The sequence below is a fragment of the Adiantum capillus-veneris genome, chromosome 14 (assembly GCF_014529385.1).
Source record: "Adiantum capillus-veneris isolate H3 chromosome 14, ASM1452938v2, whole genome shotgun sequence".
NCBI classification, from domain to species: Eukaryota; Viridiplantae; Streptophyta; class Polypodiopsida; order Polypodiales; family Pteridaceae; genus Adiantum; species Adiantum capillus-veneris.
In genome coordinates this window covers 5,726,964-5,788,061 of record NC_140944.1, presented here as the reverse complement: position 1 = coordinate 5,788,061, position 61,098 = coordinate 5,726,964, and the positions used below count along the sequence as shown (strand labels likewise).

Below are 61,098 nucleotides of genomic sequence, written 5' to 3'. Positions count from 1 at the left end.
GCGCAACAATCTCAATCTCAATCTCATTCACAATCTCGGTCACTACACATAATTTCAATCAACGATCTCAATCATGGTGGTGCGTTGCCCTTTTATAGGCACTGGTCTCGCTCCGAAAAGCGGAAGTCGTTTTTCTCGAAAATGTGAACACGGCCACCAAAATAACTCAAAACGCACTTGCCTGGAAAAGCATGTTGTGTGCGCGGAGTTAAAGATGCAAAAATAACAAAAAGCAATTCGCACGACCAAAGTCAATGCGCTTAAACAAAATTAGAAAAGAGAAGGTTTGTGTGTGTGTGTGTGTGTATATATATATATATATATAACACCGAGAAAACGACACTTTTCTGGAGCCTGTATCTCCAAAACGGTTGGAAATTTGGAACTGCATGTGAGTAGACAAAATGTTCATCTTTTCAATCTACAGAGCGACCGAGAGACGGTCGCGGACGAGTTTGGCCTCCATTCTCTCAAAATTGACCGACAATTTTCAATTTCCAAAAACAAGGTGAAAAAGAGGTCAATTTTCATCAGTTACACACATTCTGGCCATCAAACGACCACCAAAATCATGGAATTTGAAAACCATCAAAGAGACAAACTTTTTCTACACAACAAAAGGAACATTCCATGCATACAAAACTTTTCCTAGTTCTACTCTAACATGCTAAAAAATACACTGCAAAATAGGTGGTTAAGCACCTCAAAAAAAATTCGTCAAAACCAAACTTTGTCCAAATGTTCTAAATGACCTAAAACACATTTTGAAACACTATGTCCATGCACGAGTCAAAAAAAATTATTACGGAGGCATTTTCCCCTCCTCTTTAAAGTTCAATTTGAGGATTTTATCACGTCTCTCGCTTTTGAGCAACGCTTCCTTTGGGTGTTTTTCCCTAATACCATCGAGAACTATCCATTTCCCATCTCGCCCATGGATATGATAGGCTAAGCACAAGGTATGATCACTATCCCTATAGAGAGAAAGAAGGGATCACGAGGTTGGGGTGATGCTTGAGAAGGAAGGGGGAGGAGATGACATAGGTTATCAAACCCTTGAGTGCTAGCTCGGATGATCTCTTAGCTCTACCTTTGTAGGACTCTCCCAGATCCTTTCACCAACGCTCCATATGACGATTAGAGATTGTGAATTTTTCTTTGACTAGGATTTTCTTTGACATGCCGTTATGATGTTAGGAGTGTGTTCCAGACTTTATGTGTTGTGTGATGTTTAATTATGTTTGTGTCTAATATAAAAAAATTCTTGAAGTGTACTGCCAGATTATGTTGAGGTGATTGTCAGGGCAATGGCAATAGACAATTGTTATGATTAAGATGTGCAAGATGCACATGATAGACGTAGCACATTCATTGATGATGAATGTGAATCCTCCTAGTCTTGGATGGGTTGAGCATTGATTGCTAAAAGCTTGTAGGTTTCTTTCTTTGCATGAAGGTAAGTGGGAATCTAAAAAGATCCCCCCCCACATGGGCTGCGCATGCTGGCACGCGCCCTGCCCTGCTCCTGACTTGACGCCCACCCCTGCCCCTACCCTTGCCCCTTGACAACCTTGCTCTAGCATGCCGCCCCTCTCCTCCTCTTGCTCCTCCTTGCAATGCTCTGCCATGACAACCACGCAAAGGTCGGCTATAGCCATGGAGAGTCATGGGCCCCAAGCACTTATCATGAAATGTGGGTGGCTTGTAGGGTCTGAAAACCCCAATTTGCGTAGCCCTCATGTAGAGGAGGCAGTCCTGATGGGAGCGAGAAAGACACAGTGAGAAAGGGAACCACGGCATAACACCCCCCCCCTGTCCCCCATCCTCCATGGCTACCAGGTTGACCCATGAGCGCGCAGGGTCTCTGCTTTCCTCACAAACTCTACATGATCAAGCGGACATATGGCCCTTGCATACACATCAGAGCTAGGGCTCAACTGCTCTACTTGCCAAACCTCAATGCATGCCCAACACGCAGACACACATATGACCCTAAGAGGAGAGGATGCACCCCAACAGAGGCATGACTCCCTCCTGGTGCTCCGAGTCCCCACATGCTTGACTCTCCAGTGCCTCTCTTCATACCTAACATGTCCCGTTTGAGCTGACCAATCGCCACTGCCTAGGCCCATAACCCATCCTCTAGTAAGCTCATGAATTGATCCATGTAGCATGTTGAAGGCGATGCTGCCGATGCAGGGAGACGAAGATAGGGGAGCATAAAATGCCCCCCCCACCCCCCCAAAAAAAAAAAAAAAAAAAAAAACCAAAATGACATAAAAACAAACATGTAGGACATACTGGTACGAAAGCTACAATTGTGATATTTTGTTATCCAAGAAATTGGTTGTTGTAAGGTGCTTGATATGACGTGCATATGCATTGGGATCATTTTTTTCTTTTCTATGCATGCATCTCTCTCTCTCTCTCTCTCTCTCTCTCTCTCTCTCTCTCTCTCTCTCTCTTTCTTTTGTGTGTGTGTGTGTGTGTTTTTTTTTTTTTTTTTGAGCAAGAGAAAATTAAGTTTATATTGTTTGGAAGCCCTCTCTAGCCTCTCTACCCAAGGGGGCTAGCTTAGTTGAAAGAGGGTTGGACTTGCATCACCAAAGTGGTGGGTTCAACCTCCACTAAGTGCCCTTGGGGGTATCTCAAGGCAAAGGATGGTCCCTGGTGCCCAGTCTGATGCACAGTATTGGTGGAATAAAAAAGCTGACTTGTCGACACTTAAAAAAATTAGAAGAAAGTATCTCTCTCTCCCACACATATCGATTTACATGCTCATAAAGCTACCCATTCCTTCTCCATAAGCAAGTCAAAAAAGTTTAATGGTCAAGAACTCTCTCTCTCTCTCTCTCTCTCTCTCTCTCTTTCTTTCTCTCTCTGTGTATGTTTGTGTTTCTAACGTGCTCAAAAATATCTGCTCGCTTCTCGATAAGACTCGTTGTTAGCATGATTTATTACTGAAGGGACCATTGGTTGGCTGGCATTATCTGGGACTATGGCCACAAACATAGCTTTGATTGAACTATATGAGCCATACTGCTATGTGCTTGGTGCTTGAGTTGAGGGCTAAGTCTGATAACATAGTTTTTATTCATGTCTGGACTAGAATATTTATTTTAATTGTTAGATGATGTAACTTTTTACACAAGGTTGTGACATAGCTTGGAATATTACTACTAAGGAGAATCTTTTTGGGATGAGGGTTAGACTACCTTTCTATTGAAGCTAGGGGTGGTAATGATTAGCAATCGATTGTTGGTAAGATTCAAATGTGGACACTTGATGCTGAGTATGTGTGGGAAGGGCCACCTCTACAAATTTGTTTTTTACACATATCAATATCGTTCTTAGGTTTTTGAATAGTAGGCAATTTTTTCATCATTGTGATATGGATAACAAATGGGACTCCTTTGCATCACTTGTACATAGTAACAATGCTAATTGAGTGTTGTGTTGTTTCTATGGGTGTTTGCAATTTTTTGATGTTGTTCACACTTGCTAAAACAAGAGAAGCTGGACTGAGTGTCTCCAAAGGAAAATCGATTGTGCACTCAAATACCTGTCTGGGTTCTACTTCTTTGTACACACACACATATATATATATATATATATATATATATATATATATATATATATATATATATATATATATATATATATATATATATATATATATTTCATCTACAAATAACTTTTGTACATAACTCATTGTACTTGTCTAGAGCTACTGGCCTTTTAACACGTTGATGTTCATTTGTGAATTAGTTAAAATAAGTAACTACTACTCTCTCTCTCTCTCTCTCTCTCTCTCTCTCTCTCTCTCTCTCTCTCTCTCTCTATGCTATATATATATATATATAGCAGGGGGCTTTAAATTTCTAATTGTCACCTATTTGCTTTACCTTGGGCTAGCTTTTCTTTTTTTCTTTTTTGGCCTGCCAAGCCTATGCATTCAGCGGGTAAAGGTAGGTCACTTCTTTCTCTTCCCCTAAAATCTCTCTCTCTCTCTCTCTCTCTCTCTCTCTCTCTCTCTCTATATATATATATATATATATATATATATATATATATATACATATACGTATATAAATATATATTATATGTATACGTATGTGTATATGTGTGTGCGTGTATACATATATGTATGTATATCGTACATACACACACAGACACCCCTCTCTAGTCTCTTAAAACACATAACGCTATTGGGTAGGCTTTCCTCGTGGTGCTAGTTTTGGCTCTAGTTGGATTCTCTCTCTCTCTCTCTCTCTCTCTCTCTCTCTCTCTCTCTCGCAAGCGTGCGCACGTGCAACTTCTCACTACATTCTTCATGTTTCTAATTTGCATGCTTCTTGTAGGGTAGAGGAGCCAGTAGGGGGATGGGTAACTTGGGGAGCTTGAATCTCCCTCCTTCGAGCTCAATCTTTTGCGCTGAGTAGCTCAATTTAATCGCCTTTTCATAAGCTTTTAGGAAAAATAATTTGGGATTGGTCGGGTTTGAAAGTCGGTAGTCGCGGCGCGATTTTCGGAATCAAGTGTATCAAAAATCGGCATGAATAAGAACACCAATGGGGACCAAAAGAGGTAAAATGTAGCCACAACATCTTGAACTCACACCCTAGCCAATGAGAAGGCTTTACTTCATATGATCTAGCCGTTTCAACTCCACTTTTTTGTGCTTCTTTTGGTCCCCAAACATATTAAAATTGGGGGTTCATGCGTCTTTTTTCAGGGGCCTACCACAACTGGCCCCTCTACCCTAATCAAACAAGAATCCCTTGAAAAGTACACACACACACACACAATGGCAGGACATTGTCACCTTTTCTTTTCTTTCTTTTTAACCAAATAGGGAGCACACATACGTTTATTCAGGGAATCTCCAAAAGAACTTATAGTCTGTCCTTTTTGCCCTTTTTGGATAGTTATCAACAAGTGCCTTCCCATGCAGGTAACCAAGCCCCGAAGCGTCTGTCCCGCTCTCTCTCTCTCTCTCTCTCTCTCCCCCCATCTAACAACAGGGCATAGAAGGAGCATAGAGGTGCGTTGGTTGCTAGAAGGAAACGGATGTTGTTTCCTGGACTGCGCTGATCACAGGATATGTTCAAGTTGGGCATGGTGAGAAAGCTCTTGACTGCTTCAAACAGATGCAAGATGAGGGTTTGTCTCCAAATGTAGTAGCTTTATGTGGCATTCTGAAAGCCTGTGGTAGCATAGGAGCAATCGAAACGGGTAGAGAAATTTATGATGAGATATACAGAAAGGGTCTGCTGAAAAAGGATAATGTGCTTGGCACAACACTGTTGGATATGTGTGTGAAGTGTGGCGCACTTGCAGAGGCAAGACAAGTGTTTGAAGAGCTTTCGAGACACGATATTGTTGCTTGAAATGCACTTACTGCAGGATATTGCCAACATGGTTATGGAGATGAAGCTTTGAGCTGCTGTGAACAAATGCAACATGACAAGTTTTTCCTCAGATGCAGTGACTTTTGCTTGCACCTTGCAAGCTTGTGGTAGCATGGGAGCTGCTGAAAAGGGTGAAGCCATACATTCTGAAATTATTAGAAAGGACCTTTTAGAAGGAAGTATTGTGCTTAGCAATGCATTGGTGGATATGTACACCAAATGTGGCGCACTTGCAAAAGCTCGGGATGCCTTTGATGAGCTTCTGTTGAGGAATATTGTTACATGGAACACAGTAATTGCAGGGTGCTACTAGCACCAGAAGAGCGAGGAAGCTCTTCTTTGTTATAGGCAAATGAGGCACGCAGGCCTTTCCCCGGATGAAGTGATGTTTGCATGTGTTCTGAGAGCATGTGGTGGCATACGTGTATCCAAGAAACGTGCAGCGATACATAGTGAAATGATTAGAGAGGGCTTGTTGGTGCATTCACCCTCTGTAAGAGTCAGGTTGCCTTTCCCTAATGAAGGTGGATGCTAATCTGCTTTAGGAATTGGCAGCAATGTCGCTTGTAGACTGTTGAGCAGCAGTTTGCTGCCTCCCTGAATTTCCTTCAAGCTAATTCACGACTGTTCTGCTATGCCTTAAACTAACTTCCTTTAAGTGACTCTACCAGCTAGGTTACTGCTACCAAATAGCACCTGAAGCAAAATGTGAGGAACTCTTGGTCCCATGAAAATTTCAGCCTCCAGCAAACAATTTATATCATTTTCTCTCTCATCTCGATGAGACTTAAAGGTACTTGCATCTCCCTTCCTACCTTTGTTGTGAGCTTGTCGAAGGCTGGATAGGCTACGCCCCGAGCTCAGTACTTTGTGCATCCAAAAAACTGCAAATAGCTTCCAATCCCACCTCCAAAGCTTGAAACTCAAATGGAGGCAAAGATCTCTGTTGTTTTCATCTGTTGCATAGTGTGGACCTTTCTCCAGTTGCAATCATCTATGCTTGCATCATGTGCTTGATAAGGACATGTTTACAATCTCTGTGCTCTTTCTGTCTGTTGTAACGTGAAGGCCTTTCTCCATATGCAACCGCATATGCTTGCACCATGGTCGTCGCTGGCTGTTACAAAACCATGCCTTGCTTAGGCATATCTTGGTTAGTATGTATGCGGGCTGTCAAGTTGCAGCAAATGCTCACCAAGAACAAATTGAGAAAGCTCTTGGCTGTGCTCAACAAGGACATGGTTGGGAAGCTTTGTGGTGTTTTTGTCAGATGTGATGTGAAGGCCTCTTTCCATATGCAACCACATGTGCTTGCACCTTGAAGGCCGCCAGTGAGTACACGGTCAGGATTGGGAGGACATTACTCATCAATTGATAGCTGTTAACCCACCCAGCTGAGAATTTGGTTACATGTTGATCTTTCACATGCTTAACACAGTTTTGAAGACTTATGTGGCTTGCATATTGCGATGAGGATTATATACATCTTTTATCTTGTGATACATGTAGGAGCTCCAGTGGGCACTTGGGCAATAGATATGGGCCATGACCTCATGTATTAGATGCATTAGTCATATGCCAAAGTCCCAAGTACACCCCCTTCAACTTGTCTGGCTTTGCATGCAGTACAAAGAGCAGTAGCACTTCTCCTTAGTAGAGCGGGTGTACAGTTTGGATTCATGACTTGGGGATCCACTATGTGACCTCGTCTCTTTTTCCAGGGAGAGGACGCAGACCCTGTTTTCATGCTCACTACTACCTGCTATCAGAGAGGCACTTTAGATATGATTTAGATATGATTCCTGCCATTGCAGGACAGGGAGATGCTCAATACAAAGACGAGTTGTTCTCAGTGTTGGTTTACATAGCGTTGTAAAACATTTGGAAGGCACACTAGTGTGCCTTCTCATTTTCAATGATTCTCCACCAGCAGACCTAGGTGATGGTTTGGATTGACTTGATTCATTCTCTCATATCACAATGGAGTCAACTAGCACTCCATCTAGATCCAGTCAAGATAGATGCCATACCTTTATGAGGCAATTGGCGAGATCATCCTTGTTTTTCAGATTCCTAGGTGGACACATCGGATGGGAGCACTCTCCACTAAGATGGTTCATACTCCACTCGTCGCACTTCCCACCTTGAGAGGCGGTAACTCCATGAGTTATACTCTTGTCATCTCAGAGTGGCTGTCAAATATATACCTCTCATCTTAGAGTGAGTAACTCCATGCTGGAATTAGTAACTTTAGGATGTGCTCAGCACTTGCTGTAGGCAGGAAGCTGTGGTCATATGCAATCGCATATGCTTGCACCCTGAAGGTCGCTGGCTATTACAAACGCATGCCTTGCTTGGGGATCCTTGCATCTTGAACAACTTGCTGAAAGGGCAAGGCAAAGAGCGTGGATTTGGAAAAAGGTAAAATATGTAGGGAGGAGGCAAGCGTGGACTTGCTGTGCAGACTCAGTACTGTTTCTGTCAGTTGCAAAGTGAAGGCCTCTCTCCATATTTAAGCACATATGCTTGCAACTTGAATGGTGTTGGCTGTTGCAGACACATTCGTTGTTTGGGGATGCAGGTTGGTGTTTGGAAGGTTGTGGCAAGGAATATGCTAATTGCAAATTATGCCTAACCAGGCTATCATTGCAAGGTAGCTCTGACCTGTTTTTAGCAGATGCGAGTTGAGGGCATTCTTCAAATGCAATCACCTATGCATGCATCAGTAAGGATTGTGGAATTGCCCAAGATGTTGACATGGTTGGAAGAGTTCACATTGGAATTGCTAGTCACGGGCTGTTGCAGACCATATCTTACTTGGCGGTATTTTCGTTAACATGTATGTGAAATGGGACATGCTTGCTGGATGTTGACACAAGCGAAATTGGATTGCAGCTTAGGGAAAATTGCAGAGCTATGTCTTCTTTGACGGAGCTTTGCTGGACATGTATGCTATAGGTGGTCTGTTGATCAGCTTTCAATGTTCGGAATGCCATTTCTTGGGACTGCTGGATGTGGCCAATAGGGTGGTGCTTTGGTATACATGTATGCCAAATGTGGCATAATTAGATGCTCTCTGGAATATGATTAATAGTCAGATGCTATAGGAGTAACATGCTTTGCTTAAGGGTTCCATTGTGCGCAGTGTGGATTTTCATGAAATCGCAAAAATTTATTGAGGTGCTTCATGGTGATTGTAGGATATCTGAGCTGTTTTCTATGGGTGCGATTTAAGGTATCTTTGCAGATGCATTCATCTAGGCTTGCCTGCATGACTTACCCCTTATCTTATATGTATGCAGAGGGGCTAGCCACGATTTTACATAATATGATCATTATAGAGGTGCCATTGGATAGTGTTATTTAGTTTGACATTCTGTCCAAGCTAGGAGGATATTTAAAATGCTGCCATTGTCAGATCAGTCTCCAGGTTGGTGTGCTTTGATAGGTGCATTTGAGGATCTTCCTTGTCAAATATAACGAAGAAAGTGATCGAAACAACTTATTGCCGACTCTTCTGGATCCTTGCGCCATCATATCCTGTCTTTCCACCTGCATGCTTTCATGCTATCAACCAAAGTAGAATTACACAAACTCTCTCTCACCCCTGGCCATTCCTACTTCTATTCAAATACATTCACATATGCTTACACCTTAAAAAGGCCCGTGTATTTATGCACAAACTGACATGGTTTTGTTGAAAGAGGTTTGCTTGGCAGTGCTTCTATCTATCTGTGTCCCATTCACAAAGCACAAAATTTTTATCATGAGCTTACTGTTCAAAATGTCATATCTTGGAATTAGTAACTTTTGGATGTGCTTAGCACTACTTTAGGCAGGAAGCTGTGGTCTATTTAGGACATACAAATTGAATGGCCTATCTACGAACCTTGAAGGTCTTAGTTTGTGGACATTAATGATGAGCTAGTCAAGGTGAAGGTGCAAGAATAGGTTTGGGTTGCTTTCCAAAGAGGCGGGGATTGCTTTTTCATTTTTGCTGGCAACATTGTCAAGAAAACGTTGATGAAACATGTAGTCCTTGACTGTGCTTTGTTTGGTGTGTACACAAAGTCCTTTACATTAATAGTAGTGAAATCCCTTTGTCAAGGATGTCGTCTCTTTGGATTGTTTTAACTCCATGAGATATCTAAACATAGGACTTGTATGATTAACAAACAACAAAAATGGCACAATTTTTGCAAGAAGAGAGCCCCTACGAGACATCGCGCTTTATGTATGGGGCATGACAGAAACTAGCTTCATAATATGCCCAGCAATGACCCTTAAGACATCACCATGAACTTACAATCTGTAGTCTATCGGGCTTCTCTATAGGTGCAGGAGGCTGAGCTGTGCCAGAGCCCGGCCTTTTCTTCTTTTTTGCAGCGGATTTGCAGTCCATAGGAGTCTCTTGGAACGCACTTACAAGATGATATGTTGGTGGCTTCTGGGTATGCTCAAAAGCATGAGAAATTCGGCTGCTTTCTGTCCGGGATGTGGACTCATGGAGTGCATTCTCCAATATATGGTCAACAAGGACGGACAATGTTTTTATCAGATGCAAAGGACTGCCTTTCCCCACCTATGCTTACACCTTGAAGGCCTGTGGCCTTACACGAGACGTGGTCATGAATGAGGATTTCAAGATTAGATTGATAGTCGTGCCCTGTTGCTGCCCTGTTCAAGAAAGGTCTTAGTTGCTGATGCCTTGGTAGATATGTATGCCAAATGTGGTGCCTTAAAGAAGACATGAATAATTCTTGATGACCTTACTTTCATGATTACCGTCTCCTCGACATGTTGATTGTACGATATACTCAATAAGGATAAGGTCAGCAAGCTTTGGGCAGCTTTCATCGATTGCGAAGTGAAGACCTCTCTCCTGCTGCGATCAAACATGCTTCCACCTCGAGGTCCTGTGATGCTTAACAAGGATAGGGTCGGGAACTTTGGCGATGTTTTCGTCAGATACAAAGTGAAGGCTATTTTCCAGATGCATTCACCTATGCTTGCACCTTGAAGGTCGGTTACATGTCAGGCACCAACATCTACATATAATCTTTGTAGCGACTAATTTTTGTATTTTTGTCGACAACTTGACATACAACTGGGTCTTGAGCTCCTCACTTTAGCCGGAATCTCGCGAGATGCCTCCCTAACGCTTCCGTCCTCCTGACAAGCCCGCGCCCCCCCCCCCCCCCCCCCCCTCCCCCCAAAAAAAAAAACATGCGTCAATCGGCACATTTTTTACTTTGCTTTTCCCAAACAGCTTGTCATGGGAGAATCCATTCTCCCATTGGAGCAGCTCAAACTCAGTTGGGGAACATATTTGCAACAATCCGACTATGTTTTTGAAGTAATACATACACACATAAGATATATGCTTTGATCCATGCCAAAAAACCTCCGATTCTGAGCGTTAGCAACTAGCTAGATGCTATACACTTACTCTCTTCATACAAGGTTAATCTCTCTCTCTCTCTCTCTCTCTCTCATTGGTTTTTACAGCTCATTTTGTATCATTTGTCCTTTTTCATAGATGGAGGACATACACCATGTACATCCGATTTGTCTCATAGGCCAAATTTGGCCACCTATAGATGTTAAAACACTCTCTCTCTCTCTCTCTCTCTCTCTCTCTCTCACACACACACACACACACACACACATGCTGCAAATATGTTATATTCAAAAAGGTAATTTTAAAAAAAATCCCTTTAACTAGTGTGGCTTGGGAACTTGCGTAGTAACTGGTTGTTGCAAACTATTAGAAAGTTTTAGAAAAAATCTCTTTTGCAAATACCAAAAATTATAATTTTCCATGTAAGTAGACTCTGGCATAGGTAGAATGAGTGTTCGACAAAAACGTCTCATTATATTCATCTCCTTTTCTTTGGAATTACAAAATGATAGTTGAAAGTTACGCGAAAGGAAAATAAATATGAGATTAGAGGTAAATACTGTAATAATAGGAAAAGACTCACCAAAATGTCCAAACATCCTCTTGGGAGGAGGGGTAAAGTACCACACAGCTCAAAAGAACTTGTCTTTGCATGACTATCAGCCCTAGCACTTGCCAACCTTCTTAAGGTTATAGTTCCTCTTTAGGTCTCCTTCATCAAATGTGACCAAGTATGTTTCCCAGTTGAGTTTAAGCTGCTTCTCCCATGACAAGTTGTTTGGGAAGCAAAGTAAAAAACGCGACAATTGACGCATGTTTTGGGGGGGGGGGGGGGTTATGGAAATGGCCTATGAACTTTAAGAATAGTGGAATTAGGAAATTAGGTGAAGCACTTTTGTGAGATTACTTTGTGAGCATAGCAGGTGAACTTAATTCATGGTAGCAACATAAACATGGTACTTAGTTAACTTGGCATGAACAATACTTTTGCAAGAGAGAGAGAGAGAGAGAGAGAGAGAGAGAGAGAGAGAGAGAGAGTTTAGAGAACATGACAATAGTTGAGGACTGGATTCATACGAAGCCAATCCCGCCTCCAATAGGCATTTGTAGTATAGTTTCTCCGATCAAGAGAGACTTGGTACAATACAATCTTTGTGTTTCTTGTGACATAGGTGATGCAATGAAGATGTAAAGCTTCATGCATCACAAACATAACATAAACTTTGTAGAAAGCATTAACTATCCCAAGCCTCAGCCCACGGCCTCAAACACCTTCGAAGGTGGAGAGAGCTAGTGAAGAATGAGGGCAGGAGAGAAAGAAGAAACATTCCATAAGAGAAAGAAATAGTTCCTCACTTATCATCACTCTTCTTGCTAGCATACATAATAGCGTAGTAATGAGAATTGAAGCATGGCTCTTGGTTGGATTTGCATTCCATAGCCAAGAGTGTTGGTGTAGGTTCTCATTTCTCACAAGCTTGGAGAAGGAGGTGGAGTTCCTCAACTTTCATCAAGTGAGAATGCATCCACAAAATGAGTGTGTATGTGGTGCATATCCCCCTAGCACCCCCCTTGCTTGCTTGGGACGAGTTGCAACTTTTTCACATGTTGCAAGCTCATTGGACCCCTCTCCCTCTAGCCAATCACATGCGGCATGCAATCAAGTACATGGGTAGTCTTTTGATAAGTGTCCTCCTTACCCCTTAGAGAGAGACAGAGCTTGAAAATATCTAGATATTTGTTGGATGGAACTAGAAGCTCATTGGACCCCTCTTTAGCCCAACCAATAGCATTCAAGCATACCATGTGATTAAGCTTAGTGAGAGTCTGACATGTGTCTCATGTGCCCTTTTAGAAAAGGGGTGCCCTTTGGGTGAGTGGAAGGTTAGGCCAAAGATTCCCCTAACTTTGGGACTTTCATGCATAAGAAGCTTCTCGAGCAACTTCCTCATTAAGTTTGTAGGGTCTCTTTTTGACTCAAGCACCTTACCCCTATGCATAGGAAGCTTCTCAAGCAACTTCCTCATTAACTTTGTAGGGTCTCTTTTTCACTCAAGCACCTTACCCCGCATGCATAGGAAGCTTCTCAAGCACCTTCCTCATTAAGTATGACAAGTACCTCAAGTACCTTAATCATCAAGCATGACAAGCACCTTAGGTGGAGTTCCCACCTCAAGCTCAGCCCTAGCTTGCCTAAGGTCAAAGGCAAGTTTAGGTCGGGTTCCCACCTCAAGCTCGCCTAAGGTCAAAGTTAAGTTTAGGTAGGGTTCCTACCTCAAGCTCAACCCTAGCTTGCCTAAGGTCAAAGGAATTTTAGCACTAACCATTGGAGGTCTTTAATGGTCTTTTAAGCTCCATTAGTTAACCTTGCTCTTTGACAGACCATCTCGTATTTAGGCCCCTTTATCATTGGCCCCGTGTTGAGATAGATCCATAAGCACATGTCTATATTCTAACCCTTGTTCCCGTTTATTATCCCACATTAAATGATCAGTTTAATATGAGAAAATCATTTGGTTGGTTAGATATTAGATTTAATGACGTTACCTCTCTTTTAAAATCATAGTCGTCCTCGACTATGAGGTAAAAGAGATAAAGCCATTGTCATTAGTCAATTTGTCTTAGCGGGTAGAGGATCCCTTTTTACCCTACGACATCATTCCAAGATAGATGACTAATTCATTTGGTGCTTGGGAGACCTAGCTGTTGCAAGCATGTCTACTCTTTAGTCCATTTCATCCTCCCAAGTAGAGTGACAAATTCTACATGGTGTTTGAGAGACGTCGTCATCCCAAACATGATTCTTAGTATGCATTAATGTAGCATTGTAAGCGTTGACAAGGTTCATACTATTCTTAAGCTGGATTCCTTGCACCATCTAACATCTTCAAAAGGATAAATTTTGAACTTAATAAGATACCGTGGGATAATCTTACCATGTCGTAGTACCTTGTCTTTATGTCGAAGGATAGCTTCGGGTTGTAGCACCTCTTCTTGGTCTTCGATTTCGGGAGGGTCTTCAATAATTGGTTCATTTGGAGGCTTTCCTTTGTACGGCTTAAGTAGGCTCACATGAAAATCATTGTGTATGAGCCAATGGTTAGGCAACTTAAGTTGATAAGCCACCTCATGATTGGCTTCAGTATTTGGAAAGAACCATAGTATCTTTTTACTAGTTTAGCATAATACTTTTGATGGCCTGTAGGATTCTTGCCCGTCGTTTGCCTCAATCTAGCCTTAGGAAACTTAAGTAAGACCCAATCATTTTCTTTGAATGTTAAGGCCCTTCTGTGCTTGTCAACAATAGCTTTTTACCTTAGTTGGGAGATGGATATAGCCTCCTTAATCTTTTGAAAAGATGCTTGCAGGTCACGGCTATACTCATCGGAGCAGCGAAGGTCTTCCCATGTACTTTAAGTAGCAAGGGACTTTTAGGTCTTCTCTCTATGATTTCAAAAGGTGCTTTTTTCATAGAAGTATGGATAGTATTATTATACGCATACTTGATCTACTTCTGTAACATAGGTCTTTAGTAGATCAAGAATTGTAAGGTTGTCTATCTCACTTTGGCTATCCGTTTGTGGGTGATAGGCCGAAGAGAAATTCAATCTTGTACCTAGATTTTCGAAGAGACCTTTCCAGAAATTACTGGTCATTCTAGGATGTCTATCTGACACGATGGATGTTGGCAATCCATGGTGTTTGAAAATCTGTGATATGAAGAGAGTTGCCATTTGGTGTGGCTTAATAGTCTTCTTAACAAGGATAAAGTGTGCTTGCTTGCTAAACCTATCAGCTATTGTCCATATTCCCGTATTCCCATGGATAGGCTTGGGTAATCCAAAGATAAAATCCATGGATATATTCTCCCACGATGAATTAGGAATTGGTAATGGTTGGAGTAATCCAGATTGCTTCCCTCTATCATACTTGGTCTTTTGGCATACCACACATTTTAAAACATACTCTTATATGTCCACTTTCATGGTAGGCCAATAAAAGTACGTCTCTACTCCTCAAAGAGTAGGTTGAATGCCTCTATGCCCCGCATAGGGAGGAGCATGGGATTCATACATGACTTTCTCACGAAGGGAGTGGAACCATCCTGCAAGGTGAATGGTTCCTCTTTCTTCCCCAAAGCAAGGGCTGACATTATGTCTTTAAAGTGAGGGTCAGTGGCATACTCATCTATCATAGAAGATAAATAATTGTGAGTTGCTATTGACACAACATTAACTTTTAGTCGTCGTGAAAGTGCATCAACCACTTTATTGTGCTTACTAGCAATGTGAGCAATGTGGAAATTAAATTGCGAAAGAAAATTTGGCCACCTTTTGTTTGTCGGAAAGCTTTGTTTGCGTCATGAAGTACTTGAGACTTTGATGGTATGTTTGTAAAATGAATGGAGTTCCCAATAGATAGTGCTTCCATGTGTCTAGGGCATGTAGAATAGCTAACAACTCTTTTTCATAAATGCCTAAGACCCGTTCATCCGTGTTGAGCCTTCTGCTCTCATATGCTATGGCATGCCCTTCTTGAAGCAAGACTGCTCCAAGGCAATCACCACAAGCATCACATTGGACCTCAAATGGCTTTGAGAGATCCAGAAGTATAAGGACTGGTTGGGAGATAAGCTTCTCTTTGAGTTTGTCAAAAGCACTTTTCTCCTTAGCAGTCCATGGATGCTTAACGTTTTTCTTTGTTAAGTCATGTAATGGTCCTGCTATTTGAGAGAATTTTGCTATGAAGCGTCTATAGTATGCACACATACCAATAACGCTTCTTAGCTCATGTAGATTCCTTGGATTAAGCCATGCTTTTATTACCTCCAACTTTGATGGATCCATACGGATACCATATCGAGAGATAATATGACCTAAGTATTGAATCTCTTGAAGGAAAAATTCGCTTTTCTTTTGATTGAGAAAAAGCTTATTCTCCCTCAATGCTTGAAAAATCATTTGGAGATGTTGCTTGTGTTCCTCCAAGGAATTGGAGTAGATGATGATATCATCAAAGAACACTCCAGTGAATTTGCGATAGGGTCTAAAAATTTTCTCCATTAATCAATTGAAAGTAGCTGGTGCATTAGTCAAGCCAAAAGGCATGAGTAGATATTCATAAAGGCCGAATGTTGTACTAAATGCGGTCTTTATGATATCTTCATTCACTATCCTTATTTGATGGTAGCCACTTTTGAGGTCAATCCTACTAAAGTAGGTAGAGCCTTGTAGCTTATCAAACATATCTTCTACCTGAGATACGGGAAATCTGTTTTTGATAGTGATATGGTTTAGTGCGCGATAGTCCACACACATGCGGTATGTACCATCTTTCTTTTGCACTAAAAGGACTGGAGAACAAAAGGGAGAGAAGCTAGGCCTCACCATCCCTTTGTCTACCAATTCTTGTACTTGTCTCATGATCTCCTCTTGTTGAGCTTGTGAAACTCGATAGGGAAGTTTGTTAGGCAGTGAGCTTCCTGATAGGAGCTCAATTTGATGGTCATCATCCCCTCATTTTGGAGGTAAGTCCATAGGGATATCATCGATGAACACATCTTGGAATCCTTTTAGAAAGTTAGACAAGTCTAAATCTTCTTGATTCCTACCATTCACCTTTGATGAAACATTAGGACCTTTTAGGGACTCTTTGACAAAAATCATGTACGCAAAAACTGAGCTTTTCATTGATTTATCAAGGGCGAGAGGATTTACAAGTGGTATAGTACGACCAAACTCATTAGCATCTATATACATATTCTTTCCCCTATAGGTGAAGTAGACTCTCCTTTCAGGGAACTTCATGTTGGCAGCCATGCGGTTGAATCATGGTACCCCTAGGATAGCATCCTCATGTTGGAGAGGAGAGATACAGAAGTCTTCTTTGTCGACATAGCTTTGGACATGAAGCCTCAACTTCCCAATCAAGGGAGTAACGGGGGCTTGATGTCCCTTGAAAGCGGCATCGACATTTACAACATCTCCCATTTCAAAAGCTTGAATGCCCAACTTGGTGGCCAACTCCATTGATATGAAGTTGTGAGTAGAACAAGGGTCAAACAAGATGAAGGCATCATGCTCCCTTGCCTTTCCTCAAGCATAGGAGAGAGGTGATCCTTTACAATGAACATCCTCTTTTGGAGCTTCGATAGTGGAAGCTCTAAGAGTCTCATTTTTGCGAGCATTTCTTTTGGGGCAAGAACGATAACCATGTCCTTGCTCCCCACACTTAAAACATTTGTGATCCTTGCGAAAAGTTTCAAGCTTTTCAGGAGAGTTTATTTTTATCTTTGTAAACCCCTTTCTCCTTCGATTGATTGTTGTTGTTGTTGTTGTTGGAATGGCCTTGGGAAAAAACTTGGGCATTAATTTTCCCCTTTGCATCACTTTTGTCTTTATTTTCCATGGGCTTGACATTCCGTCTAACCCCTTGTTGGAAATTGATGCATGAAGCAACCATGGTATGGTGGATTACTTCGCTGATAGAACCAGCCCGTTGAGAGTTGACATACTTGGCCATCTCTTCAGGTAATCCCGCACATAATTATTGTTTTTGCTCAACAAAGTCTATCTTTTGAAAGACAGTAGCCTTGACATGTAAATCCCAAAACTTGTCCACATGTTTGTGGATAGACTAATGAGAGAGAAGCCTTAAACTCCGCCATTTGGTGAGCACTTTGTCCTTTGCATCGCTTGCAAGGAATTGCTTCATGATGGAAACTCGTAGAGTTTTCCATGTCTTTGGGGCTTCGCCATTGCCACGAAGGCTAGCCCACCATTGACCAGCCGATTTTTGGAAGTGCATAGCTACATAGTGTAGCTTGGAGGACTCCGTGAAACCCTCGTCTCCAAAGGCCACATCAAATTGTTGGATGAAGGCCAATACTTTGTCGGTAGCACCAAAGGTGCCATCATAGGTGAGAAAAGAGATACTCTTTCCTCCCTCTTTGAACCTCTTGAGCTTTTGTGACCTTCGCCATGCAGGGCAAGATTAAGTTGCCTGTTGAGGCAGTGAACCCTCTTTATGCTAATGTTGGAATACAGCCAAAGCTATTAGACTTTGTACGGTCCAGTTCAGATGCCTACAGTACCTGTTAGAAAGCATAGCTCAGTAAAGACTGGTGAGGGCAGTGCAGAGAACAGCTCAAAGGATTTGCCATTCTTACTGCCCCCAGTCTATGATCACTTGACACTCAAGAGCCCTAAGAAAAAGGATTACAAAGAGGGTGGTCAAGCAGTAATGTTTGATACCTTCCATGGCATGCAGGATAAATTGAAAGCATTGACTTTAATCCAGCAGTTCGATGCATCCTACTCTGGAGTTAACTTCATAGAGTCTTCTAAGGTGCGGAAGGCAGCTACGTTTTTAAAGGGCAATGCATTATAGTGGTGGACCTCATTGTTAATGCAAGGACAAGCACCTGCTACTTGGGTTCTGTTCAAACAACAATTCTCTTTTGCATGGCTGACAAATACTTTTGAAGTAGATGTCATGACAGCTTGGCACAAATTGGATGCAGCTCTATGTGCAAACTTGGAAGAATATAATAAGAAGTTTTGCGATGCGCTTCTTTCAGTCACATCTTACAGGACAGTGTCACTGTTAGAGCAGATTGAGAAGTATTGCTGTGGTTTGCCTAAAGAGATCAGGGACTACTGCATTAAAACCAAAGTTTCTAACATTATTCAGTTCATTGAGAATGCAAACATGGCTAATGCACTGCTACAAGGAGGTTCAAGCGGATTCAAGAGTAGTGCCAAGAAGGAACCTCAGGGCAAACAAGAAAATTTTTCAGTAAAGAGCACTTTTGGAAAGAAGCTATTTGGTAAGAAGACTTTCCGGGAACAGCCTCAGAAAGGTAATCAGCAAGGTAAAGGACAGAAGAGGCCTCTGTTCGGAAAGTCATTTGAAGAAAGGCTTTGATGCTGGCTGGGAAATGCTTCATATGTGAAGAGAGAGGACATATTGCTGCTAAGTGTCCTCACAAACAGTCAAAGGATGCGGAGGATAAAGATGCATCGCCAAAGAAGAAGAACATGCCTAGTGCTGGATTGGTACTTGACATAATTGGTGACCAGCCAAGCATTGATGCTATAGAATTGGGCAGAGCTTGGGGAAAGGTCAGAGATGCTACAGAGCTGATTTTCTTTGACCCTGGAGCTCGTGTAAATTTCATTTCACCGGAATTGGCAGCCAAGTTGGGGATACGACCTGAAGAAATGGGATCTGCTGGAGATGCTGATTAGGCATGCCCTGGGCATTCTGAAGGTGTCACTCCGATACTTGGCAAACTCCGCATACATATTGAGGGCTATGTGGACACTGAGGAGTTTCACATTATGCCTTTGCGAGAATGTGATGTTATGCTGGGAATCCCTTGGGGATACAAGAAACAGGCTGTTTTGGATATGTTTAACAAGATGTGTACTCTTGTACATGTAGCGCGGATAATGCGTCGTGCTCTCTACAGTGTGGGTGCCCCTCAGTGCAATGAGCGTGACAATCTCACTCAAACAAATGAAAACTCTCTCAAACAGAATGAAACACAAAAACAACGGATAACAACACAGAAACAATGGATAACAACAGAGACACAACAGTGGACCAGAACATGTGGACTCGACTAGCTCAAAGAACCATGTACAGACTCTGGCGTGGCAGCACACTCCGCTCCAGCCCAGGACTCACAGGTACAAATGGGGTGTCGAGGCTCAGATGTGCAGGGATGGTGAAGTAGTGCTCTGTGTAAGACCTCCTCTAGACGACTACGTGCAAGATAAGATAGAACTGCCCCCAAAACATGACTACTCATATGTACAACCATAAGAGCCACCAACGGCCCATAAATGTCCAGCCAGCTAAGTCTATCTCCAAACTGAGTGGTGGTGGTGACCTGGCCACGATGTCCACTAGACCACCGTAGGTACCCTACCACGTGTCACTCCCAGCCCAAAGGGTCCATCCAGTGTGAACCAGACCAACTGTAGCTAACTGTCCAACTGCCTGTCCTGTGAAGTGACAGTGGCCCTGCTACAGGTTGCCCGCCACAAGACCGCTCACCGTCTCGGTGAGAGGAAGACTGAAACTTTGAAAGAAAACTACTAGTATGTACAATGGTGAGTTCCTGGATCTGTCATCCAAGAGATAGAGTGGTGGCTACTGCTGCATCCGAAGGATCAGCTTCTGGAGGTGGGGCCATCAAATCGATTGTGGGGCCTTGCTGTATGCGAGCTCTCCTGTCAGTAAGTGTGTTTCCTGAGAAATGACCAGCCACCTGCTGCTGAGCCGATGGTAGCACCTGTCCTGTAGTGTACTGAGGACGTCGAGTAACACAGCCATGCCGATGTGCTCCAGCAACTCCATCACAACAAGTCATATTTTGCATCTGATGCAATGGTGAAGATTGAAACCCCTGAGGAGGAGGATACTGTTGTTGTTGGTTGTAGTACTGAACGGGAACTGGAGTCTGTGAGTAAAGTCCCATAAATTGTTGAGAAGGACCCGTTACTGCATGCTGCACTCGTGTACCTGCTCCAGTCCACCCATATCCCATACCCATCATCGTAGGCTGCGCTGCCCTATTTTCCTGTAACAGCAATTCTCTAAATCCTTGGAGTTGATTCTGAAGGTCACTAATCACTTGAGACTTTAATTTCAGGGCCTGCTGGAGTGTGAAAATAGTGGCATCCCTATCCGCGATGGCGCTCTCAGCAACCTTCAGAGCTCCCTCCATAGCTGCGTAAGTAGCTGCGTGACGCTGGTGTGTGGCTGCTAAACGCTCTGCTCCCAGCTCAATGGTGGCAATGGCTTGCCTAGACTCCTGCAATATATCCTCCGATAGCCGAAAAAATGATGTAGAGTCCGATCCTGTAGAAGGTCCTGTAATAGTGTCAGGGTGAAGAGAGCTGGAGAGTGGTACAGCTGGTGGGACTGCTGGTGGGACTGGTGTGACAAGTGGCACTGCTCGCGGTGGACTAGGAGCATGCCTCTCTGGACTAGGCGCATGCCTCTCTGTCGAAGTAGAGATGGTAGGAGTGGTTGCCGCAGGACTAGGCATAGGAGAAGAAGCAATTGCCACTGGGACATGGGAGCTAGTCACTGTGGTAGGTGTAAAAATAGCACCAGTAGAGAGAGGAACACACACTGTAGAAGTCACAAATGTGACATGCATAGTGTGATCTGGACCACCTGAACTTACCATCGAATCAGTAGTGACCGTATGCGAGGAACGTCGAACTGGTTGCTTCACTTGAAGCTGTTGGCTTTCGGAGACTGGCAGGGATACTAAAGATGCTACTGTGTCCTTCACTACCTTTGCCCTCTTTTTCTTTGGCTTTTCAGATAGATCCTTTGTTTGTTCAATATCTTTCCCTTTTTTCTTAGAGCTTTTACGCTGCATCGCCGCATCCACATCCATAGGACTAACAGGTATATTAATCACCCAGGCCAACATCGGAGCTGCGAAGCATTGAAAGCTAGATTGCACAGATTGCACCTGAGCTCTGAATCTTTTAGCCCGAGACTGTAAAGAGGTAAATAAAATTTGATGAAAGCCACATGGGATGGTGTGGATGAGGCAGTATAGGCCTCATCCACACCATCCCATAGTAGGCACGTCACATCTGGCCTTGCCCTTGCCCTTACCGACTTTAGGATCTCTGACCAAAAAGTAATACTTGAAAATGGACCAGAGCTGTTTATTCCTTGCATAGCCAGCATGATTCGTACTGAGTAGTTCTTTGCATGCCTCGATTGTCGCATCTTTCGAAAGTTGGGAATAGGTGCGCGTAGGCGGTTTCACTGCAGGAAAAGTTGTCATCCCCAAGGCGTTACCTATTCGTGTAGCACTCAGTGGGTGTCCTCTGACTTGGGGAAAAAACTTGAGGAGTGCATGCACCATATCCATGGGAATATCCGAAGGCAGATCGATGTCTGCTAATGCTGACAATCCTAGCTTGTGTAGCTGGTCTTTTGATAGGACTTCTCGAAGCGATGGATGAGGCTGCTGTAGATAGAAGTTCAATGTGAACTTGGTTTGGGTCTTGGAAGAAGGAGGCCGAGGAATTGGATGACCCAGTACCTGCATGATGGCTTTTCTCTTCTTTTGGTTCTTTACAGCTTCTTCTTCATCATCCTCTTCCTCTTCCTCGTTGCTCGAAGACTCGGAGTCGGAAGCAGAGCTTGATTCAGACTCCTTGTAATTTTCATCACTGTGATCAGTGCAGGACACATAAGTGAGGCCATGGCTGGATGTATCCACATCCTCTGCCTCTACAGAACTTTGGGATGTCTCAGTTGGCCTCTCTGGAGAGAGAGCTTTTTTTTTCCTTACTTGCTTGCTTGTTCCAGCCATTGTAAAGAGAATTCCTGGTTGTGTCAATCTGCAGTGTGCAGTGCTAACTCTGAAAAAGCTTGAATACGCAAGAAACGAATAGCTTGTCCTTTCAAAGCGATGGAGGCAGCGGATGCGGAGTTTAAAAAAAAAAGCTATGGCTGTTTTAAAGCACGCGATGGATTGAAAACGATGGGTTCTGATTGCTAATCGATGGATGCAGGCAGAATTGGGCGAGGGGTTTAGGTAGGTTAAGGGCGAGGGGATGCGTATAGGATAGGGGCGAGGGAGTAAGGGAGGTAGGGTCGAGGGATATTTAGAGGATAAGGGCGAGGGGGGAGAGAGTGGGTATGGGCGAGGGGGTTGAGGGTGGGTAGGGGCGAGGGGGAAAATAGTGGATAGGGGCGAGGGGGTTGAGGGTAGGTAAGGGCGAGGGGGAATAAGTGGATAGTGGCGAGGGGGAGATAGTGGATAGGGGCGAGGGGGTTGAGGGTGGGTAGGGGCGAGGGGGAAAATAGTGGATAGGGGCGAGGGGGGAGAGAGTGGGTAGGGGCGAGGGGGAAAATAGTGGATAGGGGCGAGGGGGTTGAGGGTAGGTAAGGGCGAGGGGGAAAATAGTGGATAGGGGCGAGGGGGGAGGGGGGGGAGAGTGGGTATGGGCGAGGGGGTTGAGGGTGGGTAGGGGCGAGGGGGAAAATAGTGGATAGGGGCGAGGGGGAATAAGTGGATAGGGGCGAGGGGGGAGATAGTGGGTAGGGGCTAGGGGGTTGAGGGCAGGTAAGGGCGAGGGAAGTAAGGGAGGGTAGGGGCGAGGGGTTGGTATAGAGTAGGGATGAGTGTTTTTGCGAAGAGGTTAGGGACGAGGGGTTTGGGGTTGGGATATGTAGGGCGCAACGATCACACTCGGTACAAAGTGATAAAAGTGATAGCAGAAGCAAAGAGAAGGTACAAAGTGCTAATTTTTGAGCAGCTACAAATCTCGAGCAAATAAAAGGGAGGGTAATTTTGACTCATTAGGAGATTAAGGTTCTACAGCAAAGCTGAAAGTTTAATGGCACCAAAGGTTTTTTCTGCTATTGGAATCAAAGTTCTTTGACATAAACTCTGCCATATTCTTCCCCTAGACAGTATGGCATTGGGAGTCTCATCAAGTCAAGTCCTTGATTACACCTTGTTCATTATCCCAATTGCCATCTAAGCAGAGTCCCCAAGAGTCCCCAAGCAGATTCCACTTGTCAAATTGAACAAAACCACTCCAACGAGAAGCTTGACTGAAAGCTTAACTGGAAGGACCTTAATACTTAACCGCAAATAACAAGACATAGCAGAAAAATCTAGTCGTGAGGAGAGCATAACTGAGACAGTAACAAAACACCCATTCTGATGGAAAGATAGTGGGGAGGAGAGAGATGGGACATAGAACCTACAGATGGCGGGATAGTTGCAGACCCTTTACTCAGAGGAGTAATAGCACTTGATTCTGGAGCCATTTACCAGTGGCAAAGGAACGCCTTCCAAAGTGACTAACTGGACAGCCCCCTGTGGCAAAACCTCCTGTACTCTAAAGGGCCCTTGCCAAGCTGGAACCAGCTTCTTTGCTTTTTTCAAATATTTTGCCTGATAGAGTAGCACCAATGTGCCTTGCGTTATTTTTGGCTTTCTGAGGTGGCGATCATGCCACGCTTTGCGACGAAGTTGTTCCGCTTGCAGAGCACGAGGAGCTAAAAGGCGGCTTTCATCCAATAAGGTGAGACGGGAGATAGAGGTAGATACCATGCCCCAACTTGCACGCAGACTGCCCACTCTAGGGGAACCGGAGTTGAACTCAAATGGAGCTATGGCTTCCAAACCGAAAGCGAGTTGAAAAGGCGTTTGATTCGTTGTTGCTTTGAAAGATGTGCGGTATGCCCAAAGAGTGCCGTGCACAGCCTGAGCCCACGATGCTGGATGGAGATGAAATGCTTTCCTCAGTAGAGCGATCAGAACCTTGTTGGTGCTCTCGGCCTGTCCATTGGCTCTAGGGTAATAAGAGCACGACTTGCGATGAAAAATCTTGTAATTGGCCAGCAAATTTGAGATCATGTCATTGACAAAATGACTGCCTCTATCACTGGTGATCTCTAAGGGACATCCAAATCTGCATAAAATATTTTCATATAAAAATTTGGCCACTGTATTGCCGGTGCAATCTACTGTCGCTAGTACCTCTGCCCACTTTGTTGCATAGTCTGTAGCCACTAGCAGATATTTGCGATTACCTGGTTGAGCCGGGGGATATATTGGTCCCACAAAGTCCAAACCCCATCTCTCAAAAGGTAGCCACGCCATCGAGACCTGCAAAGGACGATTGGATTGCTTACTCGGCTTCAGCCCACATCTCTGGCACACATCACAAACCTTAGAATATGCTATTGCATCCTTAAAAATGTAGGGCCACCACAGACCACTCTGTAGAATCTTCTGAGCAGTGATGTGACCAGGGTAATGGCCACCAGTGGGACCATTGTGGGCATCCTCCAGAATATGCTCCACCTCATGAGGCGAGACACAATGCTTCAGAACACCATCTGGTCCCGCTTTGTAGAGCTGGCCCTCGATCAGAGTGAAAGGCCTGGACTTCAACAGCAATCTCCTCCTTTGTAGTGGGGATTCCCTCTCTGGGTACAACCCAGTAGATAGAAAATGTAGGACCTCGCCGTACCATTCCGGTGTTGTATCTATTTTAAAAAGACTGCTATCTGGAAAGTCATCCGCAATCCCGGTAGCTTCTTCGCCTGTGTAAATGCGAGAGAGGTGGTCAGCCATTACATGATGCTTACCAGGACGGAGTACCACTTCAAAATCAAACTCCTGGAATAGGAGGAGCCATCGCCATACTCGACCTGCAACCTGTGGCTTATTAAGCAGATAGCGCAAGGCATGGTGATCAGTGATAACTGTGAAGTGGACCCCTAGCAAATAGTGACGAAATTTGTGTAGAGCATACACTATAGCCAATCCTTCCCTCTCTGTGGTGCTATAGTTTCGCTCTACTTTGGTGAGCAGGCGACTTGCATAATGTACAGGGCGATCCAAGTTGAACTCTTTGCTAGGCTGAGTCAGCACAACACCCACAGCCAGCAGACTGGCATCTGTATGCACACGAAAAGGTAGGGCCCAATCCGGGGCAACTAGAATAGGCGCTTCAGTGACACGTTTTTTGAGGTATGCAAATGCTTTGGGCTCAGGTGTTGACCACCGGAAGGGAACAGCAGCACTGGTGAGCTGGGTCAATGGCTGAGCCACCTGTGTATACATACGTATAAACCTGCGATGATAGCCGGTGTGGCCCACAAAGCTCTGAACACCTTTGGGATTTATGGGAGGAGGTAACTTCAAGATGGCCACTATCTTCTCTGGGTCCGGTGCCAAACCTTGAGCAGACACCACATGGCCCAACAGTGTGCCCTCTGTGACCAAAAAATGACATTTGTTCGGATTGAGCTTCAAACGTGCCTCTCTGCACCTGAGGAAGACTGCAGAGAGCTGAGCAAGATGCTCCTTTAGATTTTCTACTGAGATCGAACATTGAGCACCCGAGAAGGTGGAAAAGTCATCCATGAATATGTGAAGGTGATCAGTAAGCAGAGGACAAAAGATGAGATATACTATGCGATTGAAAGAAGGCGGTGCATTTTTAAGCCCAAAAGACATTCTAGTGTAGATGAAAATACCCCAGGGAGTCACAAAAGCTGTTTTGATTTGGTCGTCAGGATGTATTCCTAACTGATTGTAGCCGCTGAACCCGTCCATAAAACTATACAGTACATGGCCAGCGACATCTTCGAGGACTCTCTCAGTAAAAGGTGTCGGAAATCCATCCGGGATTGTGACCTTATTCAAAGCCCGATAGTCGACACAAACTCGAATTTTGTTGGACTGCTTCTTTGGGGCAATAACCATAGGAGACAACCATTCTGAGTGCTCTACTGGTACAATAATACCTGCTTCTTGCATTTTTTCCAACTCGATTTTGACTGCTTCTGCATACTTGGGATTCAGTTTGTAAGCACGTCCTCTGATCGGCTTAGCCCCCTCAACCAGAGGAATTGTGTGGACTCCTAGCTCTGCTAGGATTCCTTCTAAATCGTGGTAAGACCAGGCAAACACATCTTTGAAAGAGCGCACGAAGGAGATTACCAGGTCGAGTAGAGCGGGGTGATCCCATAACCAAGTGGCTAATAAGATGGGCTGATGGCTGTCAGGGCCTCCTAGGTTGACCTCTCTGACTGGGTCAGGCGGTGCAGTGGTCGAGGCTGCGTCAGGTGGAGAAGATTGTGCCTCCTCTGTTAGCCTTTGGACATTATGAGCTGGCGTCTGATCAATGTTGAAATCAGCATACTCTTCCTGCAACCAACCTGATGGAAGCTCTGCAAATGGTAAATCCTCAGATACCTCAAAGTGCTCCGGCATGGGTGGAGAGTCAGATGGAGTAGAGGCTAAGGAGGGAGCTGGGGTGTTGGCCAACTCTTGCAAGGGAGACTTTTTTCCTCTTCTATGGTGGGTTATAGGCTCACCCAGGCCGACGGTTTCCATCAAGGGACCCTCTGAAGGATGGGCACCAGAGACTGGTCCACTTGGTTCTGACTCACTTGAGACTGGTCCACTTGGTTCTGGCTCACTTGGCTGACTGGGATTCTTGGTCTTAGGTGTAGCTTCAGATGTAGGATCAGGGGGATAGGGTGAATCTGTTGGCAAAGGTTGAAGAGAGACTACATAGCATTGCATCGAAGAGGTGGCTTCTAACCACTGCAATAAGTCTTCATCGGACCCATCGGGAGGGACCGGCTGCTCCAAGTCAGGGTTGGACTCTACTGACAAAGAGCTATGCTAAACGACCGGATCCATACCTCCTTCGAGACGAATTTGTTGCATTGGAGAGCCAGGAGTATGTATCCACATGGCGTCGGTTCCCCAGTCGTGAAGTGCTTTCGTATGTCGCAGCCATGGCCTACCAATCAGCAAGGGATAACCTCCCTCTACCAGGGGAAGATTAACTACCACAAAATCCAAGTTAAAAGTGAAATCTTGTACCTTCAGAGGCACCTTGTCGACTATGCCCACTGGGTAGACTGTTCTCTGATCAGCCAATGTAACAGTGAAAGGAGCAGGTCGGGTAGGCTTTAGACCTAAGGCCATCATAGTGAATTCGGGCATCAAATTGATTCCATCAAAGATGACGCTGGATAGCTAGTGCCCAAGAATAGATACAGTGAGGTGAGGAATTTTATAATCAGTGAGGGGAGCAGATGGATAGGAAATCAAATAGGACTCTGAGGGCTGTACAGGGAGGTGCCCGCCACTAGGCCCAGCCCTCGGGTACAGAGACTGAATGACTAACAGGGTGTCACTTCTAAGTGTTGCATCAAGCCTTAGCATGTCCTATAGTGACACCTGCTGGAAAGTATCTTTCAAGATGGCTTCTGCTGTGGGCTTGGCGCCTTCGAACTGGGCTCCTTTTGTGACCTTAATCTGTTCCAAGTCAGCCACTGCTTCTGAGAAGGCTCCATCAACGTCAGATAACAAGGAAGTTGGTTTGCTCTGAGCAATTGGGAAGGACTTGTCCTTTGGGTCAGGTAGACCAGAGTGAGGAAGTGGAGACTGGCGAGGTGGACCTGTGGGTAGACTGAGACCAAGAGCTGCTCTTTGTGCCCGAGTAAGGACACCAGCAGGCTCCTCCACTTGCAGAGGCTTAACCACATGGGTAGCAGGTGAAGGTTGAGGCACGGTGTTCACAGTAATCAAATTTATCTTCGGAAAGGTGAATTCGGGCTGGTTCTGAGTCGAGCCTGAAGACGTGGATGCCCTTTGCTTGGGACAATCTTTACTGTAGTGATCCTTCGAATCAGGGCAATGACGACAAGGAGGGGACCCCTCGGGTAAAGGACACTTGCTCTGATAATGCCCATATTCTCCGCATCTGTAGCAGAGTATGGGCCGATTGGAAGGACGAAACGGGGGACGAGGTGGTTACTGCATGGAATTTGAGACTGAGGTGTAGAAACTTTGGGGAACTGAGGGAGTACTGGCATGATAAAAACTGTGGGGTGCAAAGTTGTTGTGCATACCTTGCTGCATAGGGGGTGTTGTCAGCAGAGGAGGCAACTGGTTTTGATGGCCGTAGGGTGAGACCATGTTGGATGCAGGTGCTAGCCCTTGTTGGAGAGAAGGACCAAGATTTTGTTGTATTTGACGCAATCCCTTGAGGTAGTAACAATCCTTATCCTCATGTCCAGCTTTTTCACAGAAGTGGTAGTAAAACCGAAGGGGGCATTCCTGTGGTGGGTGCCCTGGAGAGCGGAATGAGCTACACCAAACCATAGCCTTAGTCTCTTGCTGACACTTGAGCTCTTCTAACTCGCGCTTAATCTGTTCCAATGCCTCATTATGTGTAGGCTTCTCTTGTCTAAGAGAGAAGGACCTCTCCTCTTGAAGAGCTCGTTGTAGCTTTAGGGCTTCCAGTTCCCTACGTAAAGAAGTTAAAGGATCAATAGGACTACCTTCCGAGAACACAGAGGGAGTATCTATTTGAGGAGAGTTGTTGAAGAGCTTCCTAGCTCCCTCTATTCTAGTAGCAGCTGCGATGAACTCGTCGAGAGTGGCGTCGGGTCGGAGACTCTCTCGGAGTTTTTGCTGAGAAGTTTTGGGAAGCGCCTTCTCCACCCACTTTTTAACCATGAATTCATCGGGTTGTTGGGGAAGCTTGGCCACCAGCGACTTAGTTTTCGTCATAAGCTCCGCAAAAGTCTCCTCAGGTTTGAGCACCATGTTGGCCAACTCATCCAACACCTTCTCCTGGTAGTCACCTGGCCTGAAAGCTGCACAGAACTGCTGTCTTAAGGCTGCCCAAGTTGCAAAATGGTTCTCTGCAAATTGGCTGTACCATTTATCTGCTAGGCCATCTAGGGTGGATGGAAATAGTACCAAGTAAGCATCTTCTCTGTTCAGCCCACGTCCCCTACAGAGAGATACAAATCTTCTTGCATGGTCGTCAGCATCTTCTGAAGACAGCCCTTTGAGTGTAGGGAACTTGATGTTCACCTTGGCCAAAACACTAGCTAGTGGCTCCATGATTCCTTGTTGAGTCTGTTGCACAATAGCTTGTTGTAGAAGAATAGGAGAGAGCTTTTCTGGAGAAGGTGATCGCGAAGATGGGGAACCTGATGAAGGAATGGGTGATGTGATATGTGGAGGTATAGGTGATGAGGTTGAAGGATTTCTACAAGGTGTCAAAGGTCGTCTTCTGTGATAGTACTTCAGAGGGCTCAGTAGTGGGCTTTGACGCTCAACTGACCTCCTTGTATGTGTCATACAGTGACCTCCAAACCAACCAAGCTTTGGGCAAGAAAACCTTGAACTGGCTGAAGACTGGTCTAGACTCTACTAGACCAGACGAGTGTCTAGACCAGCTGGACCAGGGACGAGGAGGACTAGACCAGGGTCTAGACCAGACAAGTGACTAGACCAGCTAGACCAGGGTCGAGGGGGTCTAGACCAGAGACGAGGGCAAGTTGGACCAGGGCGAGAGGGGACCAGACTAGCAAGGTGAGAGACTTAGACTGCACAGGCGAAGCGAAGAAACCAGCTACTCAACAGAGTGAGACTTCAGTTGAGGTCCCACCGTGATCGCCAAAATGAGAGCACCTGTAGCGCGGATAATGCGTCGTGCTCTCTACAGTGTGGGTGCCCCTCAGTGCAATGAGCGTGACAATCTCACTCAAACAAATGAAAACTCTCTCAAACAGAATGAAACACAGAAACAACGGATAACAACACAGAAACAATGGATAACAACAGAGACACAACAGTGGACCAGAACATGTGGACTCGACTAGCTCAAAGAACCATGTACAGACTCTGGCGTGGCAGCACACTCCGCTCCAGCCCAAGACTCACAGGTACAAATGGGGTGTCGAGGCTCAGATGTGCAGGGATGGTGAAGCAGTGCTCTGTGTAAGACCTCCTCTAGACGACTACGTGCAAGATAAGATAGAACTGTCCCCAAAACATGACTACTCATATGTACAACCATAAGAGCCACCAACGGCCCATAAATGTCCAGCCAGCTAAGTCTATCTCCAAACTGAGTGGTGGTGGTGACCTGGCCACGATGTCCACTAGACCACCGTAGGTACCCTACCACGTGTCACTCCCAGCCCAAAGGGTCCGTCCAATGTGAACCAGACCAACTGTAGCTAACTGTCCAACTGCCTGTCCTGTGAAGTGACTGTAGCCATGCTACAGTACATAGGGGCAAGATTCTTACCCTAGATGTAAAGCTTAAAGGGGAGTCTATCCCAGTAGTTTCTGCTTCTGCAATTACTTCTGTAATGAAAAGTCATCTTTCTGCGTATTTGGTTTTTGCAAAAGAAATTAATGAAGTTGAAAGTGATTTGTCTGCACTAGATAAAAGTAGAAAAGCTTTCTTAGATAAGTTCAGTGATTGTTTTTCAGATTCTTTGCCAGGAGAGTTACCCCTGAGAGGGCTGAAGGTCATACTATAGATCTGATTCTAGGGATTAGTCCACCCAATAGGCCACCTTACAGGGTTAGTGCAGCACAGCAAAAAGAGATTATGACACAGGTTAATGAGCTATTAGAGAAGGGTTTAATTCAGCCCAGTAGTTCACCGTTTTGTTCACTTGTGTTATTAGTCCAGAAAAAGGACGGTTCATGGCGAATGTGTATTGATTACAGAGCCTTGAACAAAAGTACGATCAAGAATAGATTTCCGATTCCGCGCATAGATGACATTCTTGATCGGTTGTAGGGATCAAGAATATTTAGCACGATAGATTTGAAAAGGGGCTACCATCACATTAGAATAAGACCCGAGGATATTCACAAGATTTCTTTTAGAACTACATTTGGTCTCTATGAGTTCCTAGTGATACGGTTTGGTTTGACCAATGCTCCTGCCACCTTTAACAGAATGATGGATAGAATCTTTTGTCCATACAAAACCTTTGTAGGCACATTCTTTGATGACATGATTATCTATTCAAAGAATGAAGAGGAGCACAGAGATCATCTTACTGCGGTCTTTAATGAGCTTAAACGCAATAGATTGCTCATTCATAGCAAGAAGAGTGAATTTTTCATGGAAGAGATTCACTTCCTTGGGCACATGGTTTCCAAAGATGGTGTCAGGATGGATCCTGCTAAGGTAGAAGCAATCGTTTCGTTTGTTAGAGGTTCTGTTATCGCTTCTCTCTGGATTCCGGCTTCCTTTCTCATTGCACAGGCCCTTAGTTGTGGGTTGGCCACCCAATGCACCTCCCGGCACGGGATTATGTTTGCGCTTAGGCATGGCCATCGGGCTTTCTGTCGTTCACGTCGACTTTCACTTCACGTTGACGTCGACTTCTCATTCTTTTGCACGTGGGATTATTATTTTCCCCCATCGTGGGTTTTGGTGTTTGCCCGACCTGGGGGTTGGCATCCTATATATAGGGTGCCCCCACTTGTGTTTTTCATCATCCATTGTAGATCCTGCCATCTGGAGTTATTGAGCTTGCCAGCTTTCCCATCTGTCTCTCTCTTCTTCTTCCTTCTCTTGTGTTTTCTCTTGCGTGGTTGTGTCTCGCTCTCTGCTTCCGCTGCGCACTCTGACATGGTATCAAAGCACTGTTGTGGGTTCGCCTAGGCTTGGGAGGCCTGACGGGAGAGTTCCATCACGAAAACCCCTTTCAGCCTTAGCGTTTTCAGCATGCTGTCCTGCGGTTTTTGAGGCTGATTTCTGCGTTTGTTTGCTGCTGCTTCCTCCTCTCCCCTCCCTCCTTCAGGCGCCCCTTGCCCCCTTGCTCTTTGCTGACCCTTCCCTAGACTTTGGGGACTTGCCTGGAGCTTTCCATCGCCAAGAAGGCCCTGCTGTACCAGTGTTTTCAGCACCTGCGTTTTCAGCTTCTGTGGTCTCTTCTTCAGCGTTTCATGCTCCAGCTTCTTTACCTTCCCCTCCCACTCTTGGCGCCACCTCTCCCGGCTTCCCACACATCTGATGATTGATCGTCCCCTCCTTGAGGCTACTATACCTGCGTTTTTTTTGGGAGCACACACCTGCGTTTTCAGGCTTCTTCCATCAGCGTTTTCAGCCCTCTTCACCGGCGATCAGTTTCCCCCTTCGATCGGCCATCGGCTTCCTTCAGTACACTTTTTCTGGTGTGCTTTCTCCCCATCTACAGGCTGCTGGTTCTTTACTGCAGCAGAGGGCCCAAAACAGCCCTCTACCACTTCCCTCTTCTACATCTGTTGCGACCTTTCCTTGGCGCCGGAAACCACGGCTGTTTTTTCTCCGAAACAGCAAGTTTTCAGCCCGTTTGGTCTCTTTCGGTGTGGACAGCAGTGGTCTTTTGCAGACGCTTGCATCCTTGGTGGACATACCTTCCATTGCGGTGTTTCCCCTTCCTCTCGGCCTCGATCACGTTGCTTTTGGAGCAGTTGCACATACTCAGCTTTACCTTATTCTATGCGGACACTTTCCTGAGACTTATGATGGACCATATACTCACCTCGTGTTTTCCCGTCTTGCCTGTGAAGCATGGCGATTCTCCCTTTACCGTCTGGACGCATGTGGTGTTGACTCGCGCAGACGACTCATGGCTGTGGCTTTCAGCTTTGCGGCATGCCCCCTACCCCACTGTCCTCTCGTTGTCTACTCCCACTTCCGGAGTTCCACCTTTCGACCTTCGACCTGACATTTCTTCTTGTACATTGGCGGCTTCTTGCTCTGCTCCTTCTATACTTGGCGGATTCCCTACACGACCATCGGTCAGGACACCCCTCATGGTTACCACACCTGGTGTTTCCTCTTCCTGTACATCCACTTGGGGCCATCTTCTCCCTGCTTTGCCACCCATGTCTTGGCTTTTGCAGGTGATTGATCCCGACGCTGCTGATCTTGGCGCATCTGCTACCCGTGGTGGAGGAGGACCCTTTCCAGTTGGACCACTTGGTGATGGCAGCTTTCTCTTCGACTTGATGATACGTGTATATATTGTGGACAACGAGGCCCTACAACAGCCTGGTGTTATCAGAGACGGCGTGATCTCCGTAGAGACGGAGATTCAGATACTGCTTTGGGGACCAGATCCTCATTTGCGATTGCTACCTTTGCGGCTGTGGATGGGCGTTGTCCTATAGCCTCTCCGTCAGCCACCCTTGATCACTCTTTGACTTGGAGTGTTGCCTTTCTATCCCCGGCAGCTATCTCTTTCTAGTCGGATTGTTTGCTTCAGGGGGGTCCTTCCATCTCACTCTCCGCCCTTCTCTCTCCTCCACATTCACTTGTACATTCTTTGTCGCGACTTACCCGCTTCTAGGCCATTTTGTTCAGCTTCCTTGTGCGACTTGATCAGTGCACCTCACTATGATCTTCATCACTTGGCGTTGGGCGGTGCGTCGTTTCTTGAGCCAGATTTACATGATGACGTCCGTAGTTTTCTTGGCCTATGTTCTTACTACAGAAGATTTATAAGACATTTTGCTGAGATTGCTTCTCCCTTATGCGCTTGAAAAGAAAGCTATTAAGTGGCAGAGAAATCGGCATTCCGATGCCTAAAGACTAAAATGACTACAGATCCAGTACTTGTCTTACCGGATGTGTCTAAACTATTTGTAGTACAATGTGATGCATGTGGGCACATTCTTCGTGCTGTATTAATGCAGAATGGTCGAGTCGTGGCATATGAGAGTAGAGTACTCTCTCACGTTGAAAAGAATTATCAGGTCTATGAGAAAGAATTGTTGGCTGTTATGCATGCACTTTCGAGCTGGAAGCATTATTTACTTGGTGCTGATTTTGTCATGCAAACAGACCACCAGACTCTTAGATACTTTCTCACACAAGCAAAGTTGTCAGAGAAACACCATGCGTTGGGCAAATATTCTATTAATGTTTCATTTTCAAATAGTGCATGTGGAAGGCAAGAAGAATGTGATTGCTGATGCCTTATCACGCAAACCACAAGTGTCAGCTATTTCAATTTCTTATCATCAGGAACTACATAAAATGAAAGATCATTATGCAACTGATGGAGATTTCTCTAGTATTAATAAGCAACTGATTCCCGGTCAACACCATGATCATTACCTTCTTAAAGATGGTTTCATTATGATGCATGGCAGACGATGCGTTACAAAACAATTAAGGCCAAAAGTTTTACTTGAAAGTCAAGCTCCACCATATGTTGGACATCGTGGCATTGATGCTACAGTCAAAGCAGTAGAGACTTTCTTCTATTGGCCAGCTTTGAGAGCTAATGTTGATGCATGTCAGATCTTGCCTAATTTGCCAGAAGGTCAAGTATGATAGACAGAAGGCACCTTGGTTATTGCAACTGCTGCGTATTCCTGAGAGGCCATGGGAAAGTATTGCCATGGACTTCATTTTCGATCTTCCAAGAACAGCTACAGGAAATGATGGAATATGGACAATATATTATTTGCAGATTCAGCAAGCAGACGCACTTCATTCCTGTTAGGAAGAAGATTAAGCCAGAGCACATGGTAAAGATATTCATGTAGAACATCTTTAAGTACCATGGGATGCCACAATCAATTGTTAGTGACAGGGACCCAAGATTGACTAGCTTGTTTTGGAAAGCATTGTTTGAGAATATGGGTACTACCTTGAAATTTTCACCATCCTTTCATCCTGAAACAGATGGACAGTGTGAAGAAGCCAATTCTATTGTCTTGGATCTGTTGAAGTGCTATGTTTCAGAGCACAAGGCATCTTGGGAGCATTATTTGCCATTGGTAGAGTATGCTTACAATAATACAATGCATTCGTCTACTGGCAAGACACCTTTTGAGATTGTAGAAGATGGAAAGAAAGTGCCTCCCATTTTGCAGACAAAGGACAAGATATTTGAAGTAGATCGATATGTGGAAGGATAGAAAGAAGCTTACAAAAAGGTCGAGTATGCCTTAGAAAAGTCACAGGCTAAACAGAAAAGAGCTGCTGACAGTCATCCTCGAATGCTCTTATTTAAAGAGAATGATTCGGTCTAACTGCGCTTTGAAAAGGCACGATTGAGAAAGAAGAAGGACACGGAACGTTTGTTTTCTAAGCTTAGTATGGGTTACTATGGCCCTTTTCAAGTCTCAGAGAAGATCAATGATGTGGCATACACGCTGAAATTGCTTGAGAATTGGAAGATGCATAATGCATTCCATGTGAGCCTATTGAGGCGTTTTGTTGGAGAAGTGCCAGAAGAAATGGTTCAAGAAGAATAGCTTGAAGTCGAGGAATTAGATGAAATTTTGATTCTTGGGCAACACAAAGAAAGGAAAGTCAGAGGTCAGGTTGCAAGAAGATATTTGGTGAAATTCAAGAATTATTCACCAATGGATGCCAAATGGATGGAAGAGGCTGAATTGGCTGATTCGCCTCAGTTGTTTCCACTGTACAAAGAGGCTTTCCAATTGGATTCTACAGTGACATGAAATGCTTTTTGAAGCAATGTACATTATGTGCTTTACACTTGTACAGAGCACTTCATTTGAATAATGTACAGAATTGACATTTGTTGTCATCAAATGAACTTTCAGTACTTTGAAGTTGTATTTGTTAATGGTTTTACATGTTGTGACTTTGTGTTGCATTTGGAGGCATGTATAGAAAAGACTTGAACTTGCAATGGCACAAATGGTAGTGGAGAATTCCTATCATCGCCTCGTGTCATCCGTTAGCAAGAGATACATGCAATGGCAGGAATCTTGTTATCGTTCTGTGTCATCCGTTAGCATGTGTGGCTTGCAATCGACGTCGCTTGCTTCTTTCAAGAGGGGGGTATGTCACCAGGTGGTGATATTTTTACAGTTGCTTTCCCTATTTATACTTCCATATAAATAAATTTTTCTTTCTTTATTTTGCTGCTGTTGCTTTCCCCCCGGAGTCTTGGATTAAGCTTGGACCATTGCATTGCCAATAAACATGGGCCATTTGGACATTGGACTAATGGTCTATCTGAGCCTTAGAATTGGCACTGAAGAACACAATGTCAGTGGACCAGGAGTGTGTGCTTGCCCACTGCAGAAGCTACCGGACAATGTGCTTGGCCAGACTCGAATGTGCACTTCTATGAGTAATCACTGAATGGAAGTCACCGTTTCTGTGCCACTATGCAGTTTTGGATGTGGTCACGGACTGGAAAGAAGGTCAGGAGACCCGAAGGGATGCATTATAAGAGTCCCTAAAATTTAGGGAACTTCTATTTTTGGCCATGAAATATTTTCGCGTCATTAGCTCTGGAATGTCAAGGGGAACGTTTCTTGAGCCTGCCGTCAAGTCACCTGATGCTTCAGTTGATCTTTTTAGATCTGAAGCCGAAAATGGAAAATTCAATGCACAGGTGCCATTTGTCAGCACCTGAGCCACTTTCCACAACAGAAAAGGGGAAAATCCACGAATATACAAGGGGCTGATTTCCTCTTCTTCTTCAAGTGGATTGCATCAGGTTAAGCTTCCTTTCCCTCGTGTATGTATAGTGCGTGCGAGAGTCATGCCTTGCACCCTAGCACTGCTCTCTATTCCTCTATGATTAGTAGTGATGCCCCACTAGAGGGCCTTTCATTTAATTGATGTACAGCTGTGTGGGTTTGTGCATAAAAGCCGAGGCAAGAGCCTCCCTGAGCAGGTTCAGGAGCAGTTAGCTACTGCTTCAGAGCAGGAAGAGGTGAGGGTCATAACCTCACCAAGCAGGTGTCAAATTCAGCACTGTTCAGGTGCTGTTTTTAGACTGTTCTAGGGCTGTTTTGATACCCAATTGATGCCAGATTGCAGGGGAACCTAGCTAGGTACCTAGAGGATACTAGAGGGCACTTTTGGAACTGAAAACAGGTCTGATACAGGTCTGAACCAGTCATTACAGCAGGCTGTAATTGACTGTTTTGAGCTCCTAGCAGTGGATACGGGCTAGTGGAAGTGTTTCCCTTGTTGTTCATTTGTTTTGGGTGAGCTACATTACTGTTATGTTGCAAAATTTTACCCGGAACAGGTGATATTCAGCCATGAACAGGTCAAGTGCTTGATAGCACTATATCCTTGTAATTTTCACTCTCTTTAATAATAAAGAAATACCGCAAGGGGCGCCGGACTTCGGAGCCAAAATCTGTTGTTGAGCGAGGATTAAGTCTGTGTGTGTGTGAAAAGTCCAGGTATTATTTGAAGAATCTACTGCTTTATTTGACCCATAGACCGCTTTTACTATCTCTAGGGATGTCTATATGCTCAGGGTGATACAAGTATGAGAATGCATGAGACTAGCTAGCTCCATCCTGTACTAATCTGGGGGTGTAGTACATGGTACATGGGTGGGTATGGGGTGAGGGCTGCTTGTATGAAAGCCACTGGGTCCGCCAGCATCTGGGCCCTCCTCTCTTGTAGGGCCTGGTGGTGCCGAGTCTGGATCTCCTCGATCTATCTGCGGTGGAGTCTAGGGACTCTGTATCTTGATACCCGTGGTTGTCTCCTGGCACGAATCCGCTCAGCCTGCTCGAGAGTGACCCCTTCCCGTGGAGTGGGTGCTGGTGGGGCTGTGAGCCGTTGGAAGAAATTTGTGAGGTAGGACTGCCTCATACCATCTGCTGTGGTAGTCAGAGGGTCCAATAGTGTCTCTCTGTGTCGGTGGATCTTCGATAGAAACTGGCCGAAGTGGCACTGATCCCTGGACTCCATGAGGTCTCTCAAGGTAGGCTGTCCAGTAAATAAAGTCCCATATCTGTCTCTGATGCCCCCATATGCTCTACGTCTGCAGACAAAGTGCTCCTCACTCTACCTCCTCTCTGCACACTCGGCAAATCCTCTCTGCTCTGGGAACAGATGCAGCTCTACCCGTCTCTATCTCAAGTCTGTGGGATGATACTATGAGCTAGGCGATCATCACCCGCAAACTATGTGGCATATATGTGTCCATGTATCCTGGCCGCTGTATGAAACTATCGGCTAATATGGTCATGAATTGGTCTCTGTAATACAACATCTTCGGGGGAAGAGGCTGTGTGGGTGTGATCCATGTCTCTCTGATATAAACCTGCCATAGATCCTGTCTGAGCACTCTGTTCCTTTCACTGTGTGAAAGATGGATGTGGAGCGAGGCAGTCTCTCCAAATCTAACCCATGGGCTGTAAACCACTGTGTAGTCTGTGAGTACCATGACCCCTGCTCTCCTACCTCTGCCAGCTGTCTAGATGCCTCAACAGCTCTACATGTAAGCCTGTCTGGTGGTAGCTCTCTGATTCGCTGTATGAAACAAACTGTCTGAAAGAGTGCCTCGACTAACATAGGTGGGGTGGCTAGCTGTGCTCTGATAATATCATGTGGTATTGAGGGCTTGTTGCGGAACAAGCGTGAAATCATACATATCTGTGGTCTCTCAATCTGTGTCGATGAGGCAGCTGACAGGCCTAGGGCCCATACTGCTGTTGCATACATCAAAGCTGGGTGGACCATAGTGTCAAAGAGCCACCCTTTAGTGCGAAGCTCTTGAAAGTGCGCTTGATGACATCTCCTCTCCAACATGGCTAGGGCTGCATAACCTCGTGTGAGTCGATCTGTGGCCGCTTTGGCCATGGTAAAATGCCTTGGTGTGCTGGCAAAGGTGACCCCCAAATATACATAAGACTCCACCGCCTCAATCTGGCCGCCTGCCAATGAGAAAATTGCAGCTCTCCGGATGCTCCTGGAATTGTGGAAGATCGTTACCTTGGTCTTCCCAAGGTTCACTGTCAAGCCTCTCTGTATGCAAAAATCATTTAGGGCACCAAGGTGGTGGTGCAAGCACTCTTGTGACTCAGAAATCAAGATAATGTCATCAGCATACAACATGATATGTACCGGAGTATCTGCTAAAACAGCTTCGTTCCCCCCAGCTCGAAGGATATAGTCTGAGATCTCGTCGATGTAGAGTCCGAAGAGGGTCGAAGAGAGTGGGCATCCTTGCTTCACACCAATGGTGCTAGCAATAGGATCTGAGCTACCTCTTGGGCATCGTACTCTCCTTGTCACCCTCTCATACAAAGCATATATGGCCCATATCATCTTAAATGGCACTCCCAAGCTCTGGAGTCGTCGAAAGAGTCGCTCCCGAGGCACTGTAAAAAAAGCTTTGCGAAAATCCCGTCCATGAGGCAACGTAGGACGAAGATGTGATCTATGGTGGAGAAAGCCTGTCAAAAGCCCGCTTGGCAGGGACGCGGAGCCCCTCCCCCTCTGTGTAAGAGCTGAGCTCTGCCTCAAGTACTGCTCCTTACAGTTTGGCCATGGTATGGCCTATCATGAAGGTCTTGTAGTTCACTGGGTCCAGGGCGTCGCCAAATTTGTAAATAGACATGATGGTGTGCCTAGTCCACTCCTTTGGGAAGCCCTCCACTATAGCGCTATTGAAAACGAGAGCGATCAAAGGGGATATAGTAGCGGCTGCTGTAGACGGCTGAGACAGTTTCACTAGGTGGGCAGTGAATTAGTCAGTAATTACTACGGTAATTACCATGGTAAACCCAAGGCATATAAATAGGGCCCATTACATTGTAATCGGGTTAGCATAATCAGGTTAGCGTTTTGGTGGCATATGTTGGCAATTGTACTCGAGTTGTCAATCATTGGCAGTTGTTGTCGATTGTGCACGGTCTATCCTTTTGTTCATAAGCCACATCGTACTCATTGTAATCCTTCATCTGTAATTCCAAATACAGCAATATATTCCAGTTATACTTACTCTGAATCTGAATCTAAATATCATTCTCAATACATAGTTTGGTTCTAATTCCAGTAGGTGTATTCTAGTTCAGTTTCTGTTCCTCTGTCCAGTCTACTGTCTGAACTCATACATCACCAGTAGTTGAAATCTTCTTACATTGGAATTAGCTATCTCAAGAGATCAGCTCCAATTCCATTTTGGCGATCACAGTGGCTAGAGTTGAAGCTCGTTGACTAAAACACTCTTCTCCCAGTTGGAAGTTCTCAGCTACAACAATGGCACCCAAAACCAGTTGTGGCCGGAAATCCACCATCCGTGTTGATCCTATTCCTGAGGAGTCGGGAAGAGAATCTGACCCTAAGCAAGAGAGGGTGACTGACACTGAGGCTCATGAGGAGCATAGTCAGGCTGATGAGACGCAGGACTCACAGCATTCTAGTCACTCTAGACGCAAACGGGCAGAAAGGGAAGCACGGAAAGCCAAAAGTTCTCGGTCCAGGCAGGGGGATGAGGGTACCAAAGGTAGTAAAGGCAGTCACCGCACTTCTAGTAGACAGGCCAGAGAGAACACTGACAGAGAGACAGAAACAGATATGGATTGGGATGCAGATACTAACAACTGTAAGAAGACTCCCAAGCGCTGTTCAGAATCTAAGAAGAGAAGCGGCAAGACCAGTGGTAATCGGAATGATTATACATCTTCTTTGAAGATTTCTTTTCCAGTATTCAAAGGGGGCAAGAAGGATGATCCAGATGTTCACATACAGGCTTTTGAGCAGTATGCCGAGCTGAAGAATATTGATGAGGATGATTGGGGAGAATACTTTCCGCAAACCTTGAAGGAGGCAGCGAGAAAGTGGTACTACCATTACTCCGCTTGTCAGCTTAGATCCTATAACAAACTACTTAAAGCCTTCAGATTGGAGACAGAGGTGATAAAGATATCCTCTGTGAACTGGACAAGATCAAGCAGCGGAATCTGTCAGTCCGAAGCTATGTGGAAAAAATCAAGGAGCTAACCAGGCAGTTTTACAGGAACCGCCGTCCAAGAAACGATTACGTGCATGGTTTCTGAATGGCTTTCGAAGCAAAAAGCTTAGGGAGCAGGAGGTACCAGCTCCAACCAAGAAATTCAATGATCTGGTACAACAGACACTGAAGCTGGAACAACAAGCCAAGAAGGAAAAGAGCCATAAAAAGAGAAGATCCAGTAGCAGTAGCTCTTCTACTGAGAGCTCTGATTCCAGTGAAGTGTCCAGCAGCTCTAAAAGTAGCTTTAACGAACGGTCCAAGGATAAGTCAAAGAAGGGATCCTGGACTAAGAAGATTGGAGATGGCTAGGCAGATTGCCGAGATTAGCCACACCAGACAACCAATTCGTAAAATGGAGACTTGGTGTTTGAAATGCAAATCCAAGGACCATATTTCCAACGAGTGCCCACAGTGTACTTACTGTAAGGTCTTTGGTCATTTATGGAATAATTGTGGTATTAGGATTCATCACTTTAAGAAGAGCAAAGACCTGTCAGTGGTAGCCTATACTGAACCAGTGAAAGTAGAACCCGCCAAAGCTTCTCAGGAGGAGAGACCAGGTACCAGTGGTACTGGTCAAGGATGCGGCCGATTCCAAGCGGGTATGGACCGAGGCAGAGGGCGTGGTAAATTCCAGGGCCGGAGTTTGAATTGCTACACTTGTGGAAAGTACGGGCATTTCGCGGCTCAATGCCCAGACGCACCTGCACTTGCTGCTACTGAGGCAAAGGCACCAGAGCCAGAGCCAGTCCCAGTACGGACAGTCATAAGGAGCAAAGGCGTAGTAATTGAAGAAATTCCAGATACTCCAGAAAAACCAATCACTGCTGACAGCAGTAAATGGGCTCAACAAAGAGAGATTTGGAAGGCCAAGGGTAAAGAGAAGGTGGTAGATAAATGGCAAGAGCAGAGAGAACTAGCAGCTAAAATCACGGAGAATTTAGCCAAGAAGCTGCCAGAGTAGCCGAAAAGTTCTGAAGCCCGAGTCATTCAAAAGATACCAGCCCAATCAACTGAGAAAGATCAGTCAATACCGGGCATACCTGAGACCATGCTAGCTACGGTACAAGGAATGATTGGTGAACTGGGAGTTGATGGAAGAATTGGGAGCACTGCAAGGGAGGAATGACAGTGTGAAGATACGACCAGTTCTTCGAGCTCCGACAACCAGTCTGATCAGGAGAGAGAAGAAATCCATGTTTAGATCTGTGATAGAATTCAAAAGATTACTGTGGAGCTGGAAGATATCAGAAAAACCTTGCCTGAAGTGGCAAACTTCATCAGACAGCGCAGGAAAGCTGAAGCGGAGGCCAGAACAGTGGATTTGACGGCTGTCCAAGATGATGAAGTACCGCTCATTCAGGTGATTACAAGGTTCGGGAGCAATGGGAACCTCTTTCAAATGTTATTTTGGATGGAGGAGCAGGAGTCAATATAATGGGGGTCCATCTCCAGCAGAGGATGGGCATTACGAATCTAAAGCCAACACCATTTAAAGGCGAATGGAAGATCACATATTAGTATAAGCTACGGTCATGATTGAAAGTATGCAAATAAGAGTAGGCAGGGAAAATTTTAAAGCCAGCTTCTTAGTTCTGGATGTGCAAGGGGCATATGGGATGCTGCTAGGGCGCCCATGGTTGAGAACAGCACATGCTGTTCATGACTATGCAAATCAAACCTTAACCATAGAAAGGGCCAGTGGCAGAATTCAAATCCAGACGAATAATACTAGGAATGTTAGCAGCTCTGAACATATTTCCTTTAGCAGAGATTGACTTGAATGCAGTTTTACTGATTAAAGAGCAGGCCGACAAGCAAAAAAAGTAATTTCCAGATCAGTTTACTGAAATCAACATAGGGGAAAGATCAGTTCAGTTAACTGAGAGGCTGGAGGAATCAGCTGAAACTGGCATGGCAGAGGAGCCAGTACATTCTGGAGAGCACACAGTGAATCAGAATGCTGATTCAGAACTGAATGGGCCATCTTGGGATTATGCTGAGGAATCGACCAAGCGAAAAGGAGGTGGGCCTAATTGGTTGCTTCCAGACGACCTCGGAGGATAATCCTAGGATGATCAAGGTTAATAAGCATCTCAATCCTATAATGAAGAAAAAGGCACGCAGGATGTTTCAGAACTACAAAGACGTATTTGCCTGGGAACACACAGACCTGAAAGGAGTGGATCCTGAAGTATGCCAACACAGGATACCGTTGAAGCCAGATGCTCGGCCAGTACGACTGCAAAGATAAAGAATGAACCCCAATTATGCTAAGAAGGTTAAGGAGGAGATTGACAATCTTCTCAAAGCTGGGTTCATCACAAAAGTGGCAAGTAGCGATTGGCTGTTTCCCATAGTCGTAGTTCCCAAGAAGAATGGGAAATTGAGAGTCTGTGTTGACTATAGGAAACTCAACGCCCAAACTATCAAGGATCCATTTCCATTGCCTTTTACTGACATGTTTCTTGATGAGATTGCAGGATACGAAATGTATAGCTTTATGGACGGTTACAGTGGCTATAACCAGTTACAGATCACTCTTGAAGATAGAGTGAAGACCACTTTCATCACCGAGTGGGGAGGTTTCATGTATCTGGTGATGCCTTTCGGCCTGTGCAATGCACCAGCTACTTTTCAGCGGTGTATGATGGAAATGTTTAATGAATTCCTTCATCCGTTCCTCGCCATCTTTATGGATGACTTTACTGTATATTCAGATGAGGAACAACACTTACTATTCTTAGAAATGGTTTTCAAACGCTATCAGGAGAAGCGGATTTGTCTGAATCCATTTAAATCTGTTTTCCTCGTCTGGAAGAGACAGCTACTGGGACATGTGGTATCCCATAATGGAATAGAAATGGCCAACGACAAAATTCAGTGTGTTCAGCAAGCTAAAGCACCCAGAAATGCATCTGAGCTAAGCTCTTTCTTGGGTTATGTTAACTTCTATAGAAGGTTTGTACATAAGTTTGCTTCTCAAGCAGTACCATTATACGAGCTCACAAAGAAGACCAGTACGTTCAATTGGACTGTTGAGTGTGAGGAAAGCTTTCAGAATTTGAAAAAGGCCATTATCAGTAAACCAGTCCTCAAGCAACCAAACTGAGATGTCATTTTGCATGTACATGTGGACGCTTCAGGACTGGCAATGGAGGCGATATTGGCTCAACCAGATGGAAGGACTGATTATCCTGTTTATTTTGCCAGTCGCAGATTCAGTCAAGCTGAACAAGGTTATACAACTACTGAGAGACAAGCCCTTGGAATGGTTTTCAGTGCTACAAAGTTCAGGCATTACCTATTAGGTAAATTATTCCATTTCTATGTGGATCATCAGACAATTCTGTTCTTGATTAATAAAGTTATTATTCAAGGCAGGCTGATACGGTGAATGATGTTCCTAATGGAGTTTGAATTCAGAATTTTTCATAAGCTTGGCAAGAATCATTGTGGAGCTGATTTTCTGTTTAGAAGTACAGAGGGTTATTCAGAAGCATCCTTGAGGGACGAACCAGTGGATGCTGACTTGTTTCAGCTGAAAGCAGGAGAATCAGTTGACCCTGAATGGTATGATGTTTATCAGTTTCTTTCTCAAGGTGCTTTCCCAGAGGACTGGAAGCAGAACCAGAAGAAAGCTTTGGTCATCAAGAGCTTGAAGTTTACTATCATCGGAGAGTCACTCTATCGATTAGGTGTTGACAGTATTCTTCGGCGTTGTATGCCTATGGAAGGGAGAATGCAAGTCATTTCAGAGACACATAATGGCGAATCTGGTGGACATTTTTCCAATGAAGTTACCTACAAGAAGATTTTGCAAGCTAGTCTGTGGTGGCAAACATTAATTGCTGATGTTAGAAGTTTTTGTAAAACTTGTGACATATGCCAAAGAATGGATAGACCTACAGGTGCAGATATGACTCCTTTAACGCCAGTACAACCAATGGGTGTGTTCATGAAATGGGGTTTAGATTTTATGGGACCTTTTAAGAAGGTTACCCCCAAAAAGAACAAGTACATAGTAATGGCTACTTGTTATGTTACTAAGTAGGTTGAATCTAAGGCTCTTCCTAATAACACAGCCAAGTCAACTGTAAGGTTTATATTTGAGAATATTGTCTGTCGATATGGATGTCCGGTAGAGATTGTGTCAAACCAAGGAACACATTTTATCAATGACACCATGGAAATTCTAGTGGATATGCTTTCAGTCAAGCATCGGAAATCTACTCCTTATTATCCTAGATGCAATGGACAGGCTGAAAGTAGTAACAAGACAATAAAGACTATTCTCACTAAGGTGGTGCAGAAGAAGCCAGACCAGTGGGATTTGAAACTCCAGACTGCTTTATGGGTGTATAGGACAGCTTTCAAGGTTACTACTGGGTTGACACCATTCAGAATGGTGTATGGCACTGAAGCTATGGTTCCTATGGAGTTTCTTATTCCAAGTCTGAGAATGGCTGTGAAGTATGGCTTAGACTTCAACCACAATCTGAAAAAGTGCTTGGATGAACTTATGCAGTTAGATGAACTTAGACAAAGGGCTATGCTGAAACAAGAAATTGTTCAGCAACTAAGTACTGGCATGATCGCCGAATTAAGGTCCGGGAATTTCAAAAAGGGGATTTGGTGCTTCTCTATCAGTCTAAATTGGGTCCTAAGAAGCCAAACCAAAAGATTGCATGGGCAGGACCATTTGAGGTAGACTGGGTCTTCTCCAATGGCACAGTAAGACTGAAAGATCTATCTGGATTACTGTTTCCAAGAGTATATAATGGTGCAAAGATCAAGCTCTACTATTCAGAAGCTAGAGAGTCTGGCCAGGAACAAGGTACTAGGGAGCTGGGAACTGACGATCAAGAGATACTAGAATCAGGTATTTTTGGGCTCTTTTATGTGCAGCCAGTTCCAGTTTCAGAATCAGTGCCAGTAGGACCAAACTAGACTGATCCCAGGATCAATACCGGTATGATCAAGTCAGACTGGGAACCAGTCCAATAGAAACACAGTTTTCAATTTTTAAGTGCCCAACGGTCTAATGGCACGCCAATAGTAATCATTTCAAGGATGGGTAGAAGTCTTGTCCAATGCATGTTTGCCACGACAACAGCAACACACACATGTTGGGAGAAGAGGGGGAGATCGACCGCTTAAAATATTCAACATAAGCTTTCAAGCAATCACCATCAAACTGTCCACCTCTTCTTCCAATTTCCAAGCACACACACACACACCTAGACTATGACACACACACACACACACACACACACACACACACACACACACACACACACAGTAAACATAGAATTGACATAGACAAACTTGTAAGAGAGAGTAAGAGATGTGTAAGAGATGGAGATTAGATTAGAGAGTACACAACAAATAACCATAGCTTAAGAGAGTAGAGAAGAGAATCTGCAAGAGAAAGGCCTAAATCTAGCCCCAAACTCCACGGCACGTCTCTTGTGGAGTTGGTATTTAATATATTACTTTGAGTTTAGGGTGCCAAAAATTGAGGCCCCTCTTTTACAACCACTTTACTTTTTCAAATGAGTGAAGCTCATTAGTTCTTGCATGACTCATAAGGGGAGTTCCCACTACAACTATTTACAGAGCCATAGTGGCTTATTGAAATGATGTTCTAAGATACTGTGCAAATATAAAATGGCCAAGAGTAATTGCCGTCGCCTCTTCATCAACTCCCCGCATTCCACTCTACAAAATCATCATCAACTCAATTAGTAAAATAAATAGATAGCACATAATTAACCATTACGCCCAGCTATCCCAATTGCAGCTAACCACTACATCAGGAGGGTGCCCAGTCTCGTAACATCCTTCCCACCAGGGATAGCAACTGTCCTCAGTTGCTCAATAGAGAAATCAACTGGACCGTGAGTGATGGAAAGTGTGGAGAAGGTCGGGAAAGTTGCGAAAAAAAAATTCAGGCATCCATTTGGCATCCTCTCGAGGGTGGCCCTTGAAAGTCAAAAGGTAACCGTTATAAACTATTCCAGTGCGTGTAGTGGTGGTTTCATGGTCAACTATTTTGTCAGGGATGAGTTGCTCTTCTTGGTCTACAAGTGAAGGTGGGTCTTCATAATGTGGTGTGTAGGTAGGGGTCCTTGGAATGGGCATAAAAGACTAATGTGAAAGGCATTGTGAATGTGCCAATGTGCAGGTAGGTCTAAACGAAAAGAAACATCATTAATGACAGCTGAAATTTTGAAAGGTCCATAAAAACGAGGAGCAAGCTTAACAAAGATATTAGTATCAACACTTTTGATCTTTCGTTTTTCGATGCGAAGTAAAACATGATCACCTTCTTTGAATTGGTGTGCCTTGCGGTGCTTGTTAGCATGCTTGGTGTAAAGTTCTTGAGAGTGTTTAATGGCAGAATGCACACTTGCATAAATATCATGAAAGTCAGTAGTGAAATCATCAGCGGTAGGCACAACATTAGAAAGATGTGAAGCAAGAGTAGGAAGTGAGTGACCATATACAATTTCAAATGGAGATTTACCGGTGGTAGTGTGAGTGGTGTTGTTGTATGCAAATTGCAAAATATGTAGGTAGTCATCCCATTTCTTAGGTTGAGAGGAAACATAAGCCTTTAACAAGTCAATAATAGTACGGTTGGTGACTTCGGTTTGACCATTGGATTCAGGATGGAATGCAGAAGTGAAGTCAAGTGTAGTGCCAAGATTTTTAAATACAGTAGTCCAAAAAGCACTACAAAATTTTGAGTCTCGATCAGAAATAATCACTTCAGGCAAACCATGATGTGGAAAAACAATCTTCAGAAACAAAAGTGCAGCTTGATGTGCTGTGAGTGTTTTCTTACATGGAACAAAGTACGCTTGTTTAGAGAAACGATCAATAATAGTCCATATCATATCATGTTTGTGTGTTGTGAGTGGGAAACCAGTAACAAAATCCATGGAAATATGTTCCCAAGGTCTTTCAGGAATGGAGAGAGGGTGTAAAAGTCCCAATTTCTTACCTGGCTGCTTTGATTTTTTGACAAATCAAACAAGTTGACACATACTGTTTAACATCCATTCTCATATTAGGCCAATAGAAATCACGACATAAATTTTGAAAAGTTGTAGCTAATCCTCTATGTCCAACATAAGGTGGTTTGTGTAATTCTTCAATAATTAATGTACGAAAAGGTTTAGTCACACACAATTTTTGTTTGAAATAAAGGAAGTTTTCTTGAATAGTGTATTCGAGAAATGTGTGTACAGAATTATCAAGCATGTGCAACCATGTCGTTTTGAAGTCATCATCATGTGCATAAGTGTCAGGCATAGTGTCAAATGAAGTTCCCGTAATGGTTGATAGATGATTAAGTGAGGGTCTTCTACTCAAAGCATTAGCCACAACGTTTTCTTTACCAGGTTGGTATTGAATGTTGGGCTGAAAACTTTGAATGAAAGCGGCTGACTTAATATGTCTATCATCTATTAAGGGCTGAGAAAGTAAATATTTGATACTTTGTTAATCAGTTTTAATGATCAAGTCAGTACCCATTACATAATGTTTCCAGATTTTCAATGCATGTACCACAGCAATCAACTCTTTATCATAAGTACTGAACTTTGTTTCAGACGGTTTGAATTTACGACTTTCGAAAGCAATTGGATGGTTATCTTGCATAAGGACTGCACCGATACCTTTCCCACTAGCATCAGTGACTACCACAAAGAATGGTCTTTCAAAATGAGGCAATTGCAATACAGGTGCATTAGTCAAAGCATGTTTAAGTGCATTGAATGAGCTTTCTTGCAAATCAGTCCATTCATAAGGCGTGTTTTTCTTCAATAAGAGAGTCAAATAATGTGCTTTGTAAGCAAAATTACGAACAAATTTCCTGTAATAGCTACAAAGACCAATAAAAGATCGTAGCTCATGCAAGTTTTTGGGTCTAGGCCAGGATTGAATGGCTTCAATTTTCTTTGGATCGACATGTATTCCCTTACCTGATACAATATGTCCCAAATATTCAATTTCAAATTGGAAAAATGAACTCTTTTCAGGATTCAAATACAAGTGATTTTGTGTAAGCAGATCAAATACACGTGTTAAATGCTGTTTATGCTCTTCTTCAGATTTACTGAATACCAAAATGTCATAAGAAAAACCAATCACAAAATCTTGATGGTCAATGAAAATTCGATTCATCATGCGTGTGAATGTAGCTGGTGCATTTGTCAAACCAAATGGCATGACAAGAAATTCATAGTGTCCAGTTTGTGTTCTGAAAGCAATTTTGTAGCCATCATGTTCAAACATTTTGACTTGGTGATATCTTGATTTAAGGTCAATTTTGCTAAAGATGTGTGCCCCTTTGAGTTTGTCTAATAGGTCATCCACTCCAGGAATTGGAAACCTATTCTTAATGGTGATCTTGTTTAAAGCCCTGTAGTCGATACACATACAAAAGGTTCCATTTTTCTTCTTGACAAGAAGTATTGGAGCTCCGTATGGTGAACTGTTAGGTCGGATTAGGCCTCAGTCAAGTAAATCAGTGATTTGAGTTTGTATTTCCCTGTGTGCGGTAGGATTTACATGACAAGGTGCTCTACAAGGAGGTTCACTACCCGGTATGATGTCAATTTTATGGTCTTTTGGGCATGATGGTGGAATTCCAGGTGGCAGATCATACATGAAACAATCTTTAAATTGTGAGAGAAATTCATCATGTGTGGAATGACGTGAAGTTTTAGTTTCAGCAGAAATTTGATTTACCAATACTAGATATGTTTTCCCCTGTTTTCGAATTGCTCGTTTGGCTTGAGTGTGAGAGAGAAGTGGAAATTTTTGTTGTGCCAGTGTTGCTTGGATGGAGAAAGTTTTATTATTATGAGTGAGAGACATTGTACGTGTTTTATAATTAATCAACGGGTCAAATTCATGACGAAATGGCATTCCCAAAATCATATCAAGACCATGCAATGGTGCTACCAAAAATGTACGTGCTTGTGTGAATTCACCAATGCAAACTTCAACAGTGACTTGAGTTTTACAATTAAAATGTTGATTATTAAAAACAGTTTTGACCTTATGAGGTGATGAAATTTCAGAGAGTGATAGTTGTTGTGCCAATCGTGTGGAAATGAAATCATGGCTACTACCATCATCTAGCAGAATGGTGACATTTTCACCCTTAATAGTGCCTTGCACTTTAAACAAAGTGTGAGGAGATATGGGAGTACCTGAGGATGAATTGTCATCGTTATCCTAATCAGGATCATATCCCTCACCGTAGTTAACTTCCACTTCGTTGTTGTCAGGTATAGCATCTTCGATGAGGTTAAGAGTAGCTCCATTGGGGCGGTTGTTATTGAAGGGTTTTTTATTTGAATTTCTGTTGACTCCATTGGAATGGCTATTGGCTTGACCATTGCCCTTAGCATGACCATTTGGGCACTTATCTGCATAGTGACCATATTGAAAGCATTTAAAACACTTCACCTTTTTGTTACCATTAGAATTTGGAGGAGAACGCTGGTTGAAAGGATGTTGGTTGCCTCGTTGCTGAGTGTTGTTGTGGTTGTTGCTCGTATGAGGTTGAGCAGTGGTAGGAGGATTGTCAAATCTTCGTCTTTTGAAAAAGGTACGGCTTTGGTGTTTGCTTCTGTCAAAATTAGGAGAAAAATGAGTTCTCTTGTTGCGGTTAATGTTAGTAGGTTGATCAGTGTGAGAGGAATGTCCACCTTTCTTCTTTTTTGCGTTAAGAGCCAAATTAATGGCCTTTGACAGAGAATCTGGTTCGAACATATCTACCTCAACACTAATTTGTAGTGCCAAGCCTGATATGTACTTTCGCTTCAATTTCCTGCGACTAACATGTTCAATAGCTTGCAATTGAATTAGACAATTCCAAAAACGGTCAGTGTAACCCTGTACATCTTCATTTCTACCCTGTCGAATTAAATCCCATTGACGTCGTGCCTTAGCTTTGTACTGTGTGGGCAAAAATTGGGGTAAAAACACTTTTTGAAATGCATTCCATGTGCGTGGTCTTCTTCCATGTTGTTTGGTGGCGTTCCACCACAATACAACGCTGCTAGTGAGATGATTGGATGCACACTTTACCATTTCACGCTCGGGAAAGTCTTCATCATGAAAGTAGTCATCTAACTGACTAACCCATGCTAGAACCGTGCTAGCATCTTTGGTGCCATCAAAATCTTTGAAAGTGAAGGCTTTTCTGCTAATTTTGTTTTTCTTGGGTGTCGGTGCAGATTCGGTGCATGCAGAATGCAATAATTTATCTTCAAGTTCTTGCCTTCGCATGCGTTCATATGTGAGTGACTGCTGCAAATTTTGAAGTTGCTCTGCGATCGTGGGGGCATGAGGAAGATGTGCCATGATTGCGTGCTTTTATTTTTCTTTTTTAAAAAAATAAAATTTAATAAATAATTAAATGGTAATGCTTAAAAAGGCTATTTGGTGATATTCACAGATGCAATATGTGGAATAAAATAAAATAAATAAGAGAAATGTAATGTACTTAGCTGAGAAAGAGCGGTGGCGTCCAGTCCGGAATGGCAATGTGCTAGGAAATTGCCAGAGAGTAGACAGTCCGACTGTGCGTCAGCTAGCCGGTCGAATTTTGTAGCATCCGATCTCCCTTAACCCAAAATGATAATATAATTGATAATTTTACTATATGATCATGGCCCGATCCGCGCCCTGTGTTGTAGCAGATAATTGCTAATGATGCGCGGCTTTTGATTGCCACCTGCTTTAATATTTGGATATGATTCTCGAAAAATAATCGGCCGTATAAATTAAGATGACTGACAATTTCAAATATTGTTGGAAGCCAATCGAAGCGCAATTTAACTTCGTCTTCAGTGGGGTACGTGGACTTTTTCAACGTCGAAGAGTCGAGAGGTATGATTGCCCTTTGGATTGATGATGAGAAAAAAAAAATTATAAAAAAAATAAGAAGTAGAAACTTTGCATTAGGCGGCCAAGGTAGCAGGTGAAAAGTCCTTTGAAGGTTTGTGGTTAAAAAAGTTTGGTAACTATAGTGGGCGGCCGGCCGAGTAAGTGAGGCCTTACTTTTGGGAGCCTAAATTTGAAAAGGCTTGCATGGCAGCGAGTACACAGATGAAGACAGCGCCGTTGGGGAAGATGGATATCGGCAAGTCGATGTGGACCTCTACTGTGCACTTGCCAGGAGGCAAAATTACTCCCACGGGCAAGGCGTCCCTTTTGATGTTGGCTTCGACTGTTTTCGAGCAGGTCGACAAGGCAGCTTTTTTGACTGCAGGTGCTGCTTCCCACGCGGTCTCGGCAATTGTGTTAGAAGCCAAGCTAATTTTGTTTGAGAGCTAAACTTGCCCGCTTGCCCAACAACCCTTCTTTCTTTCCTCCCTATTTACGATACCGTGCTCCATTACAACCAGTTACTCGATTGAATTCTTTCGACCCTCCAAGCCTTTGCGTTCTTCTTGCCGATTAGCAGTCGATTCACTTGAAATTGAAAACCGCTTGCCAATTAGTCCCCGATTCACCACCGATTAGCAACCAAGCCAGATTTGGTTCGCAAATTTGATCGATTTAGCTTTGAATTTCCACAATTCCTTGAGTTTTTGTGTTGCAAATTTGATAAATTGCAATTTCGAAATTGTCGATTCGAGAATTTCTTTTCTTGCAATTGAAATGCGTTGCCAATTAACTCGAACCTGTTAGCTCTGATACCACTGTTGGGAGAAGAGGGGGAGATCGACCGCTTAAAATATTCAACATAAGCTTTCAAGCAATCACCATCAAACTGTCCACCTCTTCTTCCAATTTCCAAGCACACACACACACCTAGACTATGACACACACGCACACACAATAAACATAGAATTGACATAGACAAACTTATAAGAGAGAGTAAGAGATGGAGACTAGATTAGAGAGTACATAGCAAATAACCATAGCTTAAGAGAGTAGAGAAGAGAATCTGCAAGAGAAAGGCCTAAATCTAGCCCCAAACTCCACGGCACCTCTCTTGTGGAGTTGGTATTTAATATATTACTTTGAGTTTAAGGTGCCAAAAATTGAGGCCCCTCTTTTACAACCACTTTACTTTTGTAAATGAGTGAAGCTCATTAGTTCTTGCATGACCCATAAGGGGAGTTCCCACTACAACTATTTACAGAGCCATAGTGGCTTATTGAAATGATGTTCTAAGATACTGGCAAATATAAAATGGCCAAGAGTAATTGCCATCGCCTCTTCATCAACTCCCCGCATTCCACTCTACAAAATCATCATCAACTCAATTAGTAAAATAAATAGACAGCACATAATTAACCATTACGCCCTGCTATCCCAATTGCAGCTAACCACTACAGCAGGAGGGTGCCCAGTCTCGTAACAACACAAGTCTAGGAGCGGCCAGAGTGGTGGAGCTTTTATGGTGCGAACGCGTATAACAGTGAGGAGAGTCGGCATTTTTCCTCACAAATCTCCTGCGCGACGATTTCCTCCCTGTTCATTTGCCATCACCAAGCTCTGAGGTATCTTCGCTACAGCCGCAGACTTCGTCTTCTGAGGAGACAGTCCACTGTCGACTAGCTTTGCCAGTAACACCTGGGTACGGCTTTGAAGTATCAAGTAAGTCTTCCTCTTCCTCACCTGTTTCGTCATCTTCACAGTGTATGGGTAGGAAGAAGCGTTCCGAAAAGATGCAGGAGTCTCTCGAGGAAACCCAAGCCATTGTTACTGCTGCAAAGGCAAGCCTTCCCATTATTCCTTACAGCAAGATTCAGCATTACATGTTCATTGACCAAGCTATGGCTTTGCTGCAACTGTGGGATCTACGAGTAGTTCTTCAAGCTACAAGAATCGCTTTTGACGCGGCCATCATAAAGCAAGTTCTTGACTCTTTCGATGCAGAAGAGGGCAATGATATGGTGTATGGTAAAAAGGTATCTGCTACACAAGGTGACATAGCTTTTGAATTTCGGATACCAAATGAGCCCAAGCCGTCTGTGGCAACCCCACAGCAGATGAGTATAGTCCTAAAGGAGGATGAAGCTGCCAAGCGCAAAAGAAAAGCCAGTGGTCAAGGGATTCCAGTGGCTGGACTGGAGGCCTCTACTGCTTACCGGTTTGTAGCTGAAGCAGTGAGTCTTAAAAATAATCCAACATATGTGTCAGAGAAAGTTTTTGCTATGCTGCTAGCCAAGACATTGGATTCAAAAGTTTCTATCAACCTTTGTCAGATCCTGTCACACAACGTGCTTCAACAAACTACCATGTTAAAGTCCCAGAGCGTTTTTAAAGCTTGGTATGTTTGGCAATTTTTATATTGGGCAACTGCTCCAGATACTGATGGACATGTCAGAATGGCTTGGAGTGAGAAGCCAGTTCCAGAATCAAAGAATATTGATTTGTCTTCAGATGAAGAAGCCACGGACAGTCAGACCATTCCGACTGGTCTGAAAAGGAAGGCCACCCAAGATGAGTCTGGTAGTTCGAAGAAACTGAAGACGACACTGACGAAGAGCAGTGCTTTTCTGAAGCAGATAGAGAGTCAAGTCAAAACCGTGACTACTGAAAAGGCTATAGTTAGCCAAGCTGACAAACAAACTGCTCAGAGCACTAAAGTCAACCAGTCAATAGCACAGATTACAGTCGCTGCTGGTACTGGCAAAGATCAGGCAAAAGCAGCGACTTGTCGGATAAGAATAAAGGATAACTAGACAAGGATAAAGGTCAACTGGACAAAGGCAAAGGTCCAACATCTCCAACTTTACTCGGTGGTGTCTCCATCCCAAATAATGAAGAAGCTTTCCACCTAGTAAAGAAGGACAGGTTGCAGCAGATGCAGACCCATCCACTGAAAGGACGTCTCTTCCTACAGAAAGCTGATTATGCAGCCTTACCCTATATGGCTCCGGTTATGGTGTATGAGCCCACTGATTCTGACCCAGCCACAATCCATGATGGATATTCAGTTCTCATCCAGTCTTCATGGAACACTATTGTCAACTATATGGGACAAATACTGGATGCTGCAGGGTCAAAAGAAGAACTGAATAAGGCTAAGGCTGACTTGAAGGGAGCTGAAGACCAAATTCAGAAGATGAAGAAAGCACGAGACGACCAGAATCTGCGCCATAGGCTACTTGAAGCTCATTTAGAGCGGTCTATTAAGATATTGAAAAGCAAGTTAGCTAAGGTGGAGTCTGATATGCAGATTGTAAAGGAAGAAAGGATGAAGCACAGAGAGCTGCAGATCGGGCTACAATGATGCTGAAAATGAAGAGAGTTGACTACAACTCCTTGCTGCTTCGCCATACAGCTTTGAAGGCTTCCCTCACTGACATATATATTTATAATAGCCTGGTTGAAATTTTAAATCCAACAGGCAACGCTGTCTTTGATCTGGAAAACTTGAAGTCTCTTATGGAGACTATGCAGAGTGACTTGCAGGACAAAGTGGCTGAATATAATAGTGCTCTGACAAATCAAGCAATTCTGGATTATATTGAGCAACAGAATTCCCTGGATGAAGCAAAAGAAGATAAGGAAGAAGAAGAGGATAAGGAAGAAGGAGCGGATAAGGAGGAGGATAACCAAGATGAAGGGCATACTAATGATGATGATAATGCCTCACCTCCATCTCCACCTCCAGGACTTGGTACTAGTGGCATAGGGCCAACTGAAGGAGATCAGTCACAGCCACACCTGCCAGACCAGAATGAAGGGCAGAAGTCAAGCAATCAGCAGTCAGAAGAACAATGACCCAATCACACTAGGGATCAGCTAGCAAACCAATCCCAACTCAGTAGGGAGGATAAAGGGAAAAGCAAAGTTAGGGATGAGGGGTCAGCAGAGCTAATCAGCATAATTCCTTACAGCTTATCACCCTTAATAGGCGATGAGACATCAGTAGGCTCCCATAACCAAGCAATATCTGGAGGATGATGATCTCCTATTTGATCTGGAAGTTTTCAGCGACTGTATGTCGAAGCCAGAGAAATCGTGGAGCAATGAAAATCAGTTGCTTTTCATGATCAAGAAACTTGTCGTTTACCTGTGCATCCCAGCACAGTCCAGCCTGCTGGAAAGGGTCCCTGAATGGATAATCACTACTGAAGAGAGAGTGACCAACCCACATTTGCAAAGATAGTCTACTACAGATTGTCGCTCTCTCGCTCTTGAATTAGAACTTCTGCTGGGAAACAAGCCAACCTACAAATGTATGAAGGATGTTAGGGATCAGTTGAAAGAGGTTCTGGTCCAGATGCAGATCACCAGAGAAGTCTTGGATCAAAGAGTGCGGGCCAATCTTGAAGATCAGACAGCCACTAGTAAAGGACCTTACACCAGGATGTCAGTCGGAGAACAGGCAACTGCTCTTCGCAAATTGTTTCAGCTAGTGAGAATAACCAGAAAATGATGCAGCAAGAGAATCAGGCCGTTCTCAATTTTTTAGAATTCGTGCCTGATTCTCCAGTTCTCTTGTATACCTTCCCAGCAAGAGAGACAAAATTTCCAGAATTTTTTCCAGCACTTTACCCTCAACATCCAGAACCAGTCGATCGCCTTACATATTTTAAGATTATTGATGAGCTCCAGGATTGATATGAGCGATCGACTGTGGAATGGAAAACTTGGCAAACACTGTTCAATGATGCTCTCCAACTCAATGATATTCACGAGATGAAAGAGGAGATGCAGAGGATCCGGCTGTGTATGGGTCAGTGTAAGATTCAGATCAGAGGCCTTACCAAGATCACCAATCAGTTGCTGCAACTTACTGTTGAGTCCTCTAAACTGCATGAAAAAGATATTGCAGCTCTAAGGTAGGCCTCACACCACAGTATAGAGGGATGGCTAAGATTCTTTTTGAAGCTCGAGTCAGAACCAATCAGCCTCTTCCAGAAGGATGGATCCATACTGCTTCGCATTGTCACAAGCTGGCCAGAACTAGGATCACCAAAGGCAGACGCACGCTCTATGATCCTGACACCAAAACCTATCATTCTCTTACGCCTTATGAAGTGGAGATGACCACAGAAAGACGGGATCAGCTTGAGCAGGAGGCCATTTACCGGCTCATTCAGAAGGAGAATGCTGGCACTGGGACTTCTCAGACGCCATCCAGGCCAAAGGGTAAACGAAAGCTGTTTCAGTGGAAGGATACTGGGTAGTTCCATCTCAGAATTCAGTTGGAGGCTTTTCCTTCTCAGCTGGAAGGTTGATATCAGTCTGTGTAGATGATGAGAGCTCTACACTGACCTTTCCAGTTGGCTCTCTGTCATTGGTCAAGTCCAATCCCCAACATCAGAAGCAGATAGTGGATTTTTCAGCTTCAAATCAGAATCAGACAAGGGAATTTTTCAGAAATTTTGAAACCTTGCCAAAATTCAAGAAAGGAGGGAAGGATGTAGACGACTGAGACAGTTTCACTAGGTGGGAACGCTCTCTTATGAGACGGGTAGTGAATCAATCAGTAATTACTACGGTAATTACCATGGTAAATCCAAGGCATATAAATAGGGCCCATTACATTGTAATCGGGTTAGCATAATCAGGTTAGCGTTTTGGTGGCATTTGTTGGCAATTGTACTCGAGTTGTCAATCATTGGCAGTTGTTGTCGATTGTGCACTGTCTATTCTTTTGTTCATAAGCCACATCGTACTCATTATAATCCTTCATCTGTAATTCCAAATACAGCAATATATTCCAGTTATACTTACTCTGAATTTGAATCTGAATATCATTCTCAGTACATAGTTTGGTTTTAATTCTAGTAGGTGTATTCTAGTTCAGTTTCTGTTCCTCTATCCAGTCTACTGTCTGAACTCATACATCACCAGTAGCTGAAATCTTCTAACATTGGAATTAGCTATCTCAAGAGATCAGCTCTAATTCCAGCTACATAAATGAGGTGTTCACCCTGAAGTCCATTGTGGTCAGCTAATCTACGATGTTGTAGTCGACGGATGACCCGCTCTACGATCCCTATGGTGAACAAAGGGGAGCTGATGGGTCGTGGGTCAGGTGGCTCCGAGATCAATGGTTGCTCGAGGACCTCATACAGCCTTTCTGTGTAGTCATGCCATATTTGTGGATCCTCAATGGGCGTGGTGGGCCGAGGCTCTCTGAGGGTGCGCCATGGTGTGGCACTGTCCATACTCATAAGAAGGTAGTAAAGCTAAAGCTCATGTGCCTCTTCAAAGGCTCGCCGCTTGCGGCGTGTGAGTGCATTCATCTGTCGCCTCGCTCTCTCTGTGATCGCTTCCAGGCCCGCTGTGCTCCTAAATTGCGGTAGAGATTTCTGCACTCGTCATCATACCACCAGTTTTAGGGAGTCCCAGGGGCAAGGTTACGGCCTGTGTGAGTGGTGTGGGGGAATGAGTTGAGGGCGGTTGTGGGTAGGACAGATGAGATATGGGATACAAGTGTAGATAAAGGTGCAGATGGGAGAAGTTGACATAGTCCGGTCTCTACCGTGTCAGAGTAGATGGTGGCTAGCTCATGAGTGAAGTGGATAGTAGTGTGTGGTGTGGCTCCAATGGGTATGGGTGTGTGGTCTGCTCCAATGGGTATGGGTGTGATGGTGAAAGAGTTAAGCAAGTGAGATGCCTCTTGGGGTCCCAGAATATAATCCATTGTGCTTTCCCCCCTCCCATCAGGAACTCCGTGTGGTATACATGTGAGGCTGTCCGAAGCTGGTCACTGTGCCATTCCGTTATAGATAACGAGACGGTGCTGAGAGCCTAAGCATAGTAGATGGCGTCCATATGCTGTGGGAGTGGCGGTGTCTACTGATGTCGGTGTGGTGCCAGAGGCCTCTATGGTGTGTAGGATCTCTGGATCTCTGAAGTCGTAGGCCTCACACTGGTGTCTGCATGTCTTGGCATTGAAATCTCCCATAAGGAAGACTTCCCCTAGTGTAGGGTACTCCATGATTCCCTCCACCAAACATGTATATGGTGACTCCCCGGCCCCTCCCTCTTCCTGCTCTGACATAGCAAAACTGGAGCCTATGGGTGTAAAGTAGTATACGGCTATATAGATGGTCCGTGTCTGTGAGAGGTCTAGGTGAAGCCAAAGGAAACGTGCCTCTGAGTCCCGTGCTACCACCTGTACTCTGCGCTGAAACTCTCATCTGAACAAAATGGCCACCTACCCAGACCTCCAAGAAGTGTTTTGGCGTGTACATTTCCGGTGTATGGATTCCCACTGGAAACCCCGTATCCATGGTAAGCCTCTCTTTGGGCTCTCATGCGTCTCTGTAAGTAAGATGATGTCCTAACCCCCTATCACCTCCTCTAGCCGCTCTGGATGTGTCCATAGATCCCCATTGCAGTTCCGTACTGCAGTGTGTATCTCCTCATGTCGTGTCCCACAAGCCGCGAATCCCTATGCGATGGTCTTGCCATCAATGATGACTCGGCCATCTCCATAGGACGTCTTCTTCCCTTCTGTGCGGGCTTGGTGCACTCTAGGCATGCAAGCGCGTCGGTTGGTCGACTTGCATCTTCATGAAGTCATCATCGAGGTAGATGGGTGGGCTTTGAAGGCCCCTCAAAATCACCCGCTTGCGGATGAAAGTAGACCGTGATTCTTCATTGGGGAATTGGAGAATTAGGGCTCTCTTCTTTTGGGATCTTTGTCGGCCCTCCAAGCCTTGACGAAGGGGGGTGGTTCCTCTTCCATGTAGCCGAGCTTCTCTTCCCATCGTTTTCTGGCGTGGATCCCGTCTCTGCAATGCCGATGACCCGTATGTTGAGTCGACGGGCATGGCACATTTTCTCCTCCTCGATCGTCGTGTGGATGATGGTAGCCTTTTCTTTCGGTGCCTCCGCTTTGGCCTCCGTTTTGAGGTTTTTCTTAACAACCTCAACCCATCTGTCTTTTTTGGCGTCTAGTTGCTTCGCGAGGCTCTCCGCGAGTGCCTTGGTGATCCTCGTTTATAAGTGACACGAGGTGTCACTCGAGGGATCGACGGTGGGGAGCGCGATCGGCAAGGCAGGGGGCTTTAGGCCGTTGGATCGACGCGCCTAGAGGAGGCAGGTTTTTATATAGTTAAAGGTGCATTGCTTGCATGGAGGTGCGTTAGGCGGGATGGTTGAGGTCTACGAGTGGGTGGGAAGGGGTCGCGAGCTCAAGGTGGGAGCGACACAGGGACACGCTTTTTTTTTCCCAGCCAGCTGAGATCCAACGGTGGGATGCACTCGGGCCGTTGATCCCTCGAGTGCACCCCGTGTGCTTTATCAACAAGGCTTGGTGATCTCTTCTTTGATTGCCTCTTTGTCCGCTTCAACAATCTCTCCCTCTTCCCTTGACGGACGGAGTTACCTATGCAGTTCAGAGTGCCAGTAGTGCTTCAGGCGTTTGGTTCTTTATTTGGCACTCCACTAGGGTAGAGGAGCCAGTAGGGAGACGGGTAACTTGGAGAGCTTGAATCTCCCTCTTCCGAGCTCAATTTTTTGCGCTAAGTAGCTCAATTTAATCGCCTTTTCATAAGCTTTCAGAAAAAATAATTTGGGATTGGTCGGGTTTGAAAGTCGGTAGTCACGACGCGATTTTCGGAATCAAGTGTATCAAAAATCGGCATGAATAAGAACACCAATGAGGGCCAAAAGAGGTAAAATGCAACCATAACATCTTGAACCCACGCCTTGGCCAATGAAAAGGCTTTATTTCAAATGAACTAGCCATTTCAACTCCACTTTTTTATGCTTCTTTTGGTCCCCAAACATATTAAAATTAGGGGTTCATGTGTCTTTTCTGTGGGACCGCACCACGACTGGCCCCTCTACCCTAATGGATTCCATGGATGTGGATTCAATTTCTCTTTCACTGAAAGTGGCGGTTACACCTTCCCATAGCTTTCCAAAGTTCATCTCTTTTGAATGGGACGGAGTAATCAGACGACAGAAGATTACAGTCACAGGTCGCCCGAATCAGTGCCATTATTGTCATGTCTTAGGACATCTTGTCAGAGATTGTCCTAAGGGCAATCAGAGGGGGACCAGACAACAGTCCAGATATAGATAGAGACAGTCATACACAGAGCCTCTGCACAGAGAGAGACAACAGAGACAGCTAGAGCCTCAGCGCAAAGAGAGACAGCAGAGACAGACTACAGCGCAGGCCCAACATCAGAGTAGCCAAGGTAGAAAGAGGACTCAGAGACA

General features: G+C 44.4%; 1 pseudogene; it reads left to right on the top strand.

Moving 5' to 3' along the window:
- The first annotated feature begins 17,892 nt into the window (after positions 1–17,892).
- Positions 17,893–35,632, top strand: LOC147441833 (uncharacterized; annotated as a pseudogene).
- Positions 35,633–61,098: the final 25,466 nt, after the last annotated feature.